Source organism: Gopherus evgoodei, chromosome 7 (genome assembly GCF_007399415.2).
Source record: "Gopherus evgoodei ecotype Sinaloan lineage chromosome 7, rGopEvg1_v1.p, whole genome shotgun sequence".
In the NCBI taxonomy this organism is placed as follows: domain Eukaryota; kingdom Metazoa; phylum Chordata; order Testudines; family Testudinidae; genus Gopherus; species Gopherus evgoodei.
Genome location: NC_044328.1, coordinates 71972602 through 72044541, shown reverse-complemented (window position 1 = coordinate 72044541; position 71940 = coordinate 71972602). Strand labels below are relative to the sequence as shown.

Sequence of the window (71940 nt, the reverse complement as noted above, 5' to 3'; positions counted from 1 at the left end):
CTCATCCTAGGGAACCCGCTGCACCTGACTACTAAGAACTTGCCCCCAAAGTATAGAGAAGATAAGCCATAAGAGTCCTTCTTAGCTATTTAGTCATAGGTGGGCATAAAATTAAGTCTGATGCAAGTAGAAGTGAGACATTTCCAGTGTTCGCACAGTGGCAATCCCAGATAGTCCAACTCATCGTATTTCAGGCTTTAAAAAAAACAAAACGGTTTTCACAAACATCCTTCATCTTGACTAAATAAACTGTTAATGCTAATATAATATTTGTATTACAAAAACAAACGAGGAGTCCGGTGGCATCTTAAAGACTAACAGATTTATTTGGGCATAAGCTTTCATGGGTAAAAAACCTACATCTTCAGATGCATGGCGTGAAAATTACAGATACAGGCATAAATACACTGGCACATGAAGAGAAGGGAGTTACTAACATGGCTACCCCCCTGATATTTTATATTTTATTCACAGTTAGCCCAGAATACACCCTCTCAGCTTTGCTCCAGAGTCTAAGACCTTATCTACATACGAAAGTTACACTGATTTACCTAGAAGTGGACTTTTCTTTTGAAACTGATTTAAGCTGGTGTAAAACCTGGAAGGTAGAGATCTATGGAGGGCCTGGGCCCAATTCCCGGTTGCATTCAAGCTGCTTTACACCCGCTGGGATAGCATCAAGGGGGCTATAAAGGCAGTATGAACCCTTTGCATTGCCAGAAGACTGTGAAGCACTCTTAGTAGTGAGTCAGGTACCTAATGTCTGTGTGCACCTAGCAGTCCTCAGTAAAGAATCCCTTTTGTGTTTATTAGCCATCAACAGGTTTAGGCTTGAAATTAGATGAAAGTTACTAGCCATCAGAGGAGTGAAGTTCTGGAACAGCCTCCCAAGGGGACCAGTGGGGGCAAGAAAAAACAAACCTAACTGGCTTCAAGGCTGAGCTTGATAAGTTTATGGAGGAGATTGTACAATTGGACTGCTACAGTGGCATGTAGCCAATCTGTGACTGCTAGCAGCAAATATCTCCAATGGGGAGGGCTCTGAAGCATTACAGAGAATTCTTTCCCCGGCTGGTGAGTCTTGCCTACATGCTTAGGGTTTAATGATCCATCATATTTGGAGTAAGGAAGGAATTTTCCCCCTGGTGAGACTGGCAGAGACCCTGGTTTTTTTTTGCCTTCGTCTGCAGTGTGGGACAGTGGTCACTTGCAGGTTTAAACTAGTGTAAATGGTGGATTCTCTGTAACTCGAAGTCTTTAAGCCATGATATGAGGCCTTCAGTAACTCAGCCAGAGGCCGGGGTCTATTACAGCAGTAGGTGGGTGAGGTTCTGTGGCCTGCAATGTGCAGGAGGTCAAACTAGATGATCATAATGGTCCCTTCTGGCCTTAAAGTCTGTGAGTCTTATTACACTTGAGCCTTGTCTTTTCTTCACAGCAAGGAACACTGCACTTCCTAGCTCCTACATCAATAACAATAGTAACAGTTCTGCCAACCCTAGTGGGTCCTCAGCAACACCTGTACGAATTCCTCCTTCTTCTAGTTGTGCCTTGTGCAGCCCAAGAGCTGTCCATGAAAAGCACAAGTCACTCCGTGTAGCTCAGTAGACAAATCTTGCTCATAATGTTATTTGGAACAGACTGTCATTTAGGGTACATCTACACTACAGGCCCTACAACTGCAGCTAACTTGCTGTAGCAGAGACTCTGGGTATGTCTTAATTGCTTTGTAAACCTGGGTCTGTGGGACCCAGGCATGTGGACCTGGTGTTTCTACACCCACACTTGAGTGTCCACATTGAATGTAAACCTGGGCTTCCACCACTAGACTCAGGTCTCTCAGCCACGCTAACGTGTCCATACTGAGCTCCGCAGACCTTCCAACTCAAGACTTATGGCTTGACCTGTGTCAGCAACTCCAGTCAGTGTAACTGAGAGCCTTCTGGTGTTCAGTCCTTTTGTAAATCAGGTCTCTTATTTATGTGCTTGAATGGTGCACCAGTACTGGGGCTCCCCTACTACAAGCTGAAATCACTAAAAGAACTAAATTTACTGAGCTGAGTGCTGTGTTAACTAGGGAGGGAGCCTGAAGATATACCACTAAGCGACTGGCAGAGCGGAGCAGTTTGCAGGATGGTGGGAGTGGCCCATGGAACAGGGAATCGAGCTGAGCGGAGTGGAGCTGAGCAGTTTGCAGGATGGTTGGAGCAGCCCACAGAACAGTGAGTGGAGCGGAGCTGAGCAGATTGTGGGATGGCTGGAGCAGCCCACGGAAGGGCAAGGGGAGCAGAGCGGTTTGCGGGTACGGTTGGAGCGGCTCACAGGTTGGCTGGAGGAGCAGAGCGGCTGGTGGAGTGGAGCCGTTCATTGTGAAGGCTGCAGCAGAACTCCACGGAGAGGCAGAGCAGTTGGCCTCAGACCACGAAAGGTGCCCCTTAACACCCTGTGTCCCCCTCACCATTTCCGCCCAGGTTGGCGGGGCGGTAAAACTCTGCAGATAAACTTTTGAACTCTGGGGTGGCACTGACCGGGGACAGAGATTTTTGGGTTGTTGGACTTTGGGGTGATTGGACTTAAGACCCTAAGGGGAAAAGGACACTGCCAAAACTTACTTGGTGGGTCTTTTGCTCATGGTTTACGTTATGAATCTTGTTTGTGGTGTTTCCTCAATATGATGCCACATTGTTTCCCTCCTTTATTAACAGGATTTTGCTGCACTCAGACTCTGTGCTTGCGAGAGGGGAAGTATTGCCTCCTAGAGGTGCCTGGGGGGGGGTGGAGTGTAATTGTCCTAGGTCACTGGGTGGGGGCTAGAGCAGGTTTTGCATTGCGTTATTGAAACAGAACCCCTGGATACTGAACCCGGCCCTTGCTGCTGCCAACTCAGAGAGGCAGAAGGGTTACACATGGACAGAGAGAGGAGCTACTGTGGGGTGCGGAACCACTTCAAACTGGCTGGTTGGTTGATTTTGTTTGGGAGATCTGAAATTGGTTTAGGTGCATGTCAGACATATTTTTTGGAGGGCTACTGAAGATATGTTTCTGGATTCTGTATATATTTAATTGCTAGCCGCAGCCCCATCATTTATTCTAAAAGCAGCAAAGAGTCCTGTGGCACTTTATAGACTAACAGACGTATTGGAGCATGAGCTTTCTTGGATGAATACCCACTTCGTCAGATGCATGACACGAAGTGGATATTCACCCACGAAACCTCATGCTCCAATACGTCTGTTAGTCTAGAAGGTGCCACAGGACCCTTCACTGCTTTTACAGATCCAGAATAACACGGCTACCCCTCTGATACTTGACACTTATTCTAAGTATATGCTGCCGAAAATACCCACAATTCCCTCTCATGGTCCTCACTAGACTAAGCAGAACCCACAATGAACAAAGGGTTATTTTTAATATTATTTCACTTGGGGCCCTCAGGTTCTTAAAGGTCTTTAGAAAATACAGCAGAACCTCAAAGTTACAAACACCATGGGAATGGAGGTTGTTGGTAACTCTGAAACATTCGTAACTCTGAACAGAACTTTATGGTTGTTCTTTCCTTGTTCTTTCCTTTTATTTAGCAGTTTACATTTAACACAGCACTGTACTGTAGTTGCTTCATTTGGGGTGGGAGGAGGGTCTCTGCTGCTGCCTGATTACATACTTTTGGTTCCAAATGAGATATGTGGTCAGTTCATAATGCTGGTGTTTGAAACTCTGAGGTTCTACTCTATGAGAACATGATGTCCTTTTCATAGAGTCATTTATCTGACCCAGGTGTTTCCCTGCCGACTGTTTATAAAAATAAAATACTCAGAACATCTTAAATGCAAAACTTAAATGCAATAGGTCCCAGCAGGAGACTGACCACTTTACCTTCCAAAAGTTTGCCACCAGATGGCATTGCTATCATCTACTTTAATGAGATCATGTCCTAGGCAGGAACCAGCAGATATCCTCCCACATCTTAATCCTTGTAAGTAACTTGACATCATCCCACACTATCTTTCTTAGCAGTGTTGTCACTGTGTTGGTCCCAGGATATTAGAGACACAAGGTGGGTGAGGTAAATAAATAATAGAAGGCAAAAGATAATGAGACAGTAAACGATATTACCTCGCCTGCCTTATCTCTACTTTTTTATATGTCACTGGTTGGGCACTGTAACCAATAGAATAAAAACCAAAGTTATTTTTTTCATGTACATCACCTCGGGATGATTTATACTGCTCCACAAAACACTTAGCTCAGAGTTAGTTTAATCAGAGGCATTCTTTATCAATGCAACTGGTAAAAATCAAGGAACTTACCTGTTGCAACATTCACATCCACACCCAGGGAAATTCAAATGCTTTAACTCCCAAGAAACAGAACAACAGAATAGGATCATGCAGTATTGTATATAAAACCGAAAGGAAGACACTGTTCTTGCCCCAAGGAATTTACAATACAATGGCCAGGCCCCTTGGCCTCATTCTTGTGAACAGTGACAGTGGCTCTACTCTAGTGAATAAGCTGCACAGACCATAGCTCTAAAAGGACAGACCTCACAAAACAGGCACCAAAAATTGTGGCCTGTGCCCAAACCCACAGGTCAAACAATGACCACCTTCTTCAAGGGAAGCCCGGCCTGCTAATTCCCTGCAATATTAGCATCAACAACTTCAGCACAATAGGTAAACTAAACTGTTCACAGTCATTTTCCAATTCTCACCTGTTTTTTTAAAAAAAGATGGCAACACTGAGGAGTGCTCCAAAGCCCTGCAGAAATACTCATGTAACCGCCAGATTTAGGTGGGTTTGAACAAGTTGCCATGCCATGGCACCCCTGAGTGAACACAAGGCAGCCCTGCAACCCAGGTCCATCTCCCCGTCAAGGAGCTCCTGAGATAAACTCCACACAGGCTTTTTTCCTCTGTTAATGTCCTTCTCCCAGGGTCTAATTTAATGGCAGAAAACAAAAAACTCAGTTGCCAGGCTTCTCATCTCCCCCCAGTCTGCTCTCTACAGGAATTCCCTGCAGTCTCAGCCCCAGGACCCTCTGCTGGAGCCTACTCACTATTAGTAGCCTCTGATCCCCCTCAACAACCACCCACCCCTTCCTGCTGCTCTTTGTAGGGGACTCAGGGGACCTCTGCTCAGATGTGCTTCCTTAGTAATCAGGCTTCACTGGCCCCAGGCCTCTAGCCTGCAAGGGACAAGTCAGCCTGTTGAAGTGGGCTACATATTGCTGAGAAAATAAGACTTTTTTTTTGCTCATGGGATTAAATTCCTGTAGGTTTAAACAGGGCCAGCTCTAGGCACCAGTGGCCCAAGCATGTGCTTTGAGCAGCACTTTTCAAGGGGTGGCATTCTGGCCTTTGGGGCTGCATCTTTGCTTCAGCAACGGCAAAAAACCAAGAGCCGAACCTGAGTTTAAAGCCAACAATCACAAGGCTGTCCCATGCATTTCCACAGAACAGCCAGCTGGTGTTTTATGTCGATGACTTGGTGAGAAGCACATTAGACTTATTCCTCATGGGAACGGGGACAACCAGCCCCACCCTGAAATATGGACTCCTCATCCTCCTGAAATACCCAGGGACTGAAGGTTAACACACACACATACACACGCAGTCTGGCACCCACACCTAACTGTGAGTGTTGTGGAGATGTGGGTATTGCATGGCGCAAGAGATCATCTCCAGAGCAGTGTTCAAGGGGAGAGGATGTGTGTGCTCGTGCAAGAGAAGCTTGCAGTGGCCCTACCTGAGCTGTTCCTGTTCTGTAGATAACAGGTATCTTCACATTGTAGGCCTGGCAGATGGGCACTTTCACCTCAAATAAAGGCAAAGTCCTTTCATCTTTGGATTTAATCAGCTTGTAGGTGTCAGGGTCATGAAAGGGTCTGAATCAAAGCTCTGCGCAAGCTGGAGGCTATTCAAATTGCAGCAAATTCTCACCTCATGGGCTTCCTTCAATCTCAAGTTGATGTTTGGCTTTGAGGAAGGGGCTTTACGACTCTTTTGCTTTGCAGTTTATGTGCACAGGCAATGACATCACATTGTGCTCTATTCTGTAATATAACCAGGCATGAGTCATGTCACTGCCCTGTAATTGCATTATTGGCACTTTGTTCTAGGTATCATAGATAGTAGTTTCTATAACATAAAATTAGCCAGGTTTGTATTATTGCCTGTCTTAATCTGCCCAAGCAGATATTTTGCAGAGAAAGTGGCAAAAATTTGGGCAATTTGCTTGGAAGCATGTTCTTTACAAATTGTCTTAAATGTCATTCATTTAATGACAGAAAAAATTCATTAAGAGGTTGACCGTGTGATTGGCCAAATGCAAATACCCTGCATAGCAAAGCAAAGCCAAATACCCTGCATGGACACCACGGTACATGAGATTGAGGTTCATCTCTGTTGCCCCCCTGGACATTCCACGTGCTGCAGTGAGAAACATCCAGTTCAGACAATACGTTATCCCCAAGGTCAGTTCTTCTTATTCTGGTAGTACCTAGGCACCTGTCCTGGGTCAGGGCCCCATTGTGCTAGGTGCTGTACAATCATATAAAAAGAGAAGCACCTGGCTGAGAAGAATTTACAATCTGAATGTCTACACTATAGAGTCAATGTGGGCACAACTATACTAGCAGAGTTGCTGATGCAGACACAGTGTATACTGACCGAAGGAATTCTTCTGCCGCCAGAGTTGTATCTATGCTGCACGAGATTAGCTAAACCAGCATAGTATCAGAGGGGTAGCCGTGTTATTCTGGATCTGTAAAAGCAGCAAAGAGTCCTGTGGCACCTTATAGACTAACAGACGTTTTGGAGCAAGAGCTTTCGTGGGTGAATACCCACTTCGTCAGATGCATGTAGTGGAAATTTCCAGGGGCAGGTATATATATGCAGGCAAGCTAGAGATAATGAGATAGTTCAATCAGGGAGGATGAGGCCCTGTTCTAGCAGTGGAGGTGTGAAAACCAAGGGAGGAGAAACTGGTTCTGTAATTGGTAAGCCATTCACAGTCTTTGTTTAATCCTGAGCTGCTAGAACAGGGCCTCATCCTCCCTGATTGCCTGCACATATATACCTGCCCCTGGAAATTTCCACTACATGCATCTGGCGAAGTGGGTATTCACCCACGAAAGCTCTTGCTCCAAAACGTCTGTTAGTCTATATGGTGCCACAGAACTCTTTGCTGCTAAAGCAGCATAGTTGCATCTGCACTGGAAGTTTCGCTGGCATCACTGTGCCAACTAGGGCATGTGATTTTTTCATGTCTGGCCAACATAGCTATGTCAGCAAAATTTTGTAGGTAGCTAAGTCTCAATCTCACTGGGTTGCAAAGGGACCCCCCTCCCACACACACATAGCAGCCCAGCCATGGCAGGCAGCATGGGAGGGCAGAGGGACCCCCCCACAGCAGCCCAGCCACAGTGGGTGGCAAAGGACCCTGCAGCAGCCCAGGCATGGCAGGGGGGACAGAGGGACCCCCCCCACAGCAGCCCAACCATGGCATGTGGCAGGAGCCCTCCACCAACAGCCCAGCCATAGCAGGTAGTGGGGGAGGGCAGGGGGATCCCCCTGCAATAACCGAGCCACAGCTAGTGATCCTGCCCAGCAGCCCAGCCATGGCAGGTGGCAGGGGGACCTCCTGCAGCAGCCATGTCACAGTGGGTGGTGGGGGAGGACGGGGCATCCCACAGCAGCCTAGCTGCTGTGGGTGCTGGACCCTCCTCCCTCCCCTTTCTGTCAAGGATATTTTTAGTAAAAATCACGGACAGGTTATGGACTTCTGTGAATTTTTGTTGATTGCCCATGACCTGTCCATGATTTTTATTAAAAATATCTGTGACAAAATCTGAGCCTTAGTTATCAGTGGTTCAAAGTCAAGCTGAAAGGGCATAGGCAGTGGGGTCCAGTTCTGTTCAATATCCTCATCAATGATTTAGATAATGGCATAGAGAATACACTTATAAAGTTTGTTGATGATACCAAGCTGGGAGGGGTTGCGAGTGCTTTGGAGGATAGGATTATAATTCAAAATGACCTGGTGTGACGCAGTAGGGAGCGGGGCGGATTGACCTGGGAATGTTGTTTAGTTTTACTGGAACTGTCTGCATGGGGGATGGGAGAGCAGGGGATGACTTTAAGTGAGAGACACTACCTGAGCCTGTAACCTGAGCCAAAAGGATGGTGGGGCCAGGTGACACCTTGGCCCGGGAAAGTCGACAAAGGGAGAGGAGGAGCCGGGGGGAGGCTAGTGAATTGGCTGGAAGGAGTTTTGTTTTCAGTTTAGGCTGGCTGAGAAGAAGCAGGGAACTCTACATCTGGGGTCTAAGCTCCCTGCCCCAGAGGTACCTGGCTGAGGGGTCCTGGTTGTACCTTCAAGCCCTGCTTGGGACCGTGTTCCTGTCATCTAATAAAACTTCTGCTTTACTGGCTGGCTGAGAGTCACAGTGAATCTCAGGAAGCCAGGGGTGCAAGGCCTGGTCTCCCCCACACTCCGTGACACCTGAACAAACTGGTGAAATGGTCTGAAGCAAACATGATGAAATTCAATTAGGACAAATGCAAAGTACTCCACTTAGGAAGGAACAATCTGCACACATACAAAATGGGAAATTACTGCCTAGGAAGGAGTACTGCGGAAAAGGATCTGAGGATCATAGTGGATCACAAGCTAAATATGAGCCAACAGTGTAATGCTGGTGCAAAAAAAGCAAACAACATTCTGGGATGTATTAGCAGGAGTGTTGTAAGCAAGACATGAGAAGTAATTCTTCCGCTCTACTCCACACGGATTAGGCCACAACTGGAGTGTTGTGTCCAGTTCTGGGTGCCACATTTCAGGAAAGTTGTGGACAAACTGAAGTAAGTCCAGAGATGGTCCAGAGCAGAGCAACAAAAATGATTAAAGTTCTAGAAAACATGACTTATGAGGGAAGACTGAAAAAATTGGGTTTATTTAGTCTGGAGAAGAGAAGACTAAGGAGGGACCTGATAATAGTTTTCAAGTACATAAAAAGTTGTTACAAGGAGGAGGGAGAAAAATTGTTCTCTTTAACCTCTGAGGATAGGACAAGAAGCAATGAGGTCCCCGCAAAGGTAAGTTGCTCAGGTTTTGGCTTCAGCCCCAGATGGCAGGACTTCAGATTTCTGCCCTGGGTCCCAGTAAGTCTAACACTGGCCCTGCTTGGCGGCCCCCCTGAAGCCTGCTCGTGGCCCCCTAGAGGGCCATGGACCTCTGTTTGAGAATCAATAACCTATCAGATAAAAGCCTGTGCATACAGAGATAGATAGAGAGATGTTTTTTTATTTAGAGGGTTATATTCAGTTAAGTATAGTTAGTAGTAAGTTATAGTGTGTGTGTTTGAATTTTTTTTTTTTTAGTATATATATTCTTCATATATTTAATGTGTAAGCAGGGTCTGAATGAATTCTTCTCTGACAGCTCACGGGAAGGGGGAGAGTCTTCAGGAGCAAACTGTATTTACATGAACATATCTGCTCTGCTTAGATATCCAGTAGATAGAGTGGTGTTGCTCAAAGTAATCAACTTTGGCTGGTGTTGGGTTACAAACTACTTTGGTACTGAATGCAATGGAAGTGAAATGCTGTTACAAATGTTGTTATTATTGTATGAATAAAGGGGAGCCGAATTGTATTTAACCTATCCCAAATGAGTGGGTCACCCTCAACTGAAAGAACCTCGATAAGCCTGGGGCTCAAGTAAAAGGGTGGGGATAGGTGCTCCAGTGAGTGAATGTGGACACTCCCCAAGGGTTGGTGGTCTAGGTATAACATGTTTCTCCTCAATTCTCAAAGACAGAGCTAAATAGGTTTACATTTAGGAGCCACTTTGTTATTTTAAATGCTCAATTAGAGTTGAAATCTGCTGTGGTGGGACTATGTTTCTGTCCAGCCGGCTAAGAGCTAAAAATCATGAACAGACTGACCTGCAAAGGTCAGCCAAGAAGAAGGTGACTGACAAGTCAGTGGGAGCAGCAGGAGCAGCCAATGGGAGCAGTGAGCCAGCAGGACCCTGGCCAGTGGAGTGACAAGCTGGCAGCCAGGGCAAACACTCAGATACCAGAGCAAGCAAGGTGTCTTCTTCCCTGGGTGGGAAGTGAACTCACAGAGATGTACCTCTGAACCCTGGGTCCTCACTGACCAAGGACAACTCACTGTGAGTGGGGTCTGGTGAGGGAGCAGAAATGGGTACAGTAAAGAAACTTTTGGTTGTAGGATTCAAGAACGTGAGGCGGAAGGTACTGCCCCACACACTCTGGGGTGAGTATCCTGCTCACACTTCTATGGTTAATGAATCCTGCTTGTGGCACTTTCCCCAATTAATGTTGGGTGACTTCTCTCCTTTCATTAAGTTTCTTTTCTACACCCAGACTCTGTGCTTATGAGTGGGGAAGTATTGCCTCTCAGAGGCACCCAGGGATGATGTGTAATTTTCCTAGGTTACTGGGTGGGGACTCGAACCAATTTTGTGTTGTATTGTTGAAAAGGAACCCCTAGATATTGAACATGGCCCTGGTTACTGCTGGCTCCACCTGGCAGAAGGGTTAAAATGTTATTCTAGGTAGGTGGAATCCAGTTCTCTTTGTTCCGGTTTTAATAGAATCCCTGTTATATTATTCTTTTTTTACAACCAGTTCTACTATCTTGCCTACCATTAAACAACCTTTTATCACAATGTAACCCCCTCTTCCCAGTTCTCTCCTGCTGAGTAAATTATACCACCTCTGTGATGGACCATTACTAAATCTTGGTCAAAGGTTTGGGGATAGGGTGCCCTTTGGATGTATTTCAAACTAGAACAAGAAACCTACTCAGAGGTCAGTTTACACAAGGCGGGCGTGTCGGTGTCAGCGCCCCCTGTACTGGGAGGAGCAGGCACAAGCTGAGGGGCATAAGATGTTGAGTGGGGGCAGCAGGGGCTCTTGGGGAGAGAATGAGGGGTTAATGGGGGCAGGAGGGACTCTTGGGAAAGCAGAAGTTGAAATGTGGGGTTAGGCTTGGGCCAGGAACTGAATTTAGAGGGTTGAGGTGCTGGAGGGGGCAGGCCCAGGCTATAGGGGTTGATTGGGGGAGACTAACAGGAAGCAGAACAATTGGGGAGACTCCACCAGACCCCACTCACCTCCAGTCTTCCCTGGGCCAGTTTTAGGGCAGGTGAATAAAGTGGTTGCCCTGGGCACCAATTTCTGAGGGTGGCAGCACCATACTTCTGTGCTGCTCAGCTGTTTTTTTTCCCCCTACCACAGCTGCTCTGAGTAGGGTTACCAGACATCCTGATTTCATTGGGACTGTCCTGATATTAGTCCCATCTTCCCATACTCTCTGTGTGTAATGTAAGTGGGATTCTTTCCTTGCATTAATCCCGTGAAAAGGGGTCCACTTTATGAATCATCTCCCTCCAAAGTGATCTGTTCAGTGCCATATCCTCTATTACACCACATGCTAACATACCTTCCTTTAGGACATCCCATGACTTCTTCATGGATCAGCTTCCTCTCTTTTCCTTTCAATCTTGATCTCTTGGACTTTCTTACCCATGTAGTTGTCAGGACCAACCCATCTGAGCCTGAACTCCCTCATTTTTCATTCATGGATGTTATTTTGAGCATGTCTAACATACACATTCCTCGAGTGGTCTTTCTCACTTAGACTACTCATCCAGCTCAACATTGACATTTCTCTGGACTGGATCATTAGCTCATGTTTCTTCTTTGTTGCCCAACACTCACAGCTGTGCAGTAAAAGTTGATGAAGCAGTTTTATAGACCTTCTTTTTTAATCTTACTGGTATCTTCCAATTGCATACGATGCCCCTTATCTCTCTCCATTTGAGTTCTATATGTTGTAAAACTGGATTAAATAGTGACATTAAATAAATACTAGTAGCTGAAAGTCTGTGCTGTCGCACAGGTGTAATTCCTAATGTCATGTGTACAAAAAAGCCAAACAAGTCTGAGAACTTAAAAACTGCACTGTATCAGGCTGCACATCCAAATGATGACTGAAAGTAGAGATACTCTAATCATCAAGAACTCTCAGCCATGCTTGTAGCTGTTTCCTTCACTTCACACTGACTCTACAGGCATTCTGGGCTTGAATGTGATGTTTGCGGTTATTGTGTATGCTGGTTGTGTTGCTGTGTTGATTTATGTGTGGTTGTGTTGTGTTGGGAGAGCTGTGTGGATTTGCACAGGGGGCATCTGGACCTTCGGGTGTGGCAGCTGGTCCAAGTAATCCACCCTCTATGCAGTCTTCCTCATACAACCAATGAATTTGTTGCATGCAAGTTAGCTGTAGAAAAAAGGTGGCGACTGGTTGAGTTTCCCGGGATATTACAATGGTCTAGGATTCTGGGCAGGGCCTAAATACATGCCTTACTGTACCTGTGGGAGTAATTCATCAATTCAAAATGGTTGAGAACTTAAAAACTGGATGGTAACAAACCATAAAACCTAATGATTATTCCACCGGGTGATATTTTGAACAAAAGGAGCTCAACCAGGCTTGTTGTCACTTCCCTCCCTTCCCACTGAGTGACACACAGATGGACATTCCTGGAACCTTATTTTATAGATTTAAGATGCCAGAGATGAGTTACAAAAATTATAGAAAGAATCTGTATGAAGAGTAAAAGATTAATCCTACTGAAATTATCTAAACCAGATTGGATAAAGTGAGGAGTGGGAATGCCAGTTCAGTCCCCTACCACAGAAACTCTCCCCATCGAAGCAGAACGTCATCGTCATAATTCACTATCATTGGTTGAACAGACCTAAAATGCTGGACATTGTTACTAGCTCCTTGTGAACAGAGCAGCCTTTACAGATGTCAAAGAAACTTTCACGTTTGTCAACTACACCACAAATGAACTGAAAACATACCCAGCATATGTTGAGAATAAATTCACACCTGAGCCCATTTGAGAACACTGCAGGATTATTGTACCTGTCATACAGTTATTTTATGGTATAACACTTAATTTTGTTAAATCCTATTTACTTAAAAAGTTGACTAATTTGTCTGTGCATTTCACGGCAATTAGTTAATTTCTGTCACTGTATTAAGGAGTTCAAGATCACAGACCATCAAATTAATCACCTCAGGAAATGGAGGTGACTTTTCAAGATATTTACCGAGGAATAACAATGAGCTGGTAGGACACTGGGATATTTGAGGTGAAACTCATTGGAGTTATATCAATATCTTTGGGGTCAATGGGAGACTTCAAGATAAAGTTTTGCAAAATCGTTGTCAGTAGCAAAAATAGTTCCATCCGAGCCAGAGCCTCTCCCAAGCAACTCCGTTTCCCTGCAATGAAAAAGGAATATTGAAGAGATATTGGAGATCTTTCTTTGCTGCACTTTACATGCTGTTTCTATGGATGGAGGATGATGGAAGTCACTCTGAGTTCAGGATGGTAGGAAAGCATTTTGAGCTTAAGAAGCCATTCAAAGATTGTTTTAAGGTTTGAGTTCCATATATAAAGCGGTCTTTTTAAATCCAGTTTGGGGAGAGGTTTGGGAAGATGTGGGATTTGAGGAATAGCTTATGCGCTTCCCAAGTTGGCTAATAAGTGTTAAAGGGAGAGTAATGTGGTGGTTATTGGGTAACAAGTAAGGAGGTGCAGGCAGGATCATGAATAGGTGGATGAAAGAATAATTGATCATGTATTCATTTACGCCAGACAGACACCAGAAAAGCATGAAGATGCCAAGCAGAGCAAAGAGAGGAGTATGTCGAGTGCATCCGAAAAGTCACTTCAGACAGCTAGTGGGAAGTAACATGGTTTAAAGACTGATAGATGTTTTACTAGCGTGAGAAACTCTGCTTCATGGACCACCTGAAAACCCTCTGCAGACAGTGTGAGCCAGCTGAATCACTGAGGCAAAGCTAGAAGATCTGAGATCTGAAATAAACATGGATATCTTTACCTATAGAAAAAGGCATGAAGAAGTCACTCTTCTTGAAGGCACCATTTTCATCCAAGAAATGCCCTGGGTTAAATTGCTCTGGGTTTGGAAATTCCTTGCTGTCATATAGGACTGACTGCAGCACAGGGAATATAGTGGTGCCCTAAATTAGTAAACATATAAACAGAGTTAAAGTGGATACTATCCAAAGCAGAGAAACCTTCAAAATTCAGAGCTGGACAGTGGGTCCCATCTTGATTTTTCTTCATTTCCTTGCAGTTCCTGAACTTCATGTTTTCAACCAGAAGTAGCAATATTAAAATTCCATGAGAAGAGCTAATCCCACTGAAATCCCATCCACAGGGAAATCCTCTTCAGAGAGGTTGTTCCTATCTGATCATTATCCTGAATTCAACATAGTTTGGGGAGAGTTTGGCTAAGATCCAGAAGTTTCACTTGCACCTCTGAGCTGATGCTCTGAAGCATTTGACGTTTCCTGGTCAAGATACTGTATTCATCACACCAACAGTTTCCCTATAATTCATAATTAAACTAAGAGCCCCATGCAATTTTATAGTCAAACTCACAGTCAGCAACCCCACCCCTGAGTATGGTGAGTTCTGGTGCATTTTAACAGCTCAACATGTTCAGAGTTTGGTGGAGATGAAAACTGGGTAAATCTTATCAGACAAATACAGTTTATCCAGCAGAAATGCAGTTTCAGCTGATCCGAAACTATCTGCAAATTTGATCCAATCAGTTTTGTCTGGGAAAAAGTTCAGAAAACACATAGGAGGAGGGGTGTGTGTCTTTCTATAACTTTTAGGCCAGAGGCTAAGGTACTTGGGATGTGAGAGATGCAAGTTTGAATCCCCAATTTGGAGCAACAATTTGAACTCAGATCATCCCCCCATCCAAAATGAGGATTCTAACCTCCAAGCTCTCAGATATTCCAGGATAGGCTCCTTTCAATCTGTCCTTATGAAGCTGTTCCACTTTTCATTAATATTTAAATATCCACTGAGCCAGCAAGAATGAGAAAGGCACTCACCTGGGAGGCAGGAGAGGTGGATTCAAATCCCTCCTCTGAATCAAGCAGAGGGAAGAATTTAATCCACATTTCTTAAATCCCAGATTTTTGGCCTAATGAAAATACAAAGTGGAACAGCTTGACCAGGAGAACTTGAGAACAGAATAACCTAAATGCTGGTGATTAGGGCACTCAGGGGGAAGAACTGCGCTTGAGTCCCTGCTTCACTGAATATTTAAGTATTGACATGAAACAGAATAGCTTCTGCAAGAGAGATTGAGGACTCACCCTCGCATAGTCTATAGCCTGGTGCTTAGGTTACTCACTGGAGAAATCTGAGTTCAAGTCCTAGCTCCAGAGTGGAGGTACAAATCTAGGTCTCCCACATCCCAGGAAATGCCCAATCCACTGGGCTAAAGCATTAAAGAAGGGGGATAAAACCCACACCAAGATTTCTGAAGTAGACCAGATTTTTCCAACTTGCTGACAAATTGCAAATATTTTCAGAAGCTAAACGAATATTTTTTCTGATTTTTTTTGGCTTGCTGGCTGAACTGAGCTCAGTAACTGGCATCATCGGACTAACAGTAAGAACCCGACTCAATTTTACAGAAACCTCAGCCTTGAAACGTGGTTTGTTTTGTGGTGTGTATTTATCTGTACTGGTTTGCATTCAATTCCAGAAATGGGCAAATGTGCGGGGAGCTCTGATCCTTTTTAAACCTGTTCATTCATTACTCATTTGCATGCACTATTTTGTTTTGATTTGACCGAACAGTATCAAGAAGTTTCCCCAGAAACACCCGCCTTTGGCCCCAAAAAAGAAGGGAATGATTGCACGCATTGATGTTATACCAAAATCTTAGATGCACATCACTGCTGAAGTTATTCGCTATTCCATATCTTACTGCTACACAACTAGGCTCTCAAACCTTCTTTTGGATGGAAACCCTAACCTGCATACTATGAAAGTCTGTTCAGCTCCAAACAGAGGCTTAGAAAGTTTCAATATAATTGGTACATTCCTGGCAATTATTTAAAACTCCCACCACATAAAAACTGGCCAAACTCTTTTTATCGCGAACGCAGGACTGGCTCTTTCACCGAGAACTGACCTTGGGGATAATGTATTGTCTGAAACGAGTGTCTTTAGTCACAGCACGTGGGACACCAAGAGGGGCAAGAGAGATGAATCTCTGGATCTCATGTACAACGGCATCTGTGTAGGGCATCTGGCTTCGATATGCCATGCAGGGGCTTCGGCTTCGGCCGATCACACGGTCAATCTCTACATGAACCTTCTCTGTCATCAAATTAATGACATTTAACACCAAGACTAAAGAACAGGATTCCCATGGATTTGCCCAACAGTCTGTTGCTCTGCCCCCGAAACACAAGTCTCAGCAGATGGACATTGGGAATATAACAAAACAGGTAAAATTTTCTGTTACAGAAACTACTGTACTAGGTATCTATGACAAAGGGCCAACAATGTAATCACAGGGCAGTGATATTGTTTATACCTGGTTCTGTTACTAACTAGAGCACAATGTAAAATTATCACCAGTGCATCTAAATATCTACTAAGCAAAAGAGTCCCAAAGCATCTCCCACCACAAGGCCATTTGCTAATGTGCAGGGCTCTCCTTAACCATACACAAAGTATGCAGATGCGTAGGGCACCAGAAAATTTGGGGCACCAAATTTCCTGGTGCCCTGCGCAGCTGCGTGCTGCTCCATCCCCTGCTCTGGCTCTTCTCCAGGGCCCCTGCCTCTGCTCCGCCCCATCTCTTCCTGCCCCAGCCCCGCCCGCACTCCCCGAGGACTCCAAAAATGGTCGGGGCCTGCACTCACCGGTGAGTGGAGTGACCCGGCCCCAACCTGCTCTGCTCCTCTGGCTCCCAGCTGTGTCACCGGCGAGTTCTGGGGGGCAGTTCCCCCCTCCCTCCAAGCCTGGGAACCAGGGGAGCAGGCTGGGACCAGGTCACTCTACTTCGTGCAGGAAGTGGCCAGCCCCCCTCTCTCCCGTCCCCCATGGAGGCCTGGGGCCAACCCACTTCCTCCCGTGGAGGTCTGTGGAAGGGCCTCACACAGCCCCCCCCCCACGGAGTCCTGAGGTCCCACTCAGCCCCGCCTCCCGGAGGGGCTGCATAGGGCACCAAAATAGCTAGGGACGGCCCTGCTAATATGAAGTTGGAATTAGCACTGTATACAGATTTTTTTTAGCACTAACAGAGCTATGATTTAAGCCCTTACATGATCCTGTCCTCTACAAGCCCATTAAATCCAAAGGCAAAACAACTTTGCCTTCATTCAGGGGGAAGGGGCCCGTTTGACAGCCCTGCAATGTGAAAGCATCTGTTACGCACAGAACAGACACACCCTGGTCAGTGGCGGGGCCAGGAGCGGGGCCAGGGTGTTTGGCACCCTAGATGGGGGTCCTTCTGCGCTCCCGGTCGTTGGTGGCAATTCTGTGGCGGAGGGGTCCTTCCATGCTCCCGGTCTTCGGGGCACTTCGGCGGCGGGTCCTGGAGCGAGTGAAGGACCCGCCGCAGAATTGCCGCTGAAGACCCGGAGCACGGAAGGACCCCCCGCTGCCGAATTATTGCCAAGGGCAGCAAAATGCCGCCCCCCTAAATCCTGGTGCCCTAGGCGACTGCCTAGGTCGCCTAAATGGAAGCGCCAGCCCTGGGCAGGGCAGGCTTCTCTTTTACAAACACTGCAATTAAACACCCATGGCTGGCCATGTCAGCTGACTCAGGCTACAGGGCTGTTTAGAGGTTAGGGCTCAGGCTGGAGCCAAGGCTCAGGGACCCCAGAAAGAGGGAGGGTCCCAGAGCCTGGGCTCCAGCCCAAGCCAAAACATCTACACAGCAGTTAAACAGCCCTGTAGCCCAAGTCCTGTGAGCCAGACCCAGTTGACCCGGGCCAGCCACGGATGTTTAATTGTAGTGTAGACATACACATGTACTTCCCTTATCAGAGAACCTGAACACTGATCTGGGTTTGGGAGAGGAATTCAATCACAACAGCCCCATTCAGCCTTTGGATCCTCTCCTCAGATGGCCAATATGGGGATAAGTAATGCCCACTGTACTGGTGCTTTTTGGATGAGAACTTCTGCCTGCAGGGAACTGGAGTAAGAAAGTCCCCCAACAATCTTCAACTCACTTCACATGAACCAAAGAACATCCACTGCATGGCAGTCATGCAGGTCATGCAGGTCACTGCCAACCCAGGCCAGATGTGATCTGATGATTTAACGAAGGAGGCTCTGCCTACATGTACTGATCAATAGAGCCAGGCTCTCCTCACATCTCCCGAAGACTTAACATTTTGTGTGTGTGTGTCACTGTTACCTTCGATTTCTGGGTATTTCATAAGAAGCTTGAGTCCACATTTCAGGGTGTCACTGGTTGTCCCTGTTCCAGCAAAGAATAAGCCTAATGTTCTGTTTAACAAGCTCTCAGTGGTAAATTCCGACTGGCTGTTATGTTGCTCCTGCAAAAAGGTTTGGTACAGATGGTTGATAATTGATTGTAAAAGCCTTCGATCTATTGTCACAAGCCAAAAAAGTCTCATTTTCTACCCAAAATGTGACCCACCTGGCATCGTTATACAAATCCGACAGAAATGGGCCATAGTACTGGAGATTACAGCAGTATTATTGCAGTGCTTTGGGCCATTTCTGTTCACTAATGTGCTTTTACATGAGTGAGGTGAATAAGGCTTCCCCCTTTATATTTCAATTTCCTTGTCTCCCTTTAGGGGCTTCTGAAAAGCCACGTACTCTGTTGTTCCTTGACAAATAAATAGCACTGATATGTATAACCCACTCCCCAGTAAAGGGGAAGGGCTGCGGCTAGCACCTACATGTTTTACTTTGATGAGGAAAGCATCGATGAAGTCTCGAGGGCAGCTGGGCTCCAGGGACTCTCTGTGCATCTCCACTCTCTCCAGAACAAACTTTCTCAACTCCTCAAAATGTTTAAAGATTCTCTGGTGAGGCCCAGGGATGTAATGCATGAGAGTTGGGAAAAAATTGTACAGCTGTAAAGATTGAAAGAAAAACACATCTTGGTTTTCCTGGGCAGAGAAGCTTCCTTCATAGTATTTACTCAAATGACTTAACTACAGCAGCACAGACTCTTCTGTGACATCTTATTTTCTAAATGGATTCTGAAGAACTTTGAAAACTTTACCAACTCCCATTACCCAATGCATATATATATCCTACACAAAAACTTCAGAGACATTCAGTTACATTAGGTAAAAGGCTCTCCATTATTTTCAAAATAGACACATCTTGTTTTTGAAAACATCACCCTCTGAACACAGATTTTCTTTGCAAGTGGTAGCACATTATAGATTTTCAAAGGGAAATTTACTTTAGTCGTGCTGAGGTTGAATTTAAAAGACTCACATTCTTTGCCAATGTAACTCCATTGATTTTGAATGAGTTATGCCAGCAGACAGTTTGGCTCTTCATTTGGTACATTTAGTGAGGTTTTCAGGAAGGGGGCATGGAGGTAAGTGGCTGTGAGCTGGATTGAAAAAGAGTTTATTTTGGAAGTGAGAAATGTGATCACATTCACTGTCATGTTGCTTATGTGATAAGGCATGTGACATGTGATTGGTGTGGACATTAACATTTTAACTGGCAACTTCCTTGATTTTTACTGATAATGTTGATAGTGAATATCTTTAAGCAAATTTAATTCTAAGCTAATGACGTGTTTTGTGTGGGAATTTAAACAATGCTTAGAAACAAGTTTGAGGCTGGGTTTGGTAGTAGCTGCAGCCTAGCCAGAAGGAGACCATTATGGGAATCTGAAATAACACTTGTTTATGGAAAATTAATAGTTAAAGAAATAAATTTCTGTTCCCTCCCCCAATAGAAAGGAGAAGAATAGAATAAAACCCTGATCATACCACTGTCCTGGGAGAGCGCAGGAGCTTGTTAATTTCATCTATGAGATTTATTAAAGTTACAAACTTCTTATCTTCATAGTCAAACCGGTCCCCAAAGACGATCGAGCAGATGACATTGGAGGTGGCATGGTTGAGGAAGAGGGTGGGGTCAAAGGGCCGCCCTGGAGCAAAACAAAACTAAAGAGTCAGTTTTAATTTAGTGTCTTCACCCTCTGCATCAGAGTCACTGGCAGCATGGAGATGTTGTGGATCTCCATCCATAGGGAAAGTCTCAAGGTAGGGCTGACAGCAATATTCCCTGAGGAGGGTGGGTTAGGGCTGCCCCAATCCCTCCCTCTTACCTCTCACATGCTAAATTAAACACTTGCCACTTTTTCTTCTTGGCAATCAGTTTAACTCTGTCTGCTCTGCTGCTCTCTGCCTGGCACACTCTGGTCTGACCAAGGACCATCAGTGCCTCTCTGACTGACACCCGCCTGTCTGACTTGGATCCCATTTCACAGGAAAGATCCCAAGCCTTTCACAACAGGATCCTGCTCAGAGGGTTCTGCCTGAGCCACTGCTTGTGTTGTTGTAGCATCACCACTAACTCCCAGAGCAGAGCAATCTCCCCTTGGCACTGCCAGCCCGGGCCATACAGTGCAAATACACAGTTGTTGTGCTAGGGAAGGAATAAAGGCTCACAGCACAACAGCAGGGGGGATAGGTCTGCTTTCCGCCTTCAGAGTGCGCTAAGCAGGCCCCACAGCTCAGCTAATGCAGCTGGAGAGGCTGAATTTCCCACTGGTTCACCAGTGACATCTTAGCTTCCGTTTCAGGTTCTCCCTTCCCCATAAGCACAAGGAACACATGGGGCTGGTAACTGAGAGCTAACCTGGGGCTGCAGCATCAGAGGGAGCAGCACAACATTCCTGGGAATTATTGGCAAGAGTTCACTCCTCTAACCTGAGAGCACAGTGCTCATGGGGAACATCCAGAAGCAGCATTTTCTTCATGCACCAGACCCCTGTTCGTGTCCCTCACCCATCGATTCTCTTTGACTCATTCCCAACAGCAATAGCTGCCCATTGGCTCAGGGTGCACAAGCAGCAGCAGCAGCAGCAGCAGCAGCAGCAGCACTAATGTAGTACCAATGGTGGGGAAAGGTCTCAGTGCATTCTCCTCTTCCACTTACAATTCACCAGATGGGAAGAGCCAACTTCAGTTTAGCCCTTATTGTTGCATTAAATATTGCAAGAGGCAGGATGGTTTGCTGCTAAGGCCTGGGTCTCAGGAAATCTGGGAACAATTCCCATCTCCGCTGCAGACGTCCCAGATGTGACCTCAAGCAAGTCACTTCATCTCTGTGTCTCAGCTTTCTATATCTTAAATAGGGGAAACAATCCTGTAATTATTTGGGCTCCTTGGAGCTGGAGTACACCAAAGACCCAAGGTATTTATAGTGCCCCAGCCATACTATGATTCGGAGGCAAGCACTTTAGGTCTTGTAGGCGCTAGCCCTAGTGGGGCTCGATAGCCACTCAGACACACGGCTCAGGGAAAGGGAATTGGGTCAGGGCTGGCAGCAAAGGGTTCAGATACAAGTATCAGAGGGGTAGCTGTGTTAGTCTGGATCTGTAAAAGCAGCAAAGAGTCCTGTGGCTCCTTATAGACTAACAGATGTTTTGGAGCATGAGCTTTCGTGGGTGAATACCCACTTCGTCAGATGCATGCAGTGGAAATTTCCAGGGACAGGTATATATATGCAGGCAAGCTAGAGATAATGAGATAATTCAATCAGGGAGGATGAGGCCCTGTTCTAGCAGTGGAGGTGTGAAAACCAAGGGAGGAGAAACTGGTTTTGTAATTGGCAAGCCATTCACAGTCTTTGTTTAATCCTGAGCTGATGGTGTCAAATTTGCAGATGAACTGAAGCTCAGCAGTTTCTCTTTGAAGTCTGGTCCTGAAGTTTTTTTGCTGCAGGATGGCCACCTTAAGGTCTGCTATAGTGTGGCCAGGGAGGTTGAAGTGTTCTCCTAGAGGTTTTTGTATATTGCCATTCCTAATATCTGATTTGTGTCCGTTTATCCTTTTCCATAGCGACTGTCCAGTTTGGCCGATGTACATAGCAGAGGGGCATTGCTGACATATGATGGCGTATATTACAGTGGTGGACATGCAGGTGAATGAACCGGTGATGGTATGGCTGATCTGGTTAGGTCCTGTGATGGTGTCGCTGGTGTAGATATGTGGGCAGAGTTGGCATCGAGGTTTGTTGCATGGATTGGTTCCTGAGTTAGAGTTACTATGGTGTGGTGTGCAGTTACTGGTGAGAATATGTTTCAGGCTGGCAGGTTGCCTGTGGGCGAGGACTGGCCTGCCACCCAAGACCTGTGAAAGTGTGGGATCATTGTCCAGGATGGGTTGTAGGTCCCTGATGATGCGTTGGAGAGGTTTTAGCTGGGGACTGTATGTGATGGCCAGTGGAGTCCTGTTGGTTTCTTTCTTGGGTTTGTCTTGCAGTAGGAGGCTTCTGGTACACGTCTGGCTCTATTGATCTGTTTCCTTATTTCCTCATGCGGGTATTGTAGTTTTGAGAATGCTTGGTGGAGATTTTGTAGGTGTTGGTCTCTGTCTGAGGGGTTAGAGCAGATGCGGTTGTACCTCAGTGCTTGGCCGTAGACAATGGATCGTGTGATGTGCCCGGGATGGAATCTGGAGGCATGAAGGTAGGCATAGTGGTCGGTAGGTTTTCGGTATAGGGTGGTGGTAATGTAACCATCACTTATTTGCACTGTGGTGTCTAGGAAGTGGACCTCCCGTGTAGATTGGTCCAGGCTGAGGTTGGTGGTGGGGTGGAAGCTGTTGAAATCGTGGTGGAATTTTTCCAGAGACTCCTTCCCATGGGTCCAGATGATGAAGATGTCATCAATGTAGCGTAGGTAGAGAAGGGGCATAAGTGGACGAGAGCTGAGGAAGTGTTGTTCCAGGTCGGCCATAAAAATATTGGCATATTGTGGGGCCATGCAGGTGCCCATAGCTGTGCCACTGATCTGGAGATATATATTGTCATCAAATTTGAAATAGTTGTGTGTGAGGATAAAGGCACAGAGCTCAGCAGCCAGTTGTGCTGTAGCATCATCAGGGATACTGTTCCTGACAGCTTGAATTCCATCTGTGTGTGGGATGTTCGTGTAAACAGCCTCTACATCCATGATGGCTAGGATGGTGTTTTCTGGAAGGTCACCAATGCATTGTAGTTTCCTCAGGAAATTAGTGGTGTCACGGAGATATCTGGGAGTGCTGGTGGCATAGGGTCTGAGCAGAAAGTCCACATATCCAGACAGTCATTCAGTGAGACTGCTAATGCCTGAGATGATGGGGCGTCCAGGATTTCCGGGTTTGTGGATCTTGGGTAGTAGATAGAATAACCCTGGTCGGGGCTCTAAGGGTATGTTGATTTCTTCCGGTGTTAGTGTAGGGAGTGTCCTGAGTAGATGTTGTAGTTTCTTAGTGTATTCCTCAGTGGGATCTGAGGGAAGTGGCCTGTAGAATTTGGTGTTGGAGAGCTGTCTGGCAGCCTCCTTTTGGTAGTCAGACCACTATACACTAGGTACACTAGATACACAGAGGCTTCAACAGTTACAAATCCCAGTGAGGCCTAGTGCTTGCTATTTGGCCCTGGGGCAGTACAGGCGAGAGTCAGAGTCCTTCAGGGCTCATGCCTGGCACACCCTCTCTAGCGCAGTCTCTGTGCAAGCAAATAGGAGCTTTCAGGTTTCCAGGCCAGGCTCCGTTAGTGTCTCTCCTTGGGCCCCTCTGCATTGGCTCCCTGCCCAGCTGCTGTTGCTCCCTCATCGACTAGGGTAGCCAACTTGCTAATCATACAAAAAAATGAACACCCCTGCCCTGAGGCCCCACCCATGCTGGCTCCAACTCCCCCACACACCCCCGTCACTCACTCTTCCCCACTCTTACTCATTTTCACTGGGCTGGGGCAGGAGGCTGGGGTGTGGGAGGGGCATGAGGGCTCTGGTTGGGGGTGCGGGCTCTGGGGTGGGGCTACGGATGAGAAGTTTGAGCTGCAGGATGGGGCTCAGGGCTGGGGCAGGGATGTGGGAGGGGGTTCGGGGTGCGGGGTCCCGGCAGCGCTTACTGTGGCTCCCAGGAAGCGGCCACCAGGTCCTTGTGGCCCCTAGGTGCATGGGTGGCCAGGGAGGCTCTTTGCACTACCCTCGCCCCTAGTCCCATCTCCTACTTTTAATGGTCCAGTCAGCACCAGCTGCCAGGGTCCCTTTTCGACTAGGAATTCCGGTTGAAAACTGGACGCCTGGCAATCCTACCAGTGACCTGCCCCCAACTGTAATGTCTGGCAACTTGTTCCATATGGAACTCTGTCCACAGTTGCTGGGGGTTCCTCTCTGCATACAACCTCTCCACAGCTCCTTTCTTGCATTGTGGCTGCTGCTTTCCATCATAGCCAGGCCACATCCTGGTTCAGGATCTTTCCCCCTACCTGACCAGGGGAAAGGGAAGTATCAAGTGCAGTTGGGAAGTGGTCAATGGGACTTGTAGTTCCTGCTTAACAGACTCATCATACTGCCCTCCTCTCTGAGGAAGGATGCATTCTCACACATACTGCTAGTCCATGTGGCAGTCTTGGTGCCAGCAGAGGGCTCTGTGCTCTTCCTGTGGCCTCAGGTCCTTCTATATCGCTGGGTCATTTGTGTTTTGCTCACTCATTGGCTCGCCTCAGCCCAGATTACAGAATTCCTTCCCCGGTACTGGTTCTACCATCTCTGTTATAGGTTCACGTCCCACTGTTGGTGGTTCTCTTTGTCATCCATTTCAGTTCCTTCTGATAAGGCCACGCCTGGCTATGCCATATGATGGATTGCCAATACTCAATGAGACACATGCTAATGTTCACCCTGATCTGGTCCTCTCTACTGGTCTGGGAGTCAACCTCTTAGCTGACTGTGGTTCTCAATTATTCTATTGGCCCTGCTGTGGGAAGTTGATCATATCTTCAGCTGGGTAAGGACCCAAGTAGGTTTTAGCCTGTTGTAATGGAGGACAAAATTGTTTCCATTGAGGACAGTGGATTGTGCACAAAACACCTCTGATGCCTGGTCGACCACCCTGTATGAACACCTGTACTTTTGCTGCAACTTAGCACTCAAACTCCTTTCCCTTCTGTGGACCCAAACCAGTTCACCCTCCTGGTATATCTGGGCACTCCCCCTTAAATCTCAGGGCTCCTTCTGTCTCTAGGTGGCCCTGGTGAGGCTTTACTGCTTGGGCAGCAGTGCTGAGGATGCCTGTCAAGTGCTAGGTACTCTGTGGGACTAGTATACTCATCTGTCTTGGCTACCCCATCCAGCAATTCTGCTAGAGGGTGGTCACATGCCCAAACATCACATTATATGATGTGTACCCCAGGGACGACTGCACATTAGTCCTGTAGGCCATCATGACCTAGGGAAGAAAACTGTCCCACTTCTGTTGACTGGCATCTACAACATAGCTGCAAATGTACAGTTCAGACGCTCCACCTGGCAGAAACCTGGGTGTGGCTGCTCATGCCTACTGCTCAGAGCAGGAGTTGGTAGCCAGGATTAGTAGAGCAGGAGACCAGGGTCATACCCAGAGGCCAGGTGCCAGAGCCAAAGTCAAAAGTCAAGAATTGGAGCCAAAGGTCAGAATCAGGTTACTTGGAATGAGGCAAGGCAGGAGCAGGAGCTATCACAATCATGGGCAAATGCTTTGAGCAGCCGCCAAACTGTTGCTGCAGCTGGGCTTAAGAACTGGTCTGCTGTCTCTTCCCACCAGGCAGGTGGTGTAGCTAATCAGGCAGCCTATCACAGGCCAGCTGCCCTTGTTAGGTTTCCCAGAGACCGACTCTGCTGCAGCCCCTGATTCCTGACACCAACAGCCTGTCTCACCATGGGTAGTAAGGTGTAGTATAGGTCTTATTTATCTCAAGGAGGTCACATACCTCTTAGAATAAGCATGATTCAAAATTTTCACCATTGGTTGGTATGCAAGGAGTGAGGTTAGCAACCATTTGTGCTTCTCGATCAGGCAGTTGATGAGCCTCTACCTACTCAGAGAAGTAGCCTGCTCTCACAAGGGTGTACTGACTGACTCTCCAGAATAACCATAGCTACCATTTGCAGAGGGTGGCTTGTCTGAGTGGTAACCAGGGATACTCTAGGTGTAGGATGATCTGTCTTATGTCCCCATAGGTATAAGAAGACGTCCGTGGTCCCTAAGTGACCTGCACCATCCAGGCCAGTAGCATCAACTTCAAACCCTTTGGCTAAGCTTCTCCATCCCCAAATGTCCCTGTAATGGGGTCAGGAGTGCCCATTTTCTCACGAGTGCCCCCTTTTCTCTGGCCAATATGCCTGTGATCACAATCTTTTTTCGGAGCAGCACCCTCTTCTTGCAGGTGGCCCCCTTTGGTTGGTTGGTTGGTTTGTTGGGTGTGAGCCTGCTTTTGGCTTTTGTTCTTATCTCAGGGTGGCACTCGCCTCTCAATTGCCCTCCAGGCGCAGTCTCCTGGACAGAGCATCAGCATCCATGTACTGTTACCCTGGACGGTGTCTTGTCTGGTACTGGAATTGAGCCAGCTGTCCCAACCACCAGCACAATTGTCCTTGGGCATCATGGAAATTATGAAGCCCCCTGAGGGAACCATGATCTGTTCTTCACAGGAATCCTTTCCACAGCAGGAAGTGGCAAACATATTTTGTGAAGATCACCACTGCCAGCAACTCTGCATTAGCCACGGAATAGGTCTGCTCTGCTTTGTTCAGCATCCTGCTGACATATGCAACTACTCTTTCCTTGTCTCCATATGGCTGAGTCAAAACAGCACCAATACCAGCTTCACTGGCATCTGTATCTAGAATGGATGGTAGCTGGGGATCTCAGTAGGCCTGTGTTGTTACAGACATGAGCCTCCACTTTAGTTCCAGAAAGGCTTCTTGGCAGGGCTAATCCACTCAAACATCCATCTCATCTCTGCCAGCTTGAACAGTGGCTGTGCAGTTATGGCAAAACAAATAATGACTCTCCAGTAGTATGAAACCAGACCAATGAAACGCTGCTCCTTAGTGACAGGACTCGGCACTGATCAGGATTGGACAGCTTCACCATCAACATCCCTTGAGATCATATGCCCCAGGTAATTTACTTTGTCACACACAAAAATTGCATTTTGCTGAATTCACCTTTAAGTTGGCTTGGAGTAGCCTCTCCAGCACAGCTCCCAAATTCTGCTGGTGCTTCTCAAATGCCCTCCCAGTGATGATGCCATCAAAATACACCAGGCAAGATGTTTCCTGCATGTCTGCCAGAATGGCATCCATATAGTCCTCTGCTTAGCAGATCCATCACACTTCCTTCCTCCACTTTTTATTTTTCATGTCTATTTCAGATGTATGCTGCTTGCTGCACAGATCAGTCCTTCCTATCTGTTACTATAGCACACACACAATAAAGCCCCAGTCTTGGGATCTGTACTCACTACTGCAATATAAATAGTAATAATTAGTGGGTCACTTATGAAGCATTGTCCATTTACACGGTGGTTTCCAATCATTCCTGTGGGAGCCCATCATTATGGAATGTAGGTGCCAAATTTGTATCAGACGTGTAGCAGAGATGAAAATGAGAATAAGCAACTCTAAGCTTGGGTGTCTCATTAACGCAGCAGACTGAAGATAAATGGATCCACTCTTACCCGGTTCGCTGTCTTAGCTTCTGCCAACCCTAGACAAACCTTTTCCATTTGCTCACTGGCCATATATCAGTGGGTAGGGAACAACAGCCTGAAAAGGTCATCTTTAGACCTTTGCCCACCTACTTTTATATTATATTAACACAGTTAGTTTTATGTGCAGCTAAAAGCTTTAGTTAGAAGATGTTTGAACCAATATCAGTGTCTGAGCCACTGCTCAATATTCAATAGCATGAAAAACAGAAAGACTTTGACTCTTCAGTTGTAATTTCCAACAGACAAAGTTGATCCTCACCGTGAGTGTTTTTGAGCCTTTCCACCAGAAAATGGGCTTCCTCCAGGATTCGCTCTTCAGTGCTCTTCTTCCCCATCCCAAAATCCCTCAAGGTGGTGAGGGTAAATCGACGTAGCTGCTTCCATGGCTCCCCACTGGCCATAGCCATACCTGAAAAAGGGAAGAGAATGGGAAAGAAAGGAGGGAGGGGCCAGACTTTCAAACCCACCCACATGTTGTTTATTCAAAGTTTTATAGGAACATAAGATTGGGAGGGACTGAGTCCAGTCCCCTGCTATAGCAGTCAACCCTGTCGTATAATCCTGTTCTCAAATTTTATTTGTATCTGTGTTCTGCTTGGGAGACTGTTACACGGTCATCACTCTGTACTTAATCTGTTTGATATGTTTATTTACCACAATATCCTACATATTAAACTCATCGCAGTTTCAGAGCAATTATGAGGAAGAAAAATAATTCATTACTGTAATGAGGTGCAGCTGGGCCCCTCTAGCTTCTGCTCCTGCTGTGCCCACAAACCAGCCAGAGACCTCTGCATTGGTGTAATCACGGGTGCTCTTTATTTACAGTTTACTTTCCCACCACCTTGTAGCTACAAACAGCTTCAGTCTTGCAGCCAGCAGCGATGAGTTCTCCCTCTCTCTATTCTCTGGCTCCTACCCTTTCCTTCTCCCTTTGGCTTCCTTCCTGCCAGCCTTTATGCAGCCCTTAGCTAATGAGGCCAGCCAGGCCTGGGCTTACTCAGCCCGTTCCAATTCCCCTTTCTTGATTGGAGTGGATATGACAGAGACCTGGCTCAGAGTTTCTTAGCCAGCACCCTGCCACAGTTAACATGTCCAATACCTGTAGTTTCTTCTCTAACAGAGCTTGGCCCATCATAGCAATGAGAATTCTTGCAGTCACAGTAATTAGAGCAAAGTATATGTACTGGCACAAACTACAAATTAGAAGTAAACTGGGAAACACATTAGTTTGCCAAATTGTAACCATTTGGGCTAAAAAATTTCTATCTGTGTGCCTCAAGTTGAACGTTTTTTGAATATTTCAGCCAAAGTGTTCAGCCATTTCCACAAACAAGGTTAGGGAAAAATATGTTTTCTGCCCATGATAAAAAATGCTGGGACCTTTTCTTTGAGAAACTCTAGCACTCCCATTTGTCAGAGCTGGGATTTGAAATTTGGCTAGAGGCTGGCCTGTGTGTCAATGTGTGACTTTGCCATTCCCATGAAAATCTACCCAAATGTCACTAAGCTATAAGCCCTTGAAAAACCAAATTTCACACATTATCAGTGGAGACTTAGAATTTAGTGGCTAAAGTCTCCAAAGATACTGTCATCACTTCACATACACCAGCACCACTCAGCTCCTAGTGCTGGGCCGCATATAAATATGACAATCTACCGCTGTTATCAGTTACTCCATTAACTCTGCAAGTGGCAGAGGTCTTTGCAGTGGATCTAAAGGTTCCAGCCCTGCTGGTGACCCATGCAGGTGTCAATATGATGCCACATGAAGGAAATTCTGGTTTTTCAATTTGCTATTTTAAAAACCGAGAGAATTGCACACCAAAAACTGTTAAAAGAACATTAAGGTTTGGACATACTCAGTGGAGATCTTAGGGTTTAGTGCGGGGGAGGTCAAACTAGGACCCGCAGGCCAGATCCGGCCTGTCAAGACTTTCAATCTGGTTTAGTGGCTAAAATAACATAACATTTTGTCTTCTCAGCTCCTTGTGTTGACCATTCTATGCATGCGCCATGTTCACAAAGCAACTGAGTATGCTCTATTCCAGGACTAGAGGGAAAAGCCAGACTGTCCCTCTAATTGCAGCTGGGGGGGGTGGAGTCAAGGAGACTGTAACTAAGAGCGGGCGAAGGGAGAGGAGCCTGGGTCTGATTGAACCAGGAGACTGGGACAGAGATCTGGAAGGAGTGACTGGGACTGGAAATGGCCAGGGAAACAGGAGGGATTGGGACCCAGTTGGCAGGGATGGAAGGAGAAATCACTCAGATCAGATGAGGAACTGGGGGATGAGCAGGTGCTGTGCAAGGAGACTGGGACCATGAATCAGTGTGAGGGAGAAAAGGGGAGATGGGCAACCTATCTGAGAAGGAGGCAGGGTGCAGGGGAGAACTGGGACTGGCTTGGCAAAGAAACTGGGAAAAGAGTCAGCGAAGGGGGAGACTAGGAGAAGGAACCTGGATGGATGAAAATGATGAGAAGCCAGAGGGGGACATTGGGACTGACTGGGCAAGGAGATGGGCTCTGGGGGTAGGGAGAAAGAGGCAGAGTTAGAATTAGGGCAGGGGGGAGACTGGGCCTTGGACAGGGAGCCCAGAGGGGAGAAATGGGATTATCTGGGCAAGGAGACGGGGGCTGGGCTGAGAAATCTGAGTAAGGAAGGCAAGGAGAATGGGACTGGGAAGAGGAGACAGGGATGGGATGAGAAAGGACTGGGGACAGGGATATAGACTGGAAGGGACAGGGCAAAAGTGGTCAAGCTTGGGAAGAACAAGCAGAAGGGTCTGTAACTACTAGAGAACACGCCCCTTAGAGACTGGAACGGAACCCGACATTCCTGAAAATGCAAGTAATGCAACAAACCTGCAGGCCTGTATCCTGTACGACATTAGCTTCAGCAAGTTAACATAAGGTTTGAGGCCTGTGAACTTTGCACAGATAAACGGCCCAACAGAAAACCCGAAGTATTTGAGGAGTTGAAAATAGAGTTTAAAGGGAAGTTCTGACCTCAGGTAAATAATTCAACCACAGAAGTGTCCTGGCAATTAACCTGCATACATAACAGGTACATGAGATACATCTAAGGCTAGCCTGCTTGCTTGCCTATATATCTTTTCTTATACATTTCTCATTTTATTATGGGTTTGATTATTTGTTTTATTATAATAGGTTTATATTAGAGTATATTTTGGCTGTAACACAAGGGACCTGCAGGCCACATCCTGTATGTTGAGCTAAGGCAAAGTTATCATACATATGTTTCGGATCATTCACCTAGATAGATGGTGATGAGCCAAAGCATAAGGTCCATGTATGGCTTTGACCTTTAACATAGAGGATGCATTAAAGCAGGTTGGCAAAGGGGCTTTCCTTAGCCCAGAGTCTTTTAAACTTAGGAGATACACCACAACTTGGAACTTGGAAAGAACCAAAATAACCAGTTAGGACAAAAACAACAAATGTGATACCTAACCACAAGAGGTCATTGTAATGAATGGACGTATATGATAATAAGTTGAGATCATTGATGTACCAAGCTATACGAAAATGTCACCCCAACATTAGTAAGGTGAGCAAATACAAATAAGGAAAAGGGAAGAAATCCCCTATTGAATATGCATCAAACATAGCGGCATCAGCGTAACATATTATAAAAGTGGCATCCCAGCCTAGGGGCAATAGGAGAGAGAGAGAGATGTAGCCCTTGGGAGGTGCCAGAATGATGGTCACCGGTGATGATGAGGGAGGTGATGGTGAGGAGGAAGATGATAGCTAACATTTCAGGTTATTCTACAAGGGATGGTGTGAGTATATGGATGTGCAGATGTACATTCTGTAGTATCTATATCTACCTTACTGAGCTGGGGTGTTTGTGACAGAGCTAAATATATTAATAAACAATATTTGTAAATATAGAAGAGTTCCTATTGTGTGAGTGTTGCAACTGTGCACATCAGGGTTCCCAGCTGTATAATCTGGAGGATGGCATGGACTGCACCCTCAGCAAGTTTGCAGATAACACTAAACTGGGAGGAGTGGTAGATACACTGGAGGGTAGGGATAGGATGCAGAGGGACCTAGACAAATTAGAGGATTGGGCCAAAAGAAATCTGATGAGGTGAAGGTGAAGTAGGTGAAGGGCTGGAGGGCCAGTTGTTGAGGTGTTATAGGGTGAGTGGGGAGCAACAGTGAGCGTCAGGGTGAGGGATTGAGGGCAAGTGGGGTGAGTTGTGAGAGGTGTGGGTGGAAATAGGGGATTTGGGGGGTGATGAGGTGAGTTGTAGGCTGGGATGTTGCCGGGGAGGGAGGAAAGTTGTGGGCTATGGCCTGTGATTGGAAAAAGGGGCCTCCTAATCTATTCTTGGACCAGGGCCCTCTAGGGCCTTGTTACACCACTGAGCAGGGGAAGAATGGGATTGGCCTCTCTAGCTCTGGTCTCCTGGCTGTATTCTCGCCCTTCTACTGTGCAATGGCCTAGTCACTGCCTCTCACTCACCTGTAGTGAGATGTTACGACCATTCATGTCACGGAGCTAGTGGAGTAACAGGGAATGGAACCAATCTTTGCTACTGTTCTAAATGAAACTCCAGCTACTTCCCCTTTTGTTATCTCAGTTGTGTTCCCCACATACAGAGAATATCAGCTCTATATGCTGATGTTACTGGAAATTTACCTTTTTTGTTGGGCAACCTTTCAAATACTGGCATATGTCCTCTGTCACTGAACTCGTCCCCTTGATCAATCAGCGCTTCCTTCAGAGTCTCCTGTCCATACAGCACCACAACTCGCTCTGAGCCCAAATATATTGTGAAAATCGGGCCGTACTTTTCCCTGAGCTGTCAAAGTTAACACATAAAACCAGCATGTTTTAACATAAATCCACTTAATTAAGAATAAGAATGTGAGCAGATCAAATTACAAATTAATGAAAGAGCTCATATGTGACTAAGATAATACTAGTCAGACTTGGGAACTGCCTGACTTATGCTTCAGTTTCTAATCTTGATGTTCTGTTAATGCTGTGTTTTTCCTAAAGGGAAAGAGTGAGTATGAAAGAAGGATCATTCTATCTGTGTTATTTAATTTTCTCATCCTGCAAGCAGTTGGAATTAATGCAGGTCCTTTCATTTGTGAGCTCTAGCATTTTGCACTATTTAACTAATGACGATTCAGTTCTATTCTGAAAAATGACTGTGTACAAATGATACTTCTAACACCACAGAACTCCTGCCTCCATTTATTCATAGTAACGTCTGCTGACTTTATAATGACAAGACAGTTTTTCCTTATTCCTGTCAGCCCTGCAGAGCCAGAGAGAGAGTGGAGTGAGAGTCTGTTTCCCCTTTTACATTACCAATAGACTTACTGCCTAATTTCCAATCCATTACACCTGTGCAAATCAACCACAATGGGGTTACATATCTGTAACTCTTTATGGTCGGATTTGATAAGAATGAGGGTGAACAGATGTAACTGGGGGCAGAGTTTCTCCTGTTTAACTGTTATTATTTGCAATGATGAGCCAGAAGGAAAGAAACCAACTTGGCTGTCAGATCCCAGGCTGTGGATTGCCATTCGCATGTGAGATGATGGTATCTGAGATGATAATTATAGTGAAACAATAGCATGGAGCAGAACAAAGCCATTTTTTCAAAGCTGACCTACAGCTGACACCTTACCATCCCCTTGAGAAACAGGCAAATATCATTACAGCAATTTTACAGATGGGGAAATTGAGGCAGAGAGCGCTTAGGTGACTTATTTGGATGCACCCATGGGCTACATCTGCACTTGGGGCTACGGGTTTGATTCCCAACTTGAGCAGACCTACTCATGCCAGCTTTCATTGAGCTAGCCCACTAAGAACCGTAGCATAGCCCGAGTAGCACAGAGAGTGGCATGGCTAGCTGCCCCGAATACATACCCAAGGGGTACAAGTAGGTTTATGCTTAGGGTGGTTAGCCCGTGCTTCCGCAGCTATTACTATTTTTAGCACACTAGCTTGATGGCATAAGTCTGTCCATGTGAGCTGGGAATCAGACCCCAAGCTCCAAATGTAGACGGAATCAGAGTCTGTTGCAGAGGTAGGAATAAAAACCAGGTCTGACTGGCCGTTCTCGACAGAACCCACTAGACCAGTCCACCCACAATGTGATTGTCTGCACATCTTGCTGTGAAACTGAGCAAGTATATTCTGGATTACCTGTGACTTAGACACCTATATTAAAAGGCATAGGTTAACAAGAACAGTTTATATCTAGCATTCAAGATTGATTATTTTTGTGAGGGAAGAATCAAGATTGAAATATGAAGAGTTGAGTGACATGGGATTCGCACTGTGTATACACCAGACATTTCACGGAGTTCTGCTTGAGCTAGGCTCTGCTTAACCTCCAACTACAACTGAACAATAGATGAGAAACAAATATTTTTACCTCACACATTGATTGGGACAAGTTCTTCATATTCAGCTGCAGTGCATTTCCGATGATGGGAAAAGCAACAGGGCCAGGTGGCAGCTTCCCACTTCCAGACATCTTTTTCCATGCTGAAAGGAAAAGAAGGCAAGAGATGCACACTGCCAGGAAAATAGTTGTTGCTCCCAGAGGCTCCATTACAGAGTGTAGCAATTATTCTGGGTATTAGCAGGGAGTTCACTAGTATTTCAGATTCCACACTTTATATATGGTGTGGTGGAACAGAGCATGCAAGCCAACAGCCTCACAGTTCTGATTGGTAAACTAGGTTGGTCATTATCCAGCAAAAGCGACCTGATATCAAACTAGGAATGATCTCCCTTGAATCGTTATTTGCATATCATGTGTGTTTGCCCCTCCAGCCTTTGTTCCCTGTGTATTTGTCCAGAGAGGATGAGAGTTAATCATTGATGGGGGCAAATTCTTCGTATTCAGCTGCAGTGCATTTCCTGTAATAGGAAAAGCAACAGGGCCAGGTGGCAGCTTCCCACTTCCAGACATCTTTTTCCATGCTGAAAGGAAAAGAAGGCAAGAGATGCACACTGCCAGGAAAATAGTTGTTGCTCCCAAAGGCTCAGTTACAGACAGGGCCGGCTCCAGACCACAGCGCGCCAAGTGCGTGCTTGGGGCGGCATGTCGCGGAGGGTGCTCTGCCGGTTGCCAGGGGGGAGGCAGGCGGCTCCGGTGGACCTCCCACAGGGTTACCTGAGGAGGGTCTGCTGGTCCCACTGCTTCGATGGAGCATCCGCAGGCACGCCTGCGGGAGGTCCACCAGAGCCGCGGGACCGGCGAGCGGCAGAGCGCCCCCCACGGCATGCCGCCGTGCATGGGGCTGCGAAATTGCTAGAGCTGGCCCTGATTACAGAGTGTAGCAATTATTCTGGGTTTTAGAAGGGAGTTCACTGGTATTTCATGTTCTACACTTTATATATTGTATGGTGGAAGTGAGCATGAGAGCCAACAGCCTTTCTCAATTCCATTTGGTAAACTAGATTAGTCACGGTCCAGCAAAAGAGTCCTGACATCAAACTAGGAATGATCTCCCTTGAACCTTTATTTGTATATCATGTGTTTGCCCCTCCAGTCTTTGTTCCCCTAGTATTTGTCCAGAGAGCATAAAAGTTAATCATAAAGTGAATCTCTCTAAAGCTGTCTAGACTTCCATGGACTTCTTCAGTTTTGATAAATATTGCATGGAGGCAGGCTGTTAGCTGAAATATTACATATTTATACTGACAAAAAACTTGGTTAACATATAGTTAAGGTTGTCCCAAAGTATATTGTTGTAGGCTATGTAATATGTAGCATGTATATTTTAGATGTTGGAACATGTGAAAAGATACCAACTTGTCTGGCAAGTAAAGAGAACAGCCAGGTGAAAAGCTGAGCTAGCAACCTGATCAGGTGACCACCCGCATCAGGAAAAAAAAGGAGTTAGCAAACTAATCATAGTGTTAGGCAAGAAAGTGGTTACAAATATATAATGAATAGCTTTGTAACAATGTATGTAAGGGAAGCACTGGAAACGGGATGCACTTGCATTTAACCCTCTGCTATGCTCTATTTCATGGACTGGTCACTAACTGAAGCAACAAATAAATGACATACTTTCTTCAGCTCAAGAGTCGGTCTACGAACCTGTGCGGGCTGGATAGTGGGGAAAAGAACCAGTGACCAATTGTGTCCTTCTAGAACACTGAGTTCAGCGAAACTTAGACTTCTCAAAAACCAGGCACTGAAGGGTTAAGGTATTTTAAATGCAAAGTTGTGAAAACCAGGCAATTTAGAGTTAAGGTATTACCCACACAATGGTAGCTGCCTCCCTGGAGCTGGGAATCATCTGTATTCAGTCCAGTTGCATTCGCTGAGATGTATGGAATGGTGGAAGAGTTAGTTGGAGCAGCTGGCCAGAGCAGTGATTGTGGTATGAAGTGAATGGAGGGGGGGCATGCAAGCCCCACGTGGGTGTGATCAAAGCAAAGCAGTGCATATGTACTTTGAGAGTGGCAGTATGCCTCATATTAGCACTGCCTTGTGTAGACTGTGGCCATGTCTCCGCTACAAAGTTTTGCCAGTGTGAGTTACATTGGTGTACAGCTGAGAGTTGGTACGTTGATTATGCATGTGCGTACTTGGCTTCCTTTGTCAGCACCGTGTGAACTAGTCAAGAGTGCTTGTGCCAATGCACAGGGTAATGAGCTATAGGTTGGTCTCCAACTAAGCAATCTGCCACTGTTCAGCGCACTGTTGTTTGGGTAGTTTTGGCAATGCATGGTGGGGCATAAACAAGTCATATACAGGTGACTGGGCACAAGGCAACAACGTCTCATAATGCTGTGATCTCCATCCCTTAATATCATCTCTATCCCTATAATTTTCATGCCTAGTTTCAATTTCCCACAAAGTCGTGTGGGACCGGTCGCTGTCCACCATCTCTGACAGAAGCATGGAGCCTGCACAGCTCTGAACGATTGTCATGCACGTTGAACGCACAGGACACAGAATCTTCCAGTATTTGAAGAGCTGCGTGAAATACTACAGGGAACTTGATGATTTTCTGGGACTCAGTTTGTGGTGAGACATAGGGAGAACTAATACACGGTGATTGTTGGTGTTCATTGAGCAACTGCAGATGGTGGTGCACCACTTTTGGGCCCAAGCAGCGAACACTAGCTGGTGGGATTGCATGGCAATGCTGGTTTGGGATGACAAGCAGTGGCTGCAGAGCTTTCAGGTGTGCAAGGCCACATTTCTAGATCTGTGTGCAGAGCTCACCCCAGCAATCCAACACAGGGACACCAAACTGAGAGCCATAGACAATGGAGGAGCAAGTGGTAAGCACACTGTGGAAACTTGCAACACTGAATTGCTATCAGTCAGTGGGAAGTCATTATGAAGTGGGAAAATACACTGTGGGGGCAGTTGTCATACAAGAGTGCAGGACCATTAATTGTGTCCTGCTATGCAATATGAAAATTGAAAGGTGGATAAGGAACTGGTTAAAGGGGAGACTCCAACGGGTCGTACTGAAGGGTGAACTGTCAGGCTGGAAGGAGGTTACTAGTGGAGTTCCTCAAGGATCAGTTTTGGGACCAGTCATTTAACCTTTTTATTACTGATCTTGGCACAAAAAGCGGGAATGTACTAATAAAGTTTGCGGATGACACAAAGCTGAGGGGTATTGCTAACACAGAGAAGGACCGGGATATCATACAGGAAGATATGGATGACCTTGTGTAGGGGACCCCGGAAGACATTGTTATGGTTTAAGCTAGGGCCTGTGCTTTCTCAAGGAGAGGTTATTGGTGGAGAGAAGTTGCTAGAAGCTGCTGCTTCTAACCGGTTAAAACTGCCCTGTGTGGGAAGCCTCGGTGTTTTGGGGAACTGCAGAAAGTCTGCAGAAAGTCCCTGGCCGAAGGCCAGGGGAGGCGGCCATTGCTGATGAAAAGTCCCTTATTTCATATGTAAAGGCTAGTTTGCATGCTATTAACATGATGCTATAATTGCTAAGGGCTAGAGCTTGCGCTTTGAACTTCGCACCTGACCGAGCTGTTCGGACGTTGGACTCCCCAAGCCAGTGGCAGCAACGCGTGGAGTTCCCGTTGCGGGTGTGTCACTTAACCTGTGTGTGTGGACCTCGTCCTTGCAGAGCATCCAAGCACGCAACACCTTGTAAACTGGAGTAATAGTAATAGGATGAAATTTAATAGTGAAAAGTGCAAGGTCATGCACTTAGGGATTAATAATAAGAATTTTAGATATACATTGGGAACACATCAGTTGGAAGCAACAGAGGAGGAGAAGGACCTTGGAGTATTGGTTGATCAGAGGATGACTATGAGCCGCCAATGTGATATGGCCGTTAAAAAAGCTAATGCAGTTTTAGGATGCATCTGGTGAGGTATTTCCAGCAAGGATAAGGAGGTGTTAGTACCATTATATAAGGCACTGGTGAGCCCTCATCTGGAATACTGTGTGCAGTTCTGGTCTCCCATGTTTAAGAAGGATGAATTCAAACTGGAACAGATTCAGAGATGGGCTACTAGGATGATCCGAGGAATGGAAAACCTGCCTTATGAAAGGAGACTCAAAGAGCTTGGCTTGTTTAGTCTAGCCAAAGAAGGCTGAGGGGGGATATGCTTGCTCTTTATAAATATATCAGAGGGATTAATATTAGGGAGGGAGAGGAATTATTTAAGCTTAGTACCAATGTAGACACAAGAACAAATGGGTATAAACTGGACACTAGGAAGTTTAGACTTGAAATTAGAAGAAGGTTTCTAACCATTAGAGGAGTGAAGTTCTGGAACAGCCTTCCAAGGGGAGTAGTGGGGGCAAAAGACATATCTGGCTTTAAGACTAAGCTTGATAAGTTTATGGAAGGGATGGTATGATGGGATAGCTTAATTTTGGCAATTGATCTTTAATTATCAGCAGATAAGTATGCCCAGTGGTCTGTGATGGGATGTTGGATGGGATGGGATCTGAGTTACTGCAGAGAATTCTTTCCTGAGTGCTAGCTGGTGAGTCTTGCCCACATGCTCAGGGTTTAGCTGATCGCCATATTTGGGGTCGGGAAGGAATTTTCCTCCGGGGCAGATTGGCAGAAGCCCTGGAGGTTTTTCGCCTTCCTCTGCAGCATGGGGCATGGGTCACTTGCTGGTGGATTCTCTGCCGCTTGAGGTCTTCAAACCACTATTTGAAGACTTCAATAACTCGGACATAGGTTAGGGGTTTGTTACAGAAGTGGATGGGTAGGGTTCTGTGGCCTGCTTTGTTCAGGAGGTTAGACTAGATGATCATATTGGTCCCTTCTGACCCTAAAGTCTATGAGTCTATGAGACTGTGACTCTCAGCAATGTGCAGGACATAGTGAATGGCTTTGCACTCTTGGGTTCCTGAAGTACAGTCAGGGCCGCCCAGAGGATTCAGGGGGCCTGTGGCAAAGCAATTTCAGGGGCCCCTTTCTTAAAAATAAGTTGCAATACTATAGTATCATGTATTTGGAAATGTCAAAAATAACCAGTGAAATACATTAAAAAATTAATTTTTACTAATTTGAAAATACACAAAATACATTATATAAAACATTAGATGCTTTAATGGTATGTATACATTTGCAATTACATAATGGGCTGTCACTGGGTGATGGTGATGGTTGGTGCCAATGGGCTGTTGCTGCCTGGGGGTGGCACTGCTGTTGCCGAAGGCTGGGTGGGGAGCTGGGCTCTGGGTTGGGGGGTGCCTGGTTCACAGGGGCTGAGTTCAGAGCTGAGGGTCAGGGCTGCAGGGGGATGGGGTCGGGGTGTCTGGCTCAGACCTGGGGGTCAGGGCTGTGGGGGGATGGGGTTGGGGGTTGCCCGGCTCAGAGGGGCTAGGTTGAAAGCTGGGAGTCAGGGCTGGGGGAGGCGGAGGTCAGGGAGTCCGGCTCAGAGGGGCTTACCATGCTGCCTACTCCCGCCTCCCCCCTCTCACAGAGCGTCAGCGTGCCGCATCTGGGAGCAGCCCTGGACAGTGCTGCAGCGGCCTGCCTCCCTGGGACCTGAGCTCGCAGACGCTCCCCCTTACCATGCAGCTCTGAGCAGGAGGACCTCAGGCCCTGCCCCCTTACCATGTGGCTCTGAGCGAAAGGCGCTCAGGCCCTGCCTGAGCCAGGCAGCTTTAGCTCTGTCCAGGGCTGCTCCTGGATGTAGTGCACTGAGGCACCGGGGATGGGGGAAGGCAGAGGCGAGCCTCGGACATTCTCGTGGTGGCCTGGGGAAAATTGCCCCATTTGTGCCCCCGGGCAGCCCTAAATACAGTGGAGTAATAGACAGCATGCATATCCCTATTTTGGCCCCAGAGCACCTTGCCACAGAGTACATCAACAGAAAGGGCTACTTTTCCATTATCATGCAAGTGCTGATGGATCACTGGGGATGCTTCATTGACATCTGTGTTGGCAAGTCAGGGAAGATGAGTGACGCTTCCATATTTAAGAACACAGGACTATTCAGAAAGCTACAAGCGGGGACATTCTGTCCTGACCAGCTGATAACCATTGACGATCTTGAAATTGCAGTAATGATCCTGGGGGATCCTGTCTACGTCTTACTCCCCCGGTTCATGAAGACATACACTGGCCACCATGAGAGCCTCAACAACAAGCTCAGCAGCTGCAGAATGACAGTTGAATGTGTGTTTGGTGGATTGAAAGGGTGCTGGTGTTGTTGACTTATTGGATTGGATCTCAGTGCAAAATATATCCCAAAGGTTATAGCTGCCTGTTGCGTCCTACATAACACCTCTGAAGTAAAGGGGGAGAACTTTCCTCGTGGTGGAGGTGGAGCAGCTGTTTGCTGAGTTTAAACAGCCGGACACAGGAGCTACCAGACAAGCTCAATGCAGAGTTACACGACTTAGGGAGGCTTTCAAAGGGCACTTTAACAGCAAACCAGAGTAAAGTGCTGTGGTGCAGCACAACCTGACACTGCAGTCTGGAAGCCTCCACCTCATCCTCAGTGCTTAACAGTCCCATTTCTTTTTTCCTTGTTTTCTAATTATTATTATGGCCAAAAAAACCTTTTACTATTGGTTTTAATTCCCTTTGCAAGGTACAACTCTGCTTAACTTTTGGCAGTTCTCACTTTATCCCTACAATTTCTGACCTCCAAGAGGTAGCTTTCCTTGCTGATCCAGCCTATCTTCCATTCCTTTTAGGCTTTCTGCTTTCTCTTAATCACTTGTTTGAGATGCTTCATCATCGAGCTTCGTCTGGAGCCCTTCCCAGCAATTTTTTCACCCCTTGCTTGGGATGCAGCCTTCAGATAGTTTCTGTAACGTTGTCTTGTCCACATTCAAATCATTGAGTTCTTCAGTCTAGTCCACTTCCCTAACTAATTCTCTTAAATTTTTAAAGTCAGCACTTTTGAAATCCAGGGCCCTAGTTGCAGATCAATTTTTGTTTTTCCATTCATTTAGTTTAAACTGAATTAGCTTATGATCACTAGAACCAAGATTGTCCTCTACAAACAGTTGTTCCATGAGGTCCTCACTACCCCCCAATACCAAATCTAAATTGGCATCATGTCTTGTTGGTTCAGTGACTATTCGGTGAATGAATCTGCACCTCCCAGCTTGGTCCTAGCCCTGGAACATGTATCACAAAACTACATAAATATGAAAATATATGGAAGTGTTGAGATGAGTTGGAAAATTAATGAGGAGCAACTGTATTAACACTGTGCTTAATTAACTTGCATAAACAAGCAGGGGAGGGAGAACTTTAGTTCAGTTCAATGCCACATAAACTCTGCCTATCAAAGTAGGCTATTGAGCCAAAAGCATTACATCATCACAATTTATTCTCATTGGCTCTTGTTAGAAAGCTTATTCCTTCACTTTCCCACTTCCCTGGTCCTTCTCGCATGAACAGAGAGCAACAATACCCGAAGTCCGAAGGTGAAAACAATTTGATGTTTATTGGGGTGAACTTCCAGCAAGCTTAAATCTAAGTTCCTTTTTCCTTATTTTCAAATTCCAACTTACTTCCTATTTGTCCCTAGTTTATATAATAATATTCTCAGCTATACCTTAACCAATCATTCTACTAAAATTTACCTAACCAATCCTAACATATTGTAACATGATTAGCTAACCAATTAGATTGCACCACCTTAATTAGTTTACACCCAGCAAAATTAATTATACAGCAGACAGAAACAATCACAGAACCAGACAGAGATCATGCAAATAAACATAACAAAGTGGGAACTATAATGACAAAACAATACAGAAGTGAGGATTTCACAACCACATCTATACCAACATAACGGTTTCCCAGCTGTGTCTATTAAAAAGTGAGTTCTTACCAGGGAGAAAACTATCAAACTAAATTTCCTTTTACATCTTCTTGGCTCTTCCCTTTCTCTGGAGGTGATAGATCGGATCACCTTCCTAACAGCCCCAGATTGCCTTATTTCAATATACCTAGTTTAAAAAGTAAGGATGTGACTGCACGCTTCCCAGCTTATGGCTGTCTCTGCTGTTTAGCCAGAGGCATTGGCCTAAGAGCAGGGCCTCAGACTGTCACAGTGAGAGAAGGCCCTTACACAGATTCTCTCTTTTATACCTCTATAACTAGCTAAATAATAAACATATACATAAATTCTTAAAGTATAGGCCTTTACAGCCAGTCTTAAACATCTATATCCTAACAGCTGGACACTGTTACCAACTCTTTGTCAATAAAGAAGCCTTAGAGTTTCCTAACAAAGTTTCCATAGTTGTCAACAAACTCACAAAGGAATAAAACATACCCATGTCCATGTCCACTGAAGGTAGGACAAGTAGTAATGGGCTTAATCTGCAACAAGGGAGATTTAGGTTAGATATTAGGAAAACTTTTTTAACTATACAGAGACTCAAACTGTGGAACAGGCTTCCAAGTGAGGTTATGGAATCCCCATCACTGGAGGGTTTTAAGAACAGGCTGGACAAATATCTGTCATGGATGGTCTAGATTTACATGGTCCTGTCGAGGTCCCTTCCAACCATGCATTTCTAGGATCTCTCTCCAGCTGTCTATGCAGTTGGCTTTATCTTACTGTATGTTTGGTACCCCCTTCAATTTTAGTGTTATCTGCTTGTTTATCATGGATTAATTTATACCCAACAGACACCACACAAAGCAAGACAGAAAGTTGCCAGGCACAGCGAAGAGAAGGGAGTGTGTAGTGAGTCAAAAAAATCATTTCAGACCAAGGAACAGAAAGTGACACTCTTTAAAGACGGATAAATGCTTTGCTAGCAGGACAGACTCTGTGTCATAGACCACCTGAAAATATGCACTAAATAGTCTGAGAGAAACTAGGAAGTTCAAGGCAAAGCCAGAAGACAGTCTAGGATTTGAAATAAAACGGCTTATTTTACCTACAGAAAAAGGCATGAAGAAGTCATTCTTCTTAAAGGCATCATTTTCGTCCAAGAAATGTCCCAGGTTAAATTGCTCTGGGTTTGGAAATTCCCTGCTGTTATATAAAACTGACTTCAGTGCAGGGAATATCGTGGTGCCCTGAATTAGCAACTGCAGAAGAAAAGAGTTAAAGTGGATACTATCCAAAAGAGAGAAGCCTCCAAAATTCACTGAGCTGGACTGCAGAATCCATCTTTGGTTTTCTTCATTTCCTTGTGTAAACAGAGTCAGGATGAGCTCTACCCTGACATCTGGTGGTGAATTATGGCGAGTGTGGAAAAGAATTTCAGGGGCTGATCATGTTTGCATAGGCACACCCACCCCTCATGGCATAGCCCACGGCAGCCTGGGATGGTTGCTTTGGCAGCTGTGGGATCCCCAGTTTCTTTGTTGTTGGGGCGGGAGGAGTGGAGTGTTGTCACCCTGATTGTGTGGATGAGGAACTGTGAAACTGCTTTGTGACAGGGAGTCTCACCATCAGTTGAGTGGCACTCGCTAGACAAAGGAGTGGGCTCCTTGTGTGAGACAGAAGCATCAATTGCATCTCCTTCTCTCTCCACTGTTGAATACCAGAGCTGATTTTTGATTTCCTTAAGAATCTAAGTTACAGGTTCCTGGGCTGAACTCACTAAAGAGCTGTGCTAACTAGTGAGGGAGCCTGAAGCTATATTGCGGAGCAGAGCAGTTGGTGGAGCGCAGCAGTTTGTGGGACAATTGGAGTGCCCAGGAGGGAGCAGAGCTGATCAGTCTGCGGGGACGGCTGGAGCAGATCATGGGACAGCTTGTGGAGCAGAGCAGCTGGCAGAGTGGATTGGAGCAGAGCTGAGCAGTTTGTGGGGAAGGCAGAAGCAGAATCCCACAGAGAGGCAGTGCAGTTGGCCCTGGACCACGTAAGGTGTCCCTTTCTACCCAGTCTGGCAGGGGGAAAACCTCTGCAGATAGACTCTTGAACTCTGTGGCTGCACTGACCCGGGACAGAGACTTTTGGGTTGCTGGACTTTTGGGACTGTGGGTGATCTTTGCGTTGCTGGACTCTAGAGACATTTGGGGTATTGGACTTTGGAGTCTTGGGTTGATTTTGGGGTTGCCCAGGGAAGAGGACACAGCTCAGTATCCTGGGGTGGGTCTTTGCTCATGGTTTGGTCTATGAATGCTAGTTGAGGTGTTTTCTCAATTTAATGCTATGTTGTTTATCTCATGTTATAAAACATTTTCTGCTACACCGAGACTCTGTGCTTGCGAGAGGAGAAGTATTGCCTCTTTGAGGCACCCAGGGGTGTGTAAGATTTTCCCAGGTCACTGGGTGGAGGCTTGAGCTGGTTCTGCATTACATTGTAGGGAAGGGACCTCTATGTATTGAACCCAGCCCTTGCGGCTATCAATTCGGCCTTGCAGAAGGGTTACACTTGCATCTCCTGAACATTATGCTTTCAACCAGAAGCAAAAATATTAAAATTTCATGAGCACAGTTATACCCACTGCACAGCAGTTCACCCTTTGTACTACTCACTGGCAGATCTAGAATACATTGAGTGACTTTGGGCAAGTCATTTTTGGTGTCAGAGCTCTTGTTGCCCCCCTCTGTAAAATGGGGATAGCGATACTACCTCCTCTTGGTAAAGTGCTTTGAGATACAGCAGATAAGTATTATTATTCAGCATATCAGACCCAGCAAAATACCCCTGCCAGTGAGAGAGAAGCTACATCAAATAAGTTATTTCTGGGAAGTCCTATGGCCTATGTTATACAGATCAGACTAGATGATCACAATCGTCCTTGCTGGCCTTGTATATCTGTCCACCAGTATCTTTGGAGGATGTTAAGCAGAAGCTACTAAAGTTAGATATTTTGAAATCAGCAGGTCAAGGTAACTTGCATTCGAGAGTTTTAAAAGAGCTGGCCGAGGCACTTGGTGGACCAAGCTGATTTTCAATAAGTCTTGTAGTGGGGAAGTTCCAGAAAACTGGAAGAAAGCCAATGCTGTGCCAATTTTTAAAAAGGGTCAGTGGGATCAGCTGGTTAATCACTGGTCTATCAGCCTGACATCGATCCCAGACAAGACAATGAAGCAGATATTGTGGGACTAGATTAATAAATAACTAAAGGAGGATAATGTAATTAATACAAATCAATATGCTTTTATGGAAAATAGATTCTGTCAAACTAACTTGATATCCTTTTTTGATGAGATTAGAAGGGTGGTTGATAAGGGTAGTAGAATGACATAATTAGGCTTTTGTAAGGCATGACTTGGTATCGTATGACATTTTGATTAAAAAAACAGAACAATATAAAATTAATATGGCACATATTAAATGGATTAAAAACTGGCTAACTGATAAATCTCAAAATTTAATTGTAAATAGGAAATTGTTATTGAGCAGGTCTGTTTTCAGTGGGATCCTGCAGGGACTCTTTCTTGGCCCTATGCTATTTAACATTTTTAACAATGACGTAGAAGAAAACAGAAAATCATCACTGATAAAGTTTGCAGATGACACAAAACTTGTGGGAGTGGCAAATAGTGAAGACAGGTCACTGATTCAGAGCAATCTAGCTTGCTTGGTAAAATGGGTGCAAGCAAACAATATGCATTTCAATACAGCTAAATGTAAATATAGATATCTGGGAACAAAGAAGGCAGGCCAGATTTACAGGATGGGGCCTTTATCCTAGTAGAATAACGACTTTTCAAAAGATTTGGGGGTTGTGATGCATAAACAGCTGAAGATGAACTCCTACTGTAACTCTGTGGCCAAATAAGCTAGTGCTATCCTGGGATGCAAAACAGGGGAATCTCGACTATGCATTTGGCAGTGGTGAGACGCCTGCCGGACTGTGTTCAATTCTGGCACCCACAACTGAAATGACTAAAGAATTAGAAAACATGCCTTATGGGGATATGTTCAAGGAGCTTAATCTATTTAGTTTAATAAAGAGAAGGTCAAGGAGTGACTTGATAACAGTCCATAAGTATCTATAAGTGCATGGTGAACAAATATTTAATAATGGGCTCCCCAATCTATCAGAGAGAGGTGTAACATGATCTAGTCACTGGAAGCTGAAGCTAGACAATTTCAGACTAGAAATAAGGTGGAAGTTCTTAACAGTTAGAGTAATTACCCATCGGAACAATTTCTCAAGGCACGTGGTGGATTCTCCATCATTGACAATTTCTTAAAATCAAGATTGGATGTTTTTCTAAAAGATCTGCTCTTGGACAAGTCCCATGGCCCTTGATATATAGGATGTCAAACTAAAGAATCACAATGGTCCTTAGAATCTATTAGTCTATTTAATATAAATCTAAATCTATTTTTCATTATTTAGTAAACAAAAACCAACAATTAACTGTGTAAGCTTGGCTCACTATTAAAAATACCTTAAGCTTGAAGTGTGTTTTTTTGTTTTTTTTTGTATTTGTATTGATTGGCTTGCATTCAGTTCCAGAAATAAGGTTGAGAGGGCTCTAATACTTTTTAAATGTATTCAGTCATTTCCATTTTCTATGATGTTCTGCTTGTGAACTAATTGTGCCAAGAAATTTCCCCAGAAACAAAATCCCTTCGGCCTCAAAAGAAGAGAATGTTTCTGCCTACTAGTTTGATACCAAACCCTTAGTGTTTACCATTGCTAAATGCATTTTCTATTCCATATCGAAATGCCACAGCTAGACTCTGAAACCCTTTCCTGGACTGAAAGCCCAGTCTGCAGACTGCAAACTGCTGATCTGATTCATGCAGAGGCTTGGAGGTATTCAATAATAATTGGTATAACATTGGTAAATCAGCAACAAAAAAACCACCACACAAAATCTAACTGAAGCATTTCCATTGCGAATTATTCAAAATTAAGAAGAGAAAAAGGTAAAAGAACTCGACCCTTCACAGACACATTGAGAACTGACCTTGGGAATAACATACTGTTTGAGATGAACATCTCTAGCCAGAGCAAGTGAGACACCTAATGGGACAAAAGCGATGAATCTCTGGATTTCATGTATCACAGCATCTGTTTAGGGCATCTGGCTTCAATCCACCATGCAGGGGCTTCGACTTTGGCCAATCACACGGTCAATCTCTTTGTGAATTTTCTCTGTCATCAGAATAATGAGGCTTAATTACAATGGTAAAGAAGATGATTCCCATAGATTTGCCCACCATTGTGTCACACTATCTGCAGTTTGGGATTATAACAAACCTGGTCAAACTTCACTGATCTGGACTGAGAGAGGAATTCAATCACAACGGCCTATTCAGCCTTTGGATCCTTTGCTCATACTGTCAATACGGGGACAAGTAATACCCATTGTAATGGTGCTTTTTGGATGAGAACTTCTGCCTGCAGGAAACTGGAGTAGAACCCCCCCCCCCCAAACACATCTTCAACTCACTTCACATAAACTAATGAACCACCACCATGTTACAGCAACAGGCCAGGCGTGGCGCATTTTGGTGACTAAAGGGGAGATGTCTATGTCCATTTACTGGTCCATGCATTCCTCACATCCCCCGAGGACCTAACATTTTGTGTGTTTGGGGAAGGAAGACTTCTACCTTCTATTTCTGGGTATTTCAGAAGAATAAGAATTCATATATCAGAGTGATGCTGGTTGTCCCTGTTCCACCGACAAATAACTCTATTGTGCTTCATGCCAAACTTTCCACATTAAATTCTGACTGGTTATTCTTTTGCTCCTGAAAAAAGATTTGGAGACAATCTTTGATTCTTGATGGTAAAACTGTAGGATATATTGAGATCTTCAGATATATATTCTTCTACCCAGCAGGTGACCCACCTCTGATCATTATAAAAATCCCACAAAAATGGCCCATAGTGCCTGATATTACAAATGTCTTATCGTGGTGCATTGGGCCTGTTCTGTGCAATAAGCTGACTTTCTTTCTTTCTTTTTTTTTTTTTTACATGAAGGAGGAGAGCAGAGTTTGACCATTATAATGTATATTCCTTGGGCGGAGAGCATGTCTTCCCTTTGGGCCTTCTCCAAATCTATGTCCTATGTTGTTGCTTAACAAATTAATCCCGATGATATGTATAACCCACTCCACAGGAAAACGGAAGGGCTGCTGCCTTCACATACCTCTCCCATTTTGACGAGGAAAACATCAATAAAGTCTTAAGGGTAGTTGGGATCCAGAGACTCTTTGTGCGTCTTCATTCTCTCCAGATCATCTGAACTCCTGAGCATTTTTTAAATATCCTCCAATAAGGCCCAGGGATGTAATCCATGAGAGTCGGGAAAAAAGAGTGCAGCTATAAAGGATGAAAGAAAAACACAGTTTGATATATCTGGACACAACAGTCATCGTGTTCACTCAAATGAATCAAGTACAGCAGAACGATACAATATTTCTTTGGCACCTTCTTATGAAAATGGATTCCACAGATCATTGCAAACTCCACTAAGTAATACTATCAAACATACATAAATTCCTCACAAAAACAGCAGTGACATTCAGTTATATCAGCTAAGGTATGCTCCATTTTTTTTCTACATAAAACCAACCCTAGTAAACACATCCTTTTCTTGAAAAACAAAACAAAACAAAACAAAACACTCAAGTGCCCAATCTTAGCTCTGACCACAAATTTTCTTAAGCAACAATAAGCCATTGTAGCCTTTAAAAGGAAAATATATGTTAGACTTCCAAAGGTGGCAGTAAAAGGGTCACATTCTCTATTGTGGTGTAACTCCCTTTATTTTGACTGAGTGATGCCAACAAAGAGTTTGGCCCTTCATTGTGCAATTAGCGAGGTTTTCAGGAATGAGGGTGTGTCTGGTGGCTGGCTGTGAGCTGGAAATGAAAGGAAGTTTGCTTTGGAGGTGAGAAATATCTTCAGATTCACTATCATGTTGCTTATATGATAAGGCATGTGACATATTACTGGTGTGGATATTAATATTTTAACTGGCAACTTGCTTGATTTTTACCAGTAATGTTGACAGTGAATGTCCATAAGCAAACTTAATTCTGGGCTAATGAAGTGTTTTGTGTGGGATTTTAAACAAGACTTAGAAACAAGTTTGGGGCTGGGTTTGGCAGTAGCTTCATCCTAATGAAGAGAATAAGACCATTATGGGAATCTGAAATAACCCTTGTGTAAGGAAAATTAACAGTTAAAGAAAGAAATCTCTGTCCCCTCCCCCAGTACAAATGGGGAGAATGGAATAAACCCCTGAACATACCGCTGTCCAGAGAGAGCTCTGGAGCTTGTCATTTTCCTGTATGAGACTAATTAAAGTAACAAATTTCTTATCTTCATAGTCAAACCGGTCCCCAAAGACAGTGGAGCAGATGACATTGGAGAGTGCGTGGGTAAGGAAGAGGGTGGAATCAAAGGGCCACCCTGGAGCAAAATAAAACTATAAAGACTCAGTCAGGACCGGCGCTAGGGTTTCACGCGCCCTAGGCGCACAGCCATTTCGCCGCCCCCAGCACTGATCCCGCTGCTCCGCTGGAGCTGCCACAGTCATTCCTGCGGGGGGTCCGTTGGTCTGTGGCTGTGGTGGAGCTGCCGCAGGCATGCCTGCGGGAGATCTACCGGAGCTGCGCGAGCAGCCGACTATCCGCAGGCATGACTGCGACAGCTCCACCGGAACCGCGGACCAACGGACCCTCCGCAGGCATGCCTGCGGCAGGTCAACCGGAGCCGTCTGCCGCCCCCCTGGCAAAATGCCGCCCCCCGAATAATCCTGGCATCCTAGGCGATTGCCTAGGCTGCCTAAATGGTAGCACTGGCCCTGGAGTCAGTTTTAATTCAGTGTCTTCACCCCTGGCATCAGAGTCACTGGTAGCACGGGGGCATTGTGGTTCTCCCACCTCAGGGCAAGGTGGTGCTGACAGCAATAATCCCTGGGGAGGGTGGGTTAGGGCTACCCCAATCACTACTCTTACCTATCACATGCTAAATTAAATAAACACCACTTTTTCTGCTGGTAATCAATTTTCACTCTACTCTGCTGCTTGGCACACTGTGGTCTGACCAGGGGCCATCATTTTTTGGTATTGCCACCCTTACTTCTGCACTGCTGCCTGCAGAGCTGGACCCTCAGTCAGCAGCTGCCATTCTCCGGACACCCAGCTCTGAAGGCAGCAATGCAGAAGCAAGGATGGCATGGTATAGTACTGCCACTCTTACTTCTGCGCTGCTGCTGGCAGGGCGCTGCTTTCAAAGCTGAGCTCCTGGCCAACAACCGCTGCTCTCCAGCCACCCAGTTAAGAAGGCAGTGGAGACGTAAGGGTGGCAATACAGTGACCCCCCCTAAAATAACATTGCGCCTCCCCTGCAACTTTCTTTTTCGTCAGAGCCCCCAATTTGAGAAACAGTGGCCTCCCCTGTGAAATCTGTATAGCATAGAGTAAAAGCACACAAAAGGCCAGATTTCAGGGGGGAGACCAGATTTCACGGTCTGTGATGGGTTTTTCATGGCCATGAATTTGGTAGGGCCCTAATCAGGGCCGTCCTTAGCCATAGGCAGAACAGGCAGCCGCCTAGGGCACCACTAGGTCTGGGGGCACTGCTCTGCCAGGAGCCCGGACAGACGGGAAGCAGTGGAATATGTAAGAGCAAGGCTGTTGGGTCCTAGAGAGAGGAATGCAGCACAGTCTGAGGGAGGGGATTGGCTGCTGGGGTCTCTGGGAAGGGGTGGGGGAAGGAACACACCTGCAAGTGTGACTCCTTCCCCCGGCATGAGGTGAGGCAGGCTTGGCAGCTCTGGCGGTATCCTTTGTTGTCCTCCATAACATCCTTTCTTCTCCTCACTGCCCCACAGAGCACCCCACCTTTCTCCCTCCCCCCACGGAGCACGTCTCTCCCCCCTCCCCTCCCTGGTTGCCTACTGAGGAATGAAAGTGAAAGTAACTCACTTCCTTGGCAGGCAGGCAGGATTGGAATGGTCACACAGGACTGGGCTGGGGATAGCCAGATAGCATGTGCAAAAAATCAGGACAGGGGGTTGGGGTAGGGTGAGCAGATGTCCCACTTTTATAGGGACAGTCCCAATTTTGGAGTCTTTTTCTTTTATAGGCTCCTGGTGCCTAGATAAGACAAAGCCCCAAATATTGAGACTGGCCCTATAAAATCAGGATATCTGGATCTGGTCACCGTAGCTGGGGAGCACATCTCTCCCCCAGGCGGAGCTGCACAGGGCAGGATGAGCTGCTGTGGCTCCACGGGTGCCCCGTCCCTGAGAACAGATGCTGTGTTAACTTCACCATGGTCTGTTGGGCTGGCGGCGGTGCCCACTGGCATGTGATCGGACCTGAGGGTTTGCTGCTGCTGTTGCCACTCTGCACCCCAAGAGGTGGATTTTGGGGTCCTGCAGTTTTCCACCTATCTCCTCCTCTACTGCATCTGTTGGACCAGCAGACTGGGGGGTGAGCCAAGCATGAAAGCAGTGCTGTGTTGCCATTTAGATTGTCATTTAACAAATTTGTTTGCCAAAAATGCTTGCTAACAATCCTGAATTCAATTTCATTTTTTTAAAAAAAAAAATCAATATCTTAGTCAAAAACAGAAAATTAAGTTGTTGACAATTATTTGTGACAAGTTTGGTATGGGTAAGGGAGTGGGCCAGTTTTAATCAGAGAGACAGAAAATGTTGACTGACTTTCCTATAGCCCTGTTACTGCTAAATAGAGCCCTCCAACAACTGTAATATGCTCATCTCCTTACTAGTGTATAGAGCAGTGGTTCCCAAACTTTAACAGCCTGTGAACCCCTTTCACTAAATTGTGAAATGTCATGAACCCCCTCCTAAAAATGAATATTTTCAGGGATTTAAGTTTAAATTTCCTCAGTGTGATGGATGCCCCAACTGCCCGCCCCGCTCTTCCTGGGGCTCAGGCTGGGGTTCGGGCTGCTGGCTCCCCCACTGATGGGGGCAGGGCACAGGCTGCCAGCCCCACTTTTCCTGTTACTCAGGCTGCCAGCCCCGCACAGAGCATTGGGGTTCAGGCTGCCAGCTCCCTTTGCTGACCGCCAGGACTTGGGCTGCCAGCCCCAACTGCCCGGCCCCACTCTCCCTGTGGTTTGGGCTACCAGCCCCGTGCAGAGCGCTGGGGTTTGGGCTGCCGGCTCCCGCGCTCAGGGCTGTAGCAACAAAGAACGTGACCCCCTCCGAACATATGTCCGGGGCCCCTTACAATGCAGAAACTGGAATGCGGTATTTATTTTATACAATATACAGGGTTCATATTATGTATACATAGGCCTACAGTGTACATGTATTCCGTATTTACGCAAAGCGTTTCTTTTGAGCCTTGTTCTCCGCAAATTGGTTAATCAATGTGTCATAGTCCAGAGATCTGGCAATCTTGTTTTCGATTGAGATAACTGCAAGTGCAGAAAGCCTGTCATCTGTCATGATTGAGCGCAGGATATTCTTGATCAGTTTCATTCTGCTGAAGTTCCTTTCAGCAACAGCGACAGTAACTGGTGTGGTCAGAAGAATTCTGATGCAAATGCAAAGATTCGGATATATATCTCCTGAAGGCTGTTCTTGTATATATACGTTAAAAAATTATTTGCCGTGAAAAGTCCTCTCTCTTTCTCGATGACATAAATAAAATGATTCAATTCCATTAGGAGTTCGTTGGCGTCACTGTCTCCCATTTTTCTTTCAAAATTTTTGCTGTGATTCTACAGTTCATTTTCTCTGTGACATTCCATAGGCTGTTAGCGTTGTACAGAAATCCAAACAACTTATACCACTCCACGAGTTGGTCAAATCGCGACGAAACAGAAGATATGGCCTGATCAGTGAGAACAAGAAAGAACTGCGATTTGAATTTTTCTTCGGCAGAAAGACGACTCGAATCATCAGCACATTTGTAATCAAACATTCTCTTCTTACGTCGCACCCTGGTTTCTGGAAACACCTGCTCAATACCCATGTGCTCTGCTATTTCATGTGCATTTGTGACCACAGTTATATCCTGTATTTTGATAGTCTTCCAAAAACTTCATTGTAGCACCAACTTCTGCCTGCAGTACGTCAATTGACACATCTGGTGACTGAATTAACTTGCTAGTTTTATTGACGTGAAATAGTATATCATACCACGTGTACACAGTCAGAACAAAAGGCCATGTAGTAACATGGTCTAAAATTCTGTTGCTGTATTGCCATCTTTCTTTTCGAGCGCATATTCTCGCAAAGATGACAAAGCATTGCACAATTCTTCAAGGTGATAACGCAATGGCTTCACAGCATCAATTCTCGACTCCCAACGAGTGTCTGATAACCCTTTAACAGATATTGGCATATGTTCTTGAAGTATATCCCAACGTGAAGGTGAAGAAGAAAAGATAACGTATATTCTATTAATCAGACCGAAAAAGTCAATGGCATATTTCGATGACTTTGCCGTGTCTGAGATCACAAGATTCCAAGTGTGAGCTCCACACAGTACATACAAGGCACTGTCATTTATTTCTAGCATGCGGGCTTGAATTCCTTTATTCTTTCCTCTCATATTTGCACCGTTATCATAAGCTTGGCCTCTCATGTCAGCAATGTCTATTCCTAAGTTGTTTGCCTTTTCAAGAAATGCTTCCAATAAACCCTCGCCAGTTGTATCATGAACATTAAGAAAACCAACAAACGCTTCACGAATATTGACACCATCTTCACCCTTGCATTCAACAAAGCGTAACACCACAGACATCTGTTCTTCATGTGACACGTCGGGAGTACAGTCCAAAATAACTGAACAATATTTTGCTTTTTTAAGCTGCGCTATGTTGGCCTCTAGAATGTTACTGGCAACAAGTTGAATCAGCTCGTTTTGGATCTGTGGACTGAGGTACTGAACATGTGTTTCTGCCTTCTTAATCCTCTGTAAAAGTTCGCTGAGGACAGTATCATACTTTGCAAGCAATTCAAACAGTCCCAAAAAGTTGCCATTCGAAGGATCGCCGAGCTTTTCATTACTTCCTCGAAATGTCAAGTTTCTTTCGGACAAGAAAATAATGACATCAACCATGTGTTTGACAACATTTCTCCAGAAATCTCTTTCTTTCAGAAAAGCCTGCAATTCGAGTTGGTCAATAGATGTACTGTTTACTATGCCTGACCAAAGGTCAAACCATTTCACCATACAGTCTTGATGACCTTTGCCTGTTTCATGCTGCTGAAGTCTTTTTGACAGCGCTTTTCCAAACAGATGTTCCACGACATAGCCGTATGTTGCCAGTGCCAAATAATTTACAACAAAAACAAAAAATGGCATCTTTCTGAACTGAGTACATTAACTATGAACGTCTTATTTTCTCACCATTTGCCATGGTTCGATAGAAATGAGTACTTGTGAACCTCCGTCTTTCCTCGTTAAATGGAAATTCGTAACTTTCATTCTGCTGCGGTGGGCCACGTGCAACAATGTCACACACTTGCCTGTCCGATATTATAGACAGCCAATCTCCTGGATCATCAGTCAGTGGTTCAGATTCAGATACTTCTTTCCCGGCAGCAGCTGGAATATCTGTCACAGTTTGTTTGGTAGAACAACTGACTTCACCTTCGACCTCACTTGAAGCACTTCTGGATACTTCTGGATACGATTCGTCGCTGCTAGTGCTGTCCGTTTCATGTGCCTGTACCTGTACGTTGGATTGCAGCGCAAAATACGTTGACAACTTTGGAATTTTCTCAAGTTCCTTCTCAGCATCTTTTGCTGCCTTTCGTTTACTAGCTCCGCTCTTATACATTCTCTTAGACATCACAAAGAACGGTTCTGCGTTGGAAACGATAAAAAACTAAACAACTAAATTAATAACTTTTAGGGGCCCCCTTCCTTGCTGGACCCCCTCCGGTCTAAGGGTACGGAGGGCACTCGCTACACCTCTGCCCGCGCTGACCGCCAGAACTTAGGCTGCCAGCCCAAACTGCCCAGCCCCACTCTTCCTGGTGCTCGGGGTGTCTACCCTGCAACCGAGTCCCACCTGCTGTCTCTAGTGCCTGGGGTCCTCTGGCCATCATTAGTGAAATTTTTCTGGTGAACTCCCTGTAATGTTCGGCAAACCCGCAGGGGTTCGCGAACCCCAGTTTTGGAACCACTGGTATAGAGCAGGGGTTGGCAACCTATGGTATACATGCCAAAGGTGGCATGCTAGCTGATTTTTGATGCTCTGGGGTTCCAGCTGCTGCCCCATTGCCAGCCGAGGTCCCAGCTGCAGGCCCCACTCAGCACCCGCTGCTGGCCTGGGGACCCCCAAGGAACCCCAGGCTGGCAGCAGGCTAAGCAAGCCAGTGGCTGAGACCTTGGCTAAGCCACTCAACCCTCTGTCGGCCCGGGGTTCCATTCACTCAGCTGGCAGCAGGCTGAGCGGGACCAAATTCAACGAAATAGGAAAACAAGAGCAACTAATGACAAAGTGCAAGAACCTAGAGAGTCTTCTGAAGCACAGTGATAGTTTTGATTTAAATGGACTTGAACTGTATGAAGAATTGAGTATACTGTCCTCAGTATTGCCACATGCAAAATCGATGATGGACATTGTACAGTTTATTCATACCAGCAAACTTGTTGATATATATATATCCTAATGTGTACATTGCCACTCGTATTCTACTGACAATTTCTGTAACAGCAGCATCAGGAGAACGGAGTTTCTCAAAACTAAAGCTTATTAAAAACTATCTCCGCTCTACAATGAGTCAGGAACGCGTGACTGGTCTTGCTATTCTTGCAATCAAACAAGACATCACTTTGTCTTTGTCATACGATGACATTATTACTGATTTTGCAGTCAAAAAAGCCAGAAAGATTGCTTTTAATTAAAAACAAAATCTTATTTCAATACCTCTTCATATAAATTTCCAATAAAATGGTGACAAATTAAAAAAATTATAGTATTTGCATCATTCTATCAAATCAGAATTTTTTCTATAGTGCTACTTCTTTAGTGCTAGTTCATCAGCATTACAGTGTGCCTATTAATTAAGTTAAACTGGGTTTAATAACATGCATGTGGCAAGTTTTCCAATACTGTAAGCTTATGTTTGTGTTGCTCAGAACAAGTCAGGCACAGGGGCAACAGTTTAATAATCCCACCTAGGGCACCATAAATCCTAAGGATGACCCTGGCCCTAATCATCACTAAATCCTAGAGCACAGCAATCTCCTCTTGGCACTGCCAGCCTGGGCTGTGCAGTGTAAATACACCGTTGTTGTGCTAGGGAAGGAGTAAAGGCTCCCAGCACAACAGCAGGGGGGATGGGTCTGCTTTCTGCCTTCAGAGTGCGCTAAGCAGGCCCCACAGCTCAGCTAACACAGCTGGAGAGGCTGAATTTCCCACTGGCTCACCAGTGACATCTTAGCTTCCGTTTCAGGTTCTCCCTTCCCCATAAGCACAAGGAGCACATACGGCTGGTAACTGAGAGCTAACCTGGGGCTGCAGCGTCAGAGGGAGCAGCACAACATTCCTGGGAATGATCGGCAAGAGTTCACCCCTCTGATCTGAGGGCACAGTGCTCATGGAGAACATCCAGAAGCAGCATTTTCTTCATGCACCAGACCCCTGCTCGTGTCCCTCACCCGTCCATTCTCTTTGACTCATTCCCAACAGCAATAGTTGTCCCTTGGCTCAGGGCACACAAGTAGAAGTAGCAGCATTACTGTAGTACCAGGGGTGGGGACGGGTCTCAGTGCATTCTCCTCTCCCACTTACAATTCACCAGATCGGCAGAGGCAACATCAGTGTATCCCTTAGGCCATGTCTACATCTAAAATTTTGCAGCGCTGGTTGTTACAGCTGTATTAGTACAGCTGTATAGGGCCAGCGCTGCAGAATGGCCACACTTACAGCAACCAGCGCTGCAAGTGGTGTTAGATGTGGCCACACTGCAGCGCTGTTGGGCGGCTTCAAGGGGGGTTCCGGGACGAGAGAGCAAACCGGGAAAGGAAACCAGCTTCGCCGCGGTTTGCTCTCTCGGTCCCGGAGCCACCCAGCAAACCGCAGGGAAGGAGACCTGCTTGCTCGGGGTTCCGGGACCGAGAGAGCAAACCGGGAACGCCGCGGTTTGCTCTCTCGGTCCCGGAGCCAGCCAGCAAACCGCAGGGAAGGAGACCTGCTTGCTCGGGGTTCCGGGACCGAGAGAGCAAACCGGGAACGCCGCGGTTTGCTCTCTCGGTCCCGGAGCCAGCCAGCAAACCGCAGGGAAGGAGACCTGCTTGCTCGGGGTTCCGGGACCGAGAGAGCAAACCGGGAACGCCGCGGTTTGCTCTCTCGGTCCCGGAGCCAGCCAGCAAACCGCAGGGAAGGAGACCTGCTTGCTCGGGGTTCCGGGACCGAGAGAGCAAACCGGGAACGCCGCGGTTTGCTCTCTCGGTCCCGGAGCCAGCCAGCAAACCGCAGGGAAGGAGACCTGCTTGCTCGGGGTTCCGGGACCGAGAGAGCAAACCGCGGCGAAGCTGGTTTCCTTTCCCGGTTTGCTCTCTCGGTCCCGGAACCCCGAGCAAGCAGGTCTCCTTCCCTGCGGTTTGCTGGCTGGCTCCGGGAACGCGAGAGCAAACCGCGGCGAAGCTGGTCTCCTTTCCCGGTTTGCTCTCTCGGTCCCGGAACCCCGAGCAAGCAGGTCTCCTTCCCTGCGGTTTGCTGGGTGGCTCCGGGACCGAGAGAGCAAACCGGGAAAGGAAACCAGCTTGATTACCAGAGGCTTCCTCCTTCCACGGAGGTCAAGAAAAGCGCTGGTAACTGTCTACATTGGATTACCAGCGCTGGATCACCAGCGCTGGATCCTCTACACCCGAGACAAAACGGGAGTACGGCCAGCGCTGCAAACAGGGAGTTGCAGCGCTGGTGGTGCCTTGCAGATGTGTACACCTTCAAAGTTGCAGCGCTGTAACTCCCTCACCAGCGCTGCAACTTTCTGATGTAGACAAGCCCTTAGTGTTGCATTAAATATTGCAAGAGGCAGGTGATCTTATGGCTAAGTTCCCCGTCTCTAAAATAGCAGGGAAAATCATTCATTTCTTCCACTGGTTTCATTCATGTCTATTTAAGTTGTACGCTCCTTGGGGCAGTGATTGTCTCAAACCATTTCTTCCAACAGTCCATACACAAATGAGCCCCAACATCAGCTGGGACTGTTAGATGTTACTGGAATATAAATAATAATTTAGGAGTGTAACTGGCACTGACATAGAAGAGCTCTGGTAGTTCACATATCTTGGCAGTATCCCACATACAACAGGTAGAACAGACAGACATTAAAGCCAGAATAGCAAAAGCCAGACATGCCCTTGTAACTCTAAATCTGATCTGGAGAAATACAAATCTTACCTTCCCAACCAAACTTGAAATATTTAGCATCATTATAAGGTCAGTCTTACTACATCGTGCTGAAACTAGGAAACGTGTTGAGACCTTATATCTATACTCCAAGTTCTTATAAACAGCTGCCATAGACAAATCCACAATATCAGATGGGTAGAAAAAAAAACAAAGGAAGATGAAACAAAAACTGATGGGACAGGAAATTTTGGAACAAAAATAGAGATGGCTAGAACATATATGGACAAAAGACTTGAATCACATAATAAGACAGGAGTTGGACTGGAACTCTCATGGCAAGAGGCAATAAGGTAGACCTTGGAGAACATGAAATGCACAACAGAAGCAGAATTGTTAGTTATCAAATTGAGATTGGAAGAACCTAAGACTGCAGGAGGAAACCAGCAAAGATGGAAGACCCTGGGGAAGGCTCTATGTCCCACAAGGAACAGAGAGGAATAAGATAAGAGAGAATAAGAGTCATTTATGAAGTATTGTAAATTTACACCGTGATTCCAAACATTCCTATAGAGCCCATCTCTACAGAACAGTGGTTCTCAACTTGTTATCTGGGCTGTAGGGGCCTAGTGGCAGCGAAGCGGCAGCAGGGACCTGACCCCAACCCTGGACCCCTGCCATGCAGGGCCAGCCGCCTGCCTGCCCCAGACCCTGGACCCTCACCGTGTGGCTTCCCCAGACCCCAGAGCTTGCAGGCCAGGCAGCTGCTCCTGACCCTGCTGGGCTGGCCAGGAGCCCCAGACCCCCAAAATCTGTGCCAGCAGCCCTGACCCCAACACGCTGACTGACGGGGCAGCCCAGACCCCTCCGCTGGGCAACCAGGAACCTGAGGGACCTGGTACGTGGCCGACCTTTAGCAGACAGCTGAGCTGGGCTGCAGCTGTCCCCTAATTGGGCTGAATGCAGCCCGCGCTCCACGGGTCGAGAACCACTGCTATAGAAGGTAGGTGCCAAACACGTATCATAAGTCTAGCAGAGAAAAGAAGAAATGAGAAGAAACAAACTGTAGGCATCGGTGTCTTTTTAACCCAGCGCACTGGAACTAACCCGCTCTAATATGGCTCACTGTGTTTGCATCTACACACTCTAAACAAATATCTTCCATTTACTCATTGATCACAGATCAGAGGGGAGAAAATGTGAGAAAGAAACAGCCAGAAATGGTCATCTGTGGAACATTTCACCCATCCTTTCCCATTACATTAACACAGGTTGTTATATATGCAGTTAATGGCTGGAGTAATAAGCCGTTTGAACCAAACAATTAATATAATGAAAAACAGAAAGACAAGAGTCTTTGACTCCTCTATTTCCAAAAGACATGAAACAATCCCCACCATGTGTGTTTCTGAGCCTTTCCATCAGAAGACAAGTTTCCTCCTGGATACGCTCCTCAATGCTTTTCTTCCTCATCCCAAAATTTCTCAGATTAGTGAGGGCAAATCAACGGAGCTGCTTCCACTGCTCCCCATTGCTGAAAATAATACCTGGAAATGGGAAGAGAACAGGAATGAAAGGAGGGAGGACCAGACTCAGTTTACCTATTTGAAAAGATACCCAAACACTGATGAGTCAAAGGTTCAGCTTCAACATCATTGATATCGTGCCTGTTTTCTACTAGGGAGATGACATTACCGCTACATTGCAATTACTGTTTACAGTATTGCTGTTGCCATGTTGGACTCTGGATATGGCTTAGACAAGGTAGGTGAGGTAATATGTTGGATCAACTTATGTTGGTGGAAGGGACAAGCTTTTGAGCTGTACCAAGTTCTTACTCAGGTCTGTAGCAGTTAATTAGCACCTCCAAGTTAAAAACAAGGTGGAACAGACTGCAAAAAAGGTTCACTCTTAAAGAAACACTGTTTTTATGGCCCATTACAATATTTATTAAGCTTGGTCTACGCTGGGGTGGGGGGGTGAATTGATCTAAGTTACATAACTTCAGCTAGACTAGATGCGATAGATCGATCCCCACTGGATCAATCACTGCCCGCTGATCCGGACGGTAGTGAAGACATATCCTAAAACACCCTGCTGACTACTAACCCTCCATTATTCCACTACGGCAGAGGTTTTAATTGGCCATTATAGGCCACTTAATTTTCAGTGGTTTCCTACAATATGCCGAAGTTACAAGCCTTTGAAGAGAAAAATCACAGTTCACACATGCTCAGGTGTTGCAGGGGAGGCGCAACGTTATTTTAGGGGGGTCACCGTATTGCCACCCTTACGACTGCACTGCCTTCTTAACTGGGTGGCTGGAGAGCAGCAGTTGTTGGCCAGGAGCTCAGTTTTGAAGGCAGCGCCCTGCCAGCAGCAGCGCAGAAGTAAGAGTGGCAGTACTATACCATGCCATCCTTGCTTCCGCGTTGCTGCCTTCAAAGCTGGGCAGCCGGAGAGTGGCAGCTGCTGAATGAGGGTCCAGCTCTGCAGGCAGCAGTGCAGAAGAAAGGGTGGTAATACCAAAAAATGATGGCTCCTGGTCAGACCACAGTGTGCCAAGCAGCAGAGCAGAGTGAAAATTGATTGCCAGCAGAAAAAGTGTTGTTTGTTTAATTTAGCATGTGAGAGGTAAGAGTAGTGATTGGGGCAGCCCTAACCCACCCTCCCCAGGGATTATTGCGGTCAGCCCCACCTTGCCCTGAGGTGGGAGATCCACAATGTCCCCTGCTGCCAGTGACTCTGATGCCAGGGGTGATGACACTGAATTGAAACTGACTCCAGGTCCGGCGCTACCATTTAGGCAGCCTAGGCAATTGCCTAGGGCACCAGAAGAATTGGTAGGCGCCGTTTTGCCTGAGGGAGCGGCAGGCGGCTCCGGTGGAGCTGCCGCAGTGGAGCCTGCGGAGGGTCCGGTGCTCCGCGGCTCCGGTGGAGCTGCCACAATGGTGCCTGCGGAGGGTCCGGTGCTCCACGGCTCTGGTGGACCTCCCGCAGGCATCACTGCGGCAGCTTCAGTGGAGCCGCGGGACCAGTGCGCGAGGCGGCAAAATTGCCATGCACCTAGGGCGCTCAAACCCCAAGCGCTGGTCCTGAGCCTAGGCAATCGCCTAGGGCACCAGAATTATTCAGGGGGCAGCATTTTGCCGGGGGGATGGCAGGCGGCTCCGGTTGACCTGCCGCAGGCATGCCTGCAGAGGGTCCGTTGGTCCGTGGCTCCGGTGGAGCTGCAGCAGTCATGCCTGCAGACAGTCGCCTGCTCTCGCAGCTCCGTTGGACTGCCCGCAGGCATACCTATGGCAGCTTCACCAGAGCCACGGACCAACGGATCCTCCGCAGGAATGACTGCGGCAGCTCCACCGGAGCCGCGGACCAACGGACCCTCCGCAGGAAAATGACAAGCTCCCCAGCTCTCTCTGGACAGCTGTATGTTCAGGGGTTTATTCCATTCTCCTCATTTGTACTGGGGGAGGGAACAGAGATATTTTTCTTTAACTATTAATTTTCCTTAAACAAGTGTTATTTCAGATTCCCATAATGGTCTTATTCTCTTCATTAGGATGAAGCTACTGCCAAACCCAGCCTCAAACTTGTTTCTAAGTCTTGTTTAAAATCCCACACAAAACACTTCATTAGCCCAGAATTAAGTTTGCTTATGGACATTCACTGTCAACATTATTGGTAAAAATCAAGCAAGTTGCCAGTTAAAATATTAACATCCACACCAGTGACATGTCATATGCCTTATCATATAAGCAATATGACAGTGAATCTGAAGATATTTCTCACCTCCAAAGCAAACTTCCTTTCATTTCCAGCTCACAGCCAGCCACCAGACACACCCCCATTCCTGAAAACCTTGCTAATTGCACAATGAAGGGCCAAACTCTTTGTTGGCATCACTCAGTCAAAATAAAGGGAGTTACACCACAACAGAGAATGTGACCCTTTTACTGCCACCTTTGGAAGTCTAACATATATTTTCCTTTTAAAGGCTACATGGTTTATTGCTGCTTAAGAAAATTTGTGGTCAGAGCTAAGGTTGGGCACTTGAGTGTTTTGTATTGTTTTGTTTTGTTTTTCAAGAAAAGGATGTGTGTACTAGGGTTGGTTTTATGTAGAAAAAAAATGGAGCATACCTTAGCTGATATAACTGAATGTTTTTGTGAGGAATTTATGTATGTTTGATAGTATTACTTAGTGGAGTTTGCAATGATCTGTGGAATCCATTTTCATAAGAAGGTGCCAAAGAAATATTGTATTGTTTTGCTGTACTTGATTCATTTGAGTGAACACTATGACTGTTGTGTCCAGATATATCAAACTGTGTTTTTCTTTCATCCTTTATAGCTGAGCTCTTTTTTCCCGACTCTCATGGATTACATCCCTGGGCCTTACCGGAGGATATTTAAAAAATGCTCAGGAGTTCAGAAGATCTGGAGAGAATGAAGATGCACAAAGAGTCTCTGGATCCCAACTACGCTCAAGACTTTATTGATGTTTTCCTCGTCAAAATGGGAGAGGTATGTGAAGGCAGCAGCCCTTCCGTTTTCCTGTGGAGTGGGTTATACATATCATCGGGATTAATTTGTTAAGCAACAACATAGAACATGGCTTTGGAGAAGGCCCAAAGGGAAGACATGCTCTCTGCCCAAGGAAGATACATTATAATGGTCAAACTCTGCTCTCCTCCTTCATGTAAAAAAAAAAAAAAAAAAGTCAGCTTATTGCACACAACAGGCCCAATGCACCACGATAATACATTAGTAATATCAGGTGCTATGGGCCATTTTTGTGGGATTTTTATAATGATCAGAGGTGGGTCACCTGCTGGGTAGAAGAATATATATCTGAAGATCTCAATATATCCTACAGTTTTACCATCAAGAATCAAAGATTGTCTCCAAATCTTTTTTCAGGAGCAAAAGAATAACCAGTCAGAATTTAATGTGGAAAGTTTGGCACGAAGCACAATAGAGTTATTTGTTGGTGGAACAGGGACAACCAGCATCACTCTGATATATGGACTCTTATTCTTCTGAAATACCCAGAAATAGAAGGTAGAAGTCTTCCTTCCCCAAACACACAAACTGTTAGGTCCTCGGGGGATGTGAGGAATGCATGGACCAGTAAATGGATATAGACATCTCCCCTTTAGTCATCAAAATGCGCCACGCCTGGCCTGTTGTTGTAACATGGTGGTGGTTCATTAGTTTATGTGAAGTGAGTTGAAGATGTGTTTGGGGGGTGGAGGTTCCTACTCTAGTTCCCTGCAGGCAGGAGTTCTCATCCAAAAAGCACCATTACAATGGGTATTACTTGTCCCCGTATTGACAGTATGAGCAAAGGATCCAAAGGTGGAATAGGCCATTGTGATTGAATTCTTCTCTCAGTCCAGATCAGTGAAGTTTGACCAGGTTTTTTATAATCCCAAACTGACACAATGGTGGGCAAATCTATGGGAATCCTCTTCTTTACCATTATAATTAAGCCTCATTAATCTGATAACAGAGAAAATTCACGAAGAGATTGACCGTGTGATTGGCCAAAGTCGAAGCCCCTGCATGGTGGATCGAAGCCAGATGCCCTACACAGATGCTGTGGTACATGAAATCCAGAGATTCATCACTCTTGTCCCATTAGGTGTCTCACTTGCTGTGGCTAGAGATGTTCATCTCAAACAGTATGTTATTCCCAAGGTCAGTTCTCAATATGTCTGTGAAGGGTCGAGTTCTTTTACCTTTTTCTCTTCTTAATATTGAATAATTCGCAATGGAAATACTTCAGTTAGATTTTGTGTGGTGGTTTTTTTGTTGCTGATTTACCAATATTATGCCAATTATTATTGAATCCCTCCAAGCCTCTGCATGAATCAGAACAGCAGTTTGCAGTCTGCAGACTGGGCTTTCAGTCCAGGAAAGGGTTTCAGAGTCTAACTATGGCATTTTGATATGGAATAGAAAATGCATTTAGCAATCGTAATCACTAAGGTTTTGATATCAAACTAGTAGGCAGAAACATTCTCTTCTTTTGAGGCCGAAGGGATTTTGTTTCTGGGGAAATTTCTTGGCACAATTAGTTCACAAGCAGAACATCATAGAAAATGGAAATGACTGAATACATTTAAAAAGTATTAGAACCCTCCCAACCTTACTTCTGGAACTGAATGCAAGCCAATCAATACAAATACAAAAATAAAAATAAAAAACTACACTTCAAGCTTAAGGTATTTTTAATAGTGAGCCAAGCTTACACAGTTAATTGTTGGTTTTTGTTTACTAAATAATGAAAAATAGACAGATTTATATTAAATAGACTAATAGATTCTAAGGACCATTGTGATTCTTTAGTTTGACATCCTATATATCACGGGCCATGGGACTTGTCCAAGAACAGATCTTTTAGAAAAACATTCAATCTTGATTTTAAGAAATTGTCAGTGATGGAGAATCCACCACATCCCTTGAGAAATTGTTCCGATGGGTAATTACTCTAACTGTTAAAAACTTCCACCTTATTTCTAGTCTGAAATTGTCTAGCTTCAGCTTCCAGTGACTAGATCATGTTACACCTCTCTCTGATAGATTGGGGAGCCCATTATTAAATATTTGTTCACCATGCACTTATAGATACTTATGGACTCTTATCAAGTCACTCCTTGACCTCTTTGTTAAACTAAATAGATTAAGCTCCTTGAACATATCCCCATAAGGCATGTTTTCTAATTCTTTAGTCATTTCAGTTGTGGGCGCCAGAATTGGACACAGTATTCCAGCAGGCATCTCACCACTGCCAAATACATAGTCGAGATTCCCGTTTTGCATCCCAGGATAGCACTAGCTTATTTGGCCACAGAGTTACAGTAGGAGTTCATCTTCAGCTGTTTATGCATCACAACCTCCAAATCTTTTGAAAAGTCGTTATTCTACTAGGATAAAGGCCCCATCCTGTAAATCTGGCCTGCCTTCTTTGTTCCCAGATATCTATATTTACATTTAGCTGTATTGAAATGCATATTGTTTGCTTGCACTCATTTTACCAAGCAAGCTAGATTGCTCTGAATCAGTGACCTGTCTTCACTATTTGCCACTCCCACAAGTTTTGTGTCATCTGCAAACTTTATCAGTGATGATTTTCTGTTTTCTTCTACGTCATTGTTAAAAATGTTAAATAGCATAGGGCCAAGAAGCAGTCCCTGCAGGATCCCACTGAAAACAGACCTGCTCAATAACAATTTCCTATTTACAATTAAATTTTGAGATTTATCAGTTAGCCAGTTTTTAATCCATTTAATATGTGCCATATTAATTTTATATTGTTCTGTTTTTTAATCAAAATGTCATACGATACCAAGTCATGCCTTACAGAAGCCTAAGTATGTCGTCCCTACTACCCTTATCAACCACCCTTCTAATCTCATCAAAAAAGGATATCAAGTTAGTTTGACAGAATCTATTTTCCATAACCGCATATTGATTTGTATTAATTACATTATCCTCCTTTAGTTATTTATTAATCTAGTCCCATAATATCTGTTTCATTATCTTGTCTGGGATTGATGTCAGGCCGATAGACCAGTGATTAACCAGCTGATCCCACTGACCCTTTTTAAAAATTGGCACAGCATTGGCTTTCTTCCAGTTTTCTGGAACTTCCCCACTACTCCAAGACTGATTGAAAATCAGCTTGGTCCACCAAGTGCCTCGGCCAGCTCTTTTAAAACTCTCGAATGCAAGTTACCTGGACCTGCTGATTTCAAAATATCTAACTTTAGTAGCTTCTGCTTAACATCCTCCAAAGATACTGGTGGACAGATATACAAGGCCAGCAAGGACGATTGTGATCATCTAGTCTGACCTGTATAACATAGCCATAGGACTTCCCAGAAATAATTTATTTGATGCAGCTTCTCTCTCACTGGCAGGGGTATTTTGCTGGGTCTGATATGCTGAATAATAATACTTATCTGCTGTATCTCAAAGCACTTTACCAAGAGGAGGTAGTATCGCTATCCCCATTTTACAGAGGTGGGCAACAAGAGCTCTGACACCAAAAATGACTTGCCCAAAGTCACTCAATGTATTCTAGATCTGCCAGTGAGTAGTACAAAGGGTGAACTGCTGTGCAGTGGGTATAACTGTGCTCATGAAATTTAAATATTTTTGCTTTTGGTTGAATGCATAATGTTCAGGAGATGCAAGTGTAACCCTCCTGCAAGGCCGAATTGATAGCCGCAAGGGCCGGGTTCAATACAAAGAGGTCCCTTCCGTACAACGTAATGCAGAACCAACTCGAACCTCCACCCAGTGACTTGGGAAAATCTTACACACCCCTGGGTGCCTCAAAGAGGCAATACTTCCCCTCTCACAAGCACAGAGTCTCGGTGTAGCAGAAAATGTTTTATAACATGAGATAAACAACATAGCATTAAATTGAGAAAACACATCAACTAGAGTTCCTAGACCAAACCATGAGCAAAGACACATCCCAGGAAATTGAGCTGTGTCCTCTTCCCTGGGCTCTTGAGTCCAGCAACCCCAAAATCAACCCAAGACTCCAAAGTCCAATACCCCAAATGTCTCTAGAGTCCAGCAACGCAAAGATCACCCACAGTCCCAAAAGTCCAGCAACCCAAAAGTCTCTGTCCCGGGTCAGTGCAGCCACAGAGTTCAAGAGTCTATCTGCAGAGGTTTTCCCCCTGCCAGACTGGGTAGAAAGGGGCACCTTACGTGGTCCAGGGCCAACTGCACTGCCTCTCTGTGGGATTCTGCTTCTGCCTTCCCCACAAACTGCTCAGCTCTGCTCCAATCCACTCTGCCAGCTGCTCTGCTCCACAAGCTGTCCCATGATCTGCTCCAGCCGTCCCCGCAGACTGCTCAGCTCTGCTCGCTCCTGGGCACTCCAATTGTCCCACAAACTGCTGCGCTCCGCCAACTGCTCTTCTCTGCAATATAGCTTCGGGCTCCCTCACTAGTTAGCACAGCTCTTTAGTGAGTTCAGCCCAGGAACCTGTAACTTAGATTCTTAAGGAAATCAAAAATCAGCTCTGGTATTCAACAGTGGAGAGAGAAGGAGGTGCAATTGATGCTTCTGTCTCACACAAGGAGCTCACTCCTTTGTCTAGCGAGTGCCACTCAACTGATGGTAAGACTCCCTGTCACAAAGCAGTTTCACAGTTCCTCATCCACACAATCAGGGTGACAACACTCCACTCCTCCCGCCCCAACAACAAAGAAACTGGGGATCCCACAGCTGCCAAAGCAACCATCCCAGGCTGCCATGGGCTATGCCATGCGGGGTGGGTGTGCCTATGCAAACATGATCAGCCCCTGAAATTCTTTTCCACACTCGCCATAATTCACCACCAGATGTCAGGGTAGAGCTCATCCTGACTCTGTTTACACAAGGAAATGAAGAAAACCAAAGATGGATTCTGCAGTCCAGCTCAGTGAATTTTGGAGGCTTCTCTCTTTTGGATAGTATCCACTTTAACTCTTTTCTTCTGCAGTTGCTAATTCAGGGCACCATGATCACCCCTGCACTGAAGTCAGTTCTATATAACAGCAGGGAATTTCCAAACCCAGAGCAATTTAACCTGGGACATTTCTTGGACAAAAATGATGCCTTTAAGAAGAGTGACTTCTTCGTGCCTTTTTCTGTAGGTAAAATAAGCCGTTTTATTTCAAATCCTAGACTGTCTTCTGGCTTTGCCTTGAACTTCTTAGTGTCTCTCAGACTATTTAGTGCATATTTTTTTCAGGTGGCCTATGACGCAGAGTCTGTCCTGCTAGCAAAGCATCTATCCATCTTTAAAGAATGTCACTTTCTGTTCCTTGGTCTGAAATGAGTTTTTTGACTAACTACACACTCCCTTCTCTGCGCTCTGCCTGGCAACTTTGTGTCTTGCTTTATTTGGTGTCTGTTGGGTATAAATTAATCCATGATCAAACAAGCAGATAACACTAAAATTGAGGGGAGTACCAAACATACAATAAGACAAAGCCAACTGCATAGACAGCTGGAGAGAGATCCTAGAAATGCATGGTTGGAAGGGACCTCGACAGGACCATGTAAATCTCGACCATCCGTGACAGATATTTGTCCAGCCTGTTCTTAAAACCCTCCAGTGATAGGGATTCCATAACCTCACTTGGAAGCCTGTTCCACAGTTTAACTCTCTGTATAGTTAAAAAAATTTTCCTAATATCTAACCTAAATCTCCCTTGTTGCAGATTAAGCCCATTACTACTTGTCCTACCTTCAGTGGACATGGAAAACAATTGATCCCAGTTCTTTTACTAACAGTCCTTCACATATTTGAAGTCTGTTATTAGGTCCCTCCTCAATCTTCTTTTATCAAGACTAAACATGCCCAGTTTTGTTAACCTTTCCTTAGTGGTCAGGTTTTCTAAACCTTTGATCATTTTTGTTGCTCTCTTCAGCACTCTCTTTAATTTATCCACATCTTTCCTAAAGCGTGGTGCCCAGAACTGGATAGGGTACTTCAGCTGAGACCTCACTAGTGCTGAGCAGAGTGGGATCATTACCTCCGTGTCTTATATACAATACTCTTGTTAATACACTCCAGAATGTTATTAGCCTTTTTTGTGGCTGCATCACATGGTTGACTGATATTCAGTTTCTGTACCACTATAACCCTTCCATCACCTGGATTCTTTTCAGCAGTACTACTGCTTCGCTAGCTAGTCCCCATTTTATAGTTGTGCAGTATAAACGTTCATATATTATAAGCATATTCTCCAGTCCATTATCCAAGTCATTAATGAAAATATTAACCAGCACTGGACACAAGAAAGGTCCTTCCTGGACCCCATTATATACACACCCTCGCAGTCTGAAAGCAAACCACTGATAGCTTTTCTCTGAGTACATTTTTTGCAAAGGATTCTGAACCCACCTTATAGTAATTTCATCTCTAACAAACATTTCCCTAGTTTGCTAATGAGAATGTCATGAGAATCTGTGTCAAAAGCCATATTAAAACAAAGTTATATCACATCTACTGCTTCCCCTCTGTTCTCTAGGTCAGTAACCCTGTTAAAGAAGGAAATCTGGTTGGTTTGGCATGATTTGCTCTTGACAAATCCATGCTGGCTATTCCTTATAACCCTATTATCTTCTAGGTATTTACCAATTGATTATTTAATACTTTGTTCCAGTATCTTTCCAGGCTGACTGGTCGACAATTCCCCAGGTCCTCTTTCTTCCACTTGTTAGAGATAGGTACTATGTTTTTCCATTTCCAGACTTCTGGGATCTCACAAATCTTCCATGAGTTCTCAAAGATAATTGATAACAGTCTTGAGATTGCTTCAGCTAGTCCCTTTATTTCATTGGCCTCTGCTGACTTGAATATGTCTAACTAATCTAAACATTCTTTTACCTGTTCTCCCCCTATTTTGGAGTGCATTTCTTTCCTCTTGTTGTTTATATTAAATGTGTTGAATATGTGGTCACCATTCACCTTCCCAGTGAAGACTGAAGCAGAAGGGGCATTAAATACCTCAGCCTTCTTGATCTCATCAAGGGGCTACATAACTTCTCTACTTGAATCTAAGCTACCGAGCTTCCCTGTCACTCTGTTAACAGTGCCTTTCAGCCTTCTTCCTCCATCCTGCTACTCAGGACACCTACACCTCTCTACTTGTTACTTCTCCCCTTCTACTCAATCACCACCATGTCACTGCCCCAGAAAACTGTTTAGCTCGTTTGGAATGTGGATAATGTATTCCTCACACCCCACATCTTCCTGCCCCCCACATCTTCCCACCCTTCATCCCAAACTGCCTCTAAATCGTCAATATAAGGAACTCAGCTCTTCAAATTATCTCTAATCGGCTTCTTAAACCCTCATGCACTTTCATACCTTACTGAACTCTGAGAAACAGGCATTATCCTCCATGCACTTGCCCTGAATCACTCTGTGCATGTAACTTTAATCCTGAGATTTTGCTCCCATAATAACCATATTTAAAATGTGCTGCAAAGAAAGATCTCCAGCATCAACTCAAATTTCCTTTTTCATTGCAGGGAAGCGGATTTGCGTGGGAGAGGGTCTGGCTCAGGTGGAGCTCTTTTTGGTACTGACAACGATTTTGCAGAACTGTACAATTGACTCAAAAAGCCACGTAGAATAATCACGCAGAGTTTCTAGACAGGCTCAGGTTGGAACAGAAGCTGGGTATGTTTTAGTTCATTTGTGAGTTGGTTGACAACTATGGAAACTTTGTTAGGAAGCTCTAAGGCTTCTTTATTGACAAAGAGTTGGTAACAGTGTCCAGCTGTTAGGATATAGATATTTAAGCCTGGCTGTAAAGGCCTATACTTTAAGAATTTATGTATATGTTTTTTATTTAGCTAGTTATAGAGGTATAAAAGAGAGAATCTGTGTAAGGGCCTGTCATAACCTTAGTCCCAGATTTGGACCTTAGCGTCCAAAATATGGGGGTTAGCATGAAAACCTCCAAGCTTAGCTACCAGCTTGGACCTGGTACTTGCTGCCACCACCCAAAAAATTAGAGTGTTTTGGGGCACTCTGGTCCCCCTGAAAAACCTTCCCTGGGGACCCCAAGACCCAAATCCCTTGAGTCTCACAACAAAGGGAAATAATCCTTTTTCCCTTCCCCCCTCCAGGTGCTCCTGGAGAGATACACAGACACAAGCTCTGTGAAACTACACAGAGTGACTCCCCCTCTCTGTTCCCAGTCCTGGAAACAAAAAGTACTTTCCTATTCCCCCAGAGGGAATGCAAAATCAGGCTAGCAAATTCAACACACACACAGATCTCCCCCGATTTCTTCCTCCCACCAATTCCCTGGTGAGTACAGACTCAATTTTCCTGAAATTTCCCAGTAAAGAAAACTTCAACAGGTCTTAAAAGAAAGCTTTATATAAAAAGAAAGAAAAATACATACAAATGGTCTCTCTGTATTAAGGTGACAATACAGGGTTAATTGCTTAAAAGAATATTGAATAAACAGCCTTATTCAAAAAGAATACAAATCAAAGCACTCCAGCACTTATATTCATGCAAATACCAAAGAAAAGAAACCATATAACTTACTATCTGATCTCTTTGTCCTTACACTTAGAAACAGAAGATTAGAAAACAGAACTACTTTTCCAAAGCTCAGAGAAAGCAGGCAGCCCGAAAACAAAGACTCAGACACAAACTTCCCTCCACCCAAAGTTGAAAAAATCCGGTTTCCTGATTGGTCCTCTGGTCAGGTGCTTCAGGTGAAAGAGACATTAACCCTTAGCTATCTGTTTATGACATGCCCCCCAAATTGCAGACAGTGGGGAAGCTCACTGGCGGCGATTTCCTTCTAGAACTTGAAAATAAACAGATTAATACAACACATGCACCTTTACATATACTCCTAAGTATATAACTAACAGATTTCTACATTTTAAGAACACTTTTTAACTACTGAATTCTGGGAAACTCTCACGGGAGAGTGCATCAGCTACTTTGTTAGAAGCTCCCGTGATGTGCTGAATTTCAAAATCAAAATCTTGGAGAGCTAAACTCCAACGAAGAAGTTTCTTGTTGTTCCCCTTGGCAGTATGAAGCC

The 71940-nt window shown here is 45.4% G+C and overlaps 1 protein-coding gene and 2 pseudogenes across 3 annotated transcripts; 1 reads left to right on the top strand and 2 right to left on the bottom strand.

Annotated features, from left to right (window-relative positions):
* Positions 1-13149: 13149 nt before the first annotated feature.
* Positions 13150-43264, bottom strand: LOC115655597 (cytochrome P450 2H2-like). Of its 3 annotated transcripts, XM_030571219.1 has the most exons (10): positions 43046-43264; positions 34097-34202; positions 32328-32490; positions 27914-28063; positions 19893-20053; positions 18834-19010; positions 18320-18461; positions 16076-16263; positions 13952-14093; positions 13150-13328 (listed from the first exon to the last, which is right to left on the bottom strand). In XM_030571219.1, the coding sequence occupies exons 1-10, from the start codon at positions 43084-43086 to the stop codon at positions 13150-13152; spliced, it is 1449 nt and encodes a 482-aa protein (XP_030427079.1). In that variant the 5' UTR covers positions 43087-43264. The 3 variants fall into 3 exon arrangements, with proteins under 3 accessions (XP_030427079.1, XP_030427078.1, XP_030427081.1); XM_030571218.1 differs by lacking the exon at positions 43046-43264 and having other exon boundaries at positions 34090-34269; XM_030571221.1 differs by lacking the exons at positions 18834-19010; positions 43046-43264 and having other exon boundaries at positions 34090-34269.
* Positions 43265-46151: 2887 nt separating this feature from the next.
* Positions 46152-50798, bottom strand: LOC115655211 (annotated as a pseudogene).
* A 9278-nt stretch (positions 50799-60076) lies between these two features.
* On the top strand, positions 60077-70503 carry LOC115655210 (annotated as a pseudogene).
* The last annotated feature ends 1437 nt before the right edge of the window (positions 70504-71940 follow it).

Excerpts from the sequence above, each read along its gene's own strand:
- LOC115655597 (XM_030571218.1), bottom strand. The coding sequence starts at position 34,269 with ATGGAGCCTCTGGGAGCAACAACTATTTTCCTGGCAGTGTGCATCTCT. Across the intron at positions 32,491-34,089 it reads TGTCCCAATCAATGTGTGAG|CTCAGGGAAAAGTACGGCCC; the intron begins GTAAAAATATTT and ends TAACTTTGACAG. Across the intron at positions 14,094-16,075 it reads GACAATACATTATCCCCAAG|GGCACCACTATATTCCCTGT; the intron begins GTCAGTTCTCGG and ends TTACTAATTTAG.